Here is a 72,089-nt window from a genome sequence, read left to right on the forward strand (position 1 = left end):
TCAAATTCAGAATGCTCCATTTAGCGTTCAAATCCCTTCATGACCTAGCCCCCTCTTATCTTTCCTGTCTTCTCACTCCTTATTCTCTGTCATGTACCTTCCATTCAGTGACACTAGGGGTTGTTCCATGAGCAAGACCCTCATCTCTTGGCTCCTGCATCTTCTCTCGCTGGTCCCCATGTCTGGACTGCTCTCCCTCCTCATCTCTCTCCTCACCTACTGGCTTCTCCAGCTTCCTTGAAGTCCCAGTTAAAATCCCATCTTATATAGGAAGTCTTTCCCAACCCCTCTTAATCACAGACCTCTCTCTTCATTAGTTCCTATTTATCCTGTATATAGCATTTTTGTACATAATGTTTTCTTGTCTCCTTCATTAGATTGTGAGATCCTTGAGGGCAGGGACTGTCTTTTGCTTCCTTTTGTATGCCTAGGGCATTGCTCAGTGCCTGGCACATAGAAGGAGCTTAATAAATGTTGATTGATTGATTTATAGCAGGCTCATACATAGATGCATAGACACCCAGGTATATACTCCCAGGATTATAGCTAAACCCCAAAGTCTGGCTCATGCCTGCATCATGTCTGGGAGGAACAATTGGCAAATGCATCACTTGTGTTTGTTTACCCTTATATTTGGAACTGTGTGAAAATATTTGATGAGCTAGGCTTCCTGGTATGAAATGCATGACTTGTGTTGTGCAAACAACTTTCATTTCCTAAGGATCTGTAATCAAGGCACAGACTCTTAATTAGGCAGGCAAATAATCAGCTCTGGAGATAAAAGTGTAAATAAACATATAACTCATGTTTGCTAATGGTATTTCTCTGCTATAGATGCTTCTCCACATTCCATTTTTTACAGCCAAAGTTGAAACTAGGCATAACAAAAACACTTGACTTTCTCCTGACTTTTACTGGCATAGGTGGTTATGGGTCAAAGCACTCTGGGACAACGAGTTGTCTCTTAGCAGAACAAACAAGTCCTTATTGGGAGCAAACAGAAGTAGGTTTGGGGAGACAGAAGAGAGCTCTCTGATACATACAGCAGGCTGCTGAGGGTTTAGGGAATGGGCAAGAAGCCTTGCCATAAACCCAGTCCTGCTCTAACCCTCAGCCTATTGGGCTCTCAGTTTAACAAACTGAGATACTGACTTCCTAAATGCATACTGGAAATTAGCCAGCAGACGCAGATGATATTGAGATTAACTGACTAATTTTGACATTAGCCATGGTTTGGTGTTTAGTTATTATTTAAAAAGAGGTAATTAGAACAGCCAACTTTTATATAAATTACATAGTTTCTCTGTGCATATTTGATATTATCAGCAGTAATGAAGTGAGCATCCCACTGCAGAAATGTCTGGGGTAGTACTTCCTGCGAAGTAGAAAGCTCTGAGAAGCCTTATATGAGAAAGGCATTTTGTAAGGATCCATACCGAGGACAAGCAAACTATTGCTCAGTCCGGCTAACCCAGGCTCAGGTTTCAGATTTCAGGATATGGAAATGGTGACCAATGGAAGAAGGAAGATTTCTGAAGTCTAGATTTCAGTGTATAAGTGAATAAATAAATATACAACGGTCACTGACTTAATTCCCTCCTTTAGTGTTAGAAGTCACTTGGAGTGACTGTTTTCTTTAAGGTCACTCAAGTTATACCTCAGTGTAAAGAAGCTTATGCACCCTTTCAGGATAATTGTGCCTGTTTACTATCCTCCTATGTGCGAACAATGGAGCTACTTTCAAGTAGTTCTTCATTCTGGCTGGTTAGACAGAAATGAAAATGAATATTTTGAAATATTTATAATCTGTTCAAGTTCTAATGTTAGACTGCTCCTGCTCTGTTGAGTTGTAATACATTTGTTGAACATAGCTGTGTTTACCACATGACTAGGACTTAGGTCATTCAAGGCCCTCCACAATGTAGCCTGTAATGTCATGATCTACATTTCCATTTCCATCTTCTGATCCTCCTGTGTGCATGAATAATCCACTATAAACCAAACTGGTATACGTGATATTTTCAAAATGTTCTGTGCACATGCCCACCTCCAAACCTTTGCTTAAGCTCTTTTCTCCACCTGAAATGCTTTAACTCCCCTTTCCTCCTATCTAACTTAAGCAGATCTACCAAGGCTCACCTCATCTTCTAGTTTTCTGAATCCTAACTTAGAGCTTATGATGAATCTTCCCTACTTAGAACCATTTTTTGTTCCATCACATGCTGCTGTATATTGTTACTCCACTCTTTTATTTATTCAAGTCTTATTTCCCCAGCTAGATTGTAAATGTCTTCAGGATAGGGACTATATCTCATACTTCATGTCCCCTAAAACCTCTATGACAGTGGCTAACACAAATCAGAATGTTAGGACTTTTGACTAATCAGCAAAGAGTAGATGTCATACGAAATACAAAGTGAGATAAATGTCCACAGAGCAAAGTTATAGTGAAGTCTTAGTTAAAAACTATTTTAGAGTTGATTTCAAAAGCTAGCTAAATTGTCCTAATGTATAGGTTCAACAATACCACTTCTCTGCATAAAATATTCAGTGACTCCCTGTTCGCTAGGGTAAAGTACAGATTCCACCCCCTGGCATTTAGATACCTGAACAATCTGGCACAAGCCTACTTCTCCAACCTTAGTTTATACGTAAGGGTAAGAAGAGCTGATGAGTCAATCAATTAAATCTTCTTATCTCACCTAAAGTAAGTGATCAGGTGCTACTAGTCCTTTACTTTTCTCAGATGAGAAACCATATTGATTGAATGGATCAAGTCAGAGATGTGAACAAGGTCTGAACACCTCTTTTCTGAATCAATTAATCAAATACTTTAGGCTAAATGTAAAAAGTCCTTGAAAGCCTTCATGAACTGGAGTGGGAGTGACAAGAATTCTGTTCATGTGATTGAGGGATTTAGCCCTGGGGTCTTATATAAAACCAAAAGCTAGTAACCAACATGCCAGGAGAGAGACTTCCAGCTAAGCACCCAAGAAGAAATCGCTTGGGGGGTGGGGTGGAGTGAGGTGATGGTGACGATTAGAGAAATTTTTAGCTTCCACCCCACCCCACCCCTTGGCTAGAGGGGTAATCTTGAGAGCTTTGAAGAGAATAGAGAATTTGAACATTTCTATGAGCATGCAAAACAGCGAAGTAACAATATATAACAGGAACGATTTCTGTAGTATTTGGTGACAGTTTTTGTATCAGGAGCTGACACCAGATTGGACATGAGGAGGAAAGACAGATTCAAGGCTTTACAAGGAGCTGAGCAAAAGCACTGGACAGTAGAATATGCCCAAGGGGACCTTTATAAGTAACCCCACGAAGGGGAGAAAAAGACTTCTAGCAGCTAGGAGTTTTCAGTCATCCCTTTGCCATATGTATTCCTTAAAGTCTGAGCCTTCTTGGCTTGGACTCTGTATATACAATTGTTCTTGCTGTACCTACCACTTTAGTAAATACCTTTTGCTAAAAGTAAATTAAATCTAGATGACTAATTGATATAACTGATAATCACAGGAGAATTATATTGATGGGGGCTCCTGAGCTATGTGATGCTAGGAACCATTCCCCCAGCACCTTAGAATTACTCCTAGACCCTGTGTGGTAGCTAAATTCTGGAGACATGACCTACCAGGACAAGAGCACACATCTACAGCCTAGACCAAATAGGAGAAATTTTCAGAGCAGTACTTTACACCAGTGTCTTTTTGTTTTTTTCCTTAATTGTCCTTTTATTTCTTTTTAAAAAATTATTAATTTATTTTTAGTTTTTAACATTCACTTCCATAAGATTTTTTCTAAATTTTCTCCCTCTCCTTCCTTCCCAAGATAGTGTGAAATCTGATATAGGCATTACATATACATTCATATTAAACATATTTTCACATTAGTCATGTTGTAAGGAAGTATTAGAACCAATGAGAGGAACCATGAGAAAGAAGAAACAAAACGATAAAAAAGCAAGACAGCAAATAGAATACTTCAACCTGCATTCAGACTCCATAGTTCTTATTCTGGATGTGGATGGCATTTTCCATTTTGAATCTTCTGGGGTTGTCTTAGATCCTTGCATTGCTAAGAAGAACCAAATCTATCAAAGTTGGTGATCCACAATGTTGCTGTTACAATGTTCTCTTGGTTCATTTCACGTCACTCAGCATCCAGATTTTTCTGAAGTCCTTCTGCTCATCATTTCTTATAGCACAATAGTATTCCATGCATCCATAAACCACAACTTGTTCAGTCATTCCCCAATTGATGGGCATCCCCTCAATTTCCAATTCTACCCATGTCTCTTTGATCTCACGTTATAAAGTGGATTAATCTGTCCCACATACCTGAAACTTACTCCCTTTTCACCTCCATCTGTTTAATACCTCTCTTTCTTAGAGGCCCAACTCATGCACCGTCTTCTCTGTGAAGATTTCCCTCATCCTTCCAGCTAAAAGTCAGTCAAGTAAACTTAACAAAGATTTGGTGAATTCCTACCATTCACAAGACACTGTGCTAGGTATACAAAGTCAGAATGTAAAACAGTCTCTGCTTTCAAAGAGTTTTTATTCTAGAGGCATCTCTAGTAGCCAACATCTAAATGGAGAAACAAATGTAATTTCAGGAAGGAGTGAAAACTGACAACTAGGAGAAAAAGGAAAAGTTTTCCACTGGAATTGGCATCTGAGTTGAACCTTGAAGTAAACTAAGGTTTTGGTGATGAGGAAGGAGGTCATTTTAGAGGTTCAAAACAACTTGTATAAAACACAGGGCTAGGAAATTGAATACTGATTTCAGAAACTAGGAAGGAAGCCATTTAGTCTGGATGATAGAGTACATGAAAGGACTAATGTGAAATGTCTGGAAAATAAACTGGAGTCAGATTGTGAAGGGCTTTAAATACCAAACCATGGAGTATGTATTTTTTCCTGGGGGCAATAGGGACTCAGTGAAGATTACTGAGCAGGGGAATGAGTATGAGTATGAGGACCCATACTTCAAGAATCTTATTTTGGCAGCTGTATAGTGCATGCCTTAGGGAAGGGATAGACTGGAAGCAGAAAGTTTATTTAGGAGACTAGAGCAATATTCCCAGCAAGAAGTGTTTTGACCTGAACCAGGGTGATGGCTATGTGAATGGAAAGAAAGAGACAACCGTTGTGGAGGTTTGTGATTTACTATAGGAAGTAAAGTTGGAGAGGGAAAAACTATAGATGATGCTGAGGATGTGAACCTGGTAATTAGAAATGTGATGGTACCCTTCAAAAGAAAAGAGGATATTTTGTCAAATTTTTTGGTTTATTAGTTTTGTTTTATTTCATTATTGGGTAGCAACATGAATTCTGTTCCAGAGATGTTGAGTTTGAGATGAATACACGATGTCGGGTGGAAAAGTGTAGCAGGGAGTTGATGTTGTAAGTCTGGAGCTCCAGAGAGAGATCAAGGTTGGATCTGTAGGTTTGTGAAGCATCTGCATAGAGATGATAACTGGATGAAGGGAGCTGGTGAAATCACTGAGAAGATGCAAAGAGAAAATAGAACAAGCAAACAAATGAATGAAATCTTTCTTAACTGATCCCTCTACCTCCTCCTGTTAGAATTGCGTTCATCCTTCATTGCCAAAGAAGACCATGACAACAGAGAAATGAAGACATGATTTGCCCTTGACTTTGTTTTGAATGAGGGAGGGCTGTGCAGGTCACCAGCCTTACTTCTCCTCCAGAGCCATCTGAATCCAGTGACCAGATATTCATCAGGATGACTGGATATGACCCAGGATGCACTGGGAGACCTTGAGCCCTTTAGGCCAAGGTCTTTGCAGGTACTCATTTAGGGTGAAGCAAAGCCCATTTATTGAATAGGCCTGTTTAAGAAGTAGCCAGGGCATGGTGGGCTCCTCTTGACCCTCCTAGCTTTAGAGTGATTATCAATAGTAAGTGTTGCTGTTTCCCTCCCAGCCTGATGTCTTTCTTTTCCCATTAGAATATAAACTCCTTGAAGGTAGGGACCATACTATTTTTCATCATTTTATCTTTGGTGCCTAGAAAACGGTGTTGCTCCTAGTAGGTGTGGAACAAATATTTTTCTAATCAAATTGAACCACTGCATCATCTTAGCTATTGTTCCTAAAGAGACATTAGCTTGAATTTTAAGGATACCAGCACATATGGAAGGACTCCAACAGTTATGGGCATGTGACATAGATTTCACAATAATACTCTTCTATAGCCGCCATTCCCGGCTTTGAGTGTGAGGACCCATTCTGCTGGCAGAATATTCTTTGAGGCCCTGGGTGATCGTAGTTGTCCTATTAATATACACTGATTAAGAAAATACAGAGCAATAAAAAGTAACTATGAACCTAGCAGTGCATTGGAATGAACTTGTAATTTGCGAATCATAGCTTTTGAAAAAGTAATATATGTGTAATTTTATTATCATTATAGTATATATTATTAGGTATCATCAGTTACATTGTAATATGTATTATTATAAGACATTGTTTATTCAGTCTCTAGAAGGCAAGTTTGCTTTTTAATTAACTCCTATATGGATTTAGCAACCTCTTGAAATAACTCTACAGCCTGGAGAGGGAGGGAGGGTTGGGTCTGTGACTACCATGTTGGGAACCTTTGTCCTAGTGTGAATATTTAATCTCTCAGTCAATTAACATTTATTAAGTGCCTACTATGCACTAGGCACCATGCTAAGCAGTAGAGATATATAGATAAAAGACAGTCACAGTCTAATGATGGGAAAGAATATGCACATAACTATGTGGCTCAGTGGATAGAATACTGACCAAGAGTCAGGAAGACCTGAGTTCAAATCTGGCCTCAGACACTTACTAGCTGTGTGACCCTGGGCAAGTCATTTAACCCTCTTTGCCTCAGTTTCCCCATCTGTAATATGAGCTGGAGAAGGAAATGACAAACCACACCAGTATCTTTGCCAAGAAAACCCCCAATGAGGGCATGAAGAGTCAGACATGAGTGAAGAACAGTGTGCAAGCAAGATATATTCAGAATTGGAAATAATTAGCAGAGGGAAGGAACTGGAATTAAGGAGGATCAGGGAAGGCTTCCTGTATGTAAGTTAAAATGGCCTCAACTGTCTTTTGGCATGGTTCCTGATGGGTAGAGCAGAATCACATGGTGGGTGGCAGGCTCTCTAGTCAAATCCAATGATAAGATTCTTGAATTTAAGAGTTGAAGCAGATGTAGGTTGAGCATGCTAGGAGAGCCTAGTGCTATCAGCTTTATGTCCCACCCTGGCATATAACTATGATGACTGAGCTAAAGCTAAGGTTGATCAGATAGTAGATCTACTTTGATCCTAGGCTCTATCCCCAATAGCTTGATGAGCAGATCCAGAGAAAAAATTAGTGTCTGTTTGAGAAATGAATGGCCTCTGTGTCTGTGCTGTTGGTCTAGAGTTGAAGTGACCCATAGACTTCATAAACGTTGTCTTTATCATTCTGTAATGGGCATAGCGTCATTTGGACAGATCACCCTTAAGGGAAATGCAGGGAAGCTGGGTTCTGCTTATAGAAGGATCTCATTGACTGGAGTTCAACCATAACCCAGGTAACAATTCCTGGTCTGCTGGGAAATAACTAAGTTTTTTTTTTTAAAGGAAACTTTGCTAAGTTCCCAAGTTCATGTGACAGAAAAAAGGCAAAATATGACCAATGCTGGCTTTTGTTTTGTTTTTTTTTGGTCTGACTTTCTCAGTTTATTTATTTTTTTTTTGTTTGACTATACGTGTTTGTTACTTTATTTGTTTTCAGTGTTCTACAATCACTTCCATATATCTCGGATTTTTCCCCTCCCTCCTCCCCACTTTCCCACTCCCTCCCTGAGATGGCATACAGTTTTATATAGGTTCCACACAGACCTTCCTATTAAATACATTTTTACCTTAGTCATGTTGCATAGAAGGATTAAAATGAGTGGGAGAAATCATAAAACAAACCAAAACATAATACAAAAGAAAATGATCTGCTTCATTCAGTGATCCAATTCCATAGTTCTTTCCCTGGATGTGGAAGGCATTTTGGCTTAAGAGACCATTGGGAATTATTTAAGTCCTTGCATTGCAATGAAGTACTAAGTCTACCAGAAAAATTCCTCACACACTGTGGTTGTTGCTGTGTACAAAGTTCTCCTGGTTCTGCTCCTTTTACTCAGCATCAGTTCGTATAACTCTTTCCAGGCCTCTCTGAAGTCTTCTTGTTCATCATTTCTTATGGCACAATAGTACTCCATTACATTCATATACCACAATTTATTCAGCTATTCCCCAAATGCTGGACATCCCTTTGATTTCCAGTTTTTGACCACCACAAAGAGTGCTGCTATAAATATTTTTGTACAGGTGGGACCCTTTCCCATTTTTATGATTTCTTGGGGATCAATGCCTAGTTTTATCCAGCAATAAACACCTTGGTCGTGTGACTGCCACCTGAATATTGAACCTTATCTTGCTATCTGAAAAGTCCCAGGCAAGTCTTCTAACTTCTGTCTGCCTCAGTTTCCTCACCAAAAAATGGAGATAATGATAGTGCCTACCTCACAGGGTTGTTGTGAGGATCAAGTGAAATGATATTTATAAAATGCTTGGCACAGTTCCTGGCGCATAGTAGGCATTAAATAAATGCTTTTTCCTTTCCTCCTTTCCCCAACTGCCATATCTACCATATAGCCCTGGAGTATGCCCTGGGGGCACCCATCAAGCTCCTCATCCCCTTCTCTGACTTTAGTGTTGTGGGGTTGTCGTGTTTGTCTAGGGAATGAATTCTTAATCTGGAATCCATCAGTTCCCAATTATGGGGTACAAAGATAGATTTCAGGGACTACATCAATTTTTTTTGTTATATTTTGATAGCTGTATTTCAATATAATTGTTTTCTATTGTAATCCTATGTGTTTTAAAAACATAATTGTGAGAAGGGATCCACAGGCTTCACCAGACTTCCAAAGGGGCCCATGACACAGTGAAATTTAGGAACTCCTGAGGTAGGGGGTGAATTTGTATCATTTAATCCAGTCTCTAGGCTCTGCTCCCATCCTACTTAGGACAATTCCTTCCCTTCCTCCCATCCCAGCTGCCTATCATTTAAGATTACTTACAAGAAATACCAACTCAAATTCTGATAAAATGGCGACAATAAGTCAAGGCAGGTTGATATCAGTCTACCTAGCATGAACCTTTTGAGATTCTAACCAAACTTGTACCGCAAGAGTAAGGAGGACAAAACCCCTGGCAATTCAGACTCTGCCACTCTCTATTTGGGGTGTCACACAGGGCCATCGACTCACAAAACTTCTCCCTGTAGGTCAGCTTCCTGGGATGCTTGCAGGATTTCAGAATTCTTTCTGGTCTATCCCAAAAGTGAGCTGGGCTGTGTAGGCAGTCTGGCATCTGATGATACCCTGGAGCCCAAGGGATGCTGCCCAATCTCCAGCTTTCTTTCCTGACTGGCGGGTAGTGGTATACATTTAATTGAATCTCTGTCCCTTTTAATATCAGTCAAGTCTGAGGGGGTTTCTCCCATCCTGAGAAATAGGATATTGAAGTTGGGCCAAGGCATCTGCAAAGAAGAAAGGCACATGTTGCTATTTAGGAGTGACTTGGATAAGTGACAGCTTCTCTTAGCCTCAGTTCCTCAACTATAAAATGGGCGAGCTGGAATTGATCTTTCAAATTATTAGCCTATGAACCTCTATAATGTATACATTATCTGTTACACAGAGTAGGAATTGCATGTGTGATATGCAGGGGCCTCCTGCTCTTCCTAGTACCAGTCTAGAGTTTGGGCTCTGTAGTACCTCTAGATTCTTTTTGATTGTTATCAAGGTGTTATAATGGTATTATTATTTCTAATTTTACACTGAGAATAGTTGGGATTAGTTTCAATAAAAGCATAAGTTTGATGCTTCTCATTCATAAACTTTTTTCTGATAACATGGCAGCCTGATGTTATCAGTCAATCAATATTTATTGAGCACCTACTGTGTGCCAGGCAGGCAGCTAGGTGGTACAGTGGATAGAGTACAGGTCCTGGAGTCTAGAGATCCTGAGTTCAAATTTGGCCTCGGACACTTACTAGCTGTGGTGACCCTGAGCAAGTCACTTAACCCTGTTTGCCTCAGTTTCCTCATCTGGAAAGTGAGCTGGAGAAGGAAATGGCAAATCACTCCAGTATCACTGCCAAGAAAACCCCAAATGGGGTCATGAAGAGTTGGACACGACTGAAACAACTGAACAACACATGCCAGACTCTATCCACTGAGGATACAAAGAAAGGTATGAGACAGTCCCTGCCCTGAAGGAGATCATAGTCTAATGGATGAGACAACTTGCAAACAGTTATGTACAAATAAGCTAGATAATGGATAAATGGGAAGATGCTAGAACTGAGAGAGACTGACAGAGGCTTCCTATAGAAGTTGTAGAAGGTTCACTGGGGTTGGAATCCTGAGACCTGAGTTCAGATCCTGGCTTTGATCCCCATGGCCTGTGTGACCTTAAAGCTAGTACTTTTATGGACTTTATTCCTTTCTTGTGTAAAAGGAGGAGACTGGACTGCATTATCTGTAAGGTCTCTCCCAGATCTAAATCCTAACTGCATTGAACATCCTGACTCCTTCCTTCCCTTCCCTCCCCATATTTGTTGAGACTTTCTTTTACAGGGAAAAAAAAAACTGTGTCACCCAAACTGTGAAGGAACTCTATCTGGCTCTGGTGTGTGGTGTGCAAAAAATTCCTGAGCTCTGGGCCGATTAACCTGCCCGAGCTGCACTAACGACTTTCCGAATACTTTAACCTCATGTGATTGAACAGGGCTTCCTTCAGTTGACTGGACAAATGAGGAGAGATGATCAGCTGAGTTCATAAAAGTGAAATATTTTCTGCTCTCCCACTGTTCAGGGTTGTTGGTGAATCTGCATGGCGGGGGTGAGTGGGGGTGGGGGGAGAGGGCTGAGTGAGAGCAGGGGATAAACTGGTTCTGTGATGATTGTGTTTGGAAAGTTACAGATGCCTCAGGAAGAAACAGGATCCAAGATGTAAAAGGGACTTCAGTACTTCAGGTGGTCTGTCACGTCACTAATATGGGTGTTCCCTTCAGTGGCACGGATCACAACCTATTCATGCCCTCATAGTCTTCTTACCTTGTGTGATTCTTGACTGAGACTTATGTAAAATCTCTGCAGAGAATTGACCCAAAGGGCTGAAGGCCTTCCTCTGGTGCTTTTAATATTTCATGGGTACCAGTGCAACCTTGGGGCCAGCTATCCATTATCTCTCATGCTTGTTTCATAACCTGCTCATCTCCTTTTTCCTGGTATATGTCCCACCCACAATTCAGCAGTACTATGTCCTTGGGTACCAGACAGCTGCAGGGCATGGAGAGGAAGTTTAAGGAGGCAACCTCATCTCCTTCTTTTCTCAGAAAGGGTAGACCATGAGTATTTCTTAAATGTTTGCTTTATTTTTCAGTTAGTCTGCTTTATTTTTACTTCTAACTGGCCAACCCCTGGTCCTTGGACTAAACAAAAAGCAATAAATCTTAGTCAAGACATCCCAGTGTCGGTATAGGGTGAAAAAAGTAACGCTGACGCTGATTCCTTAAAAAAACTCATTTCTTGTAATGTGAGCCCTGCTGAGGATGGGCATGTCAACTTAGGAGACTTTTTACTTGGCCGTATTGATTGTGTTCTACACCGATGCGGCCCGTAATGCTGGCTAATGTTATTGACGAGCCATCAGTCTTGCAGAGAAGTGTGGGGCTTGCAGCTCTTTCTGAACCACAAAACCCTATCCATGGACAGTGATGGAGAGAAGGAGGAAGGTGCAAGCAAAGCACTCAGGCTGGCTTCATACAAGCTGTGATACATTAATGAAAGACAGACACTCTGTGGGGAGAGACAGATGTGGCTCTCCAGAAGTCATTTATTTATAAAATAATTATGAATGCACAGTTGAATCATGGATTTTCATTATTGTGTGTGCCTGACACTCTTTCTTGGTTCATATTTTGTTGGAAATGAAGTGCTGTTGGTTACAAAGGGGGGGGGGGTGAGGGTAGGAGGAGGGAGGAAGGGAGGGGAAGCAATCCAAGACCTGAGCTAGTTCCTCTTTCTCTCTCACCCAATCCATCTCCTACTGGAGTCTGTAAGGAGGATGAGCAGAGGAGAGTTGGTCAAAACTGTACCCAGTATTGTCCAGAGAGATATGGGTCAGTCCTCAGGAGGGACCCTGGCTTCCTGCTCAAACCACCACGAGCATTTTTGGGCTCCATAGCATATGACAGGAGTCCACAAACTTATATTTGGAAAAATAGAGTTTTGTCAATTGCATTTCAATATGATGGGTTTCATTTTTAATCTTCTGTATTTTATTTTATGTATTTTAAAATGTTCTGGAAAGGATTTCTAGGCTTCATCAGACTACAGATGAATATTATGACACAAAGAAATGCTGAGAACTCCTGAATAGGTTTCAGAGTTAAAAGACCACAGTTCAAATCTTAGCTTTGACTCTACTATGTGATCAAGCACAACTTGCTCCTTCTCTCTGACTTTTGTCTGACCATTGGCCAAATGAGAGAGTTATATTTGTATTACTTACCTAACTGTGTTGTTCTGAGAAAAATGCTTTGTAAAGCTTAAATTGATATAGCAAACTGGATTATAATAATTAATAATAATTATTATTAATAATAATATTAGTTCTTCTTAATATCAGCTTAGGAGTACCAGGGAAGCTTAGTCCTGTTGGCTAGTATGTGCCAGTAGTGTTGAAATGGAGCTTTTGACAGAAAAATTTAAAAGAATAAGAAACTGCACTTCCAGTCTCCTGGAAAACGTGAGATTAGTCATTTTGAACAGATCATTTCCTCTTTAAAGTGAGTTGACTAAAGATCACTAGTATCTCCTTGTTCTGTGTAGTTTCTAAATATTCAGAGGGGTGGGGGGAAAGACCATGAAGCTTTTGCAGCAGCATATCATCATATCCCATGCCATGTGTTTCTATGGTAATGGATCCAATACAAATTCTATTGCATTTATACTGAGATATAGGAATTAAAGGCTTGGAAATAAAGCTTTCACTCCCCGCTGCTGGTATTAGGGATTCAGTGTGAAGCAATTGGATCAGATCATATAAAATCTTGATCAGGGCACTTTCAGGAAAGTAGAATGCAAATGAAATCTCTGTTCCTGAGGAAACAAAACATCCTCAGTTGAGACTGGGTTTGTTTTTTTTTTAAACCTGTTTCAGGGTTAAAAAAAAAAGTATATGACATCACTTAAAGTTCTAGCTGTTATATTCCTGAGTATCTGTCTAGTTAGCACCACTGGCTCTGGATTACTTGTCCATATTTCCATCTTCCCCTAGTTATCACAGATAAAAGATGATCAGATAGACAAACTGACAGAAAGAGGCAGAGAGAGATCGACAGAGAGACAAAGAGAAAAGGAAGGGAAGAGAAAGGAAGGGAGGGAAGAGACAGAAGAAAGTAAGGAAGGGAAAGAGAGAAAAGATAAGGAGGAAGAGATGAAGGAAGGAGGAAAAATGGAAGAAAAGAAAGGGGGAAGAGAGTGAGAGAGAAGAGGAATGAATAAATCAGTGAAAGAAAAGAAAAGAGGGAGGGAAGGAGAAGGAAGGAAGAAAGAAAGGACAGAGGGAAGGAGGGAAGGAACAGAGGGAAGGAGGGAGGAAGGAAGGCAACAGAGAAAGGAAGAAAAGGTCCTTTTGCTTGTGGGCTAGGTGTGGCCATGGGGCTGATTCCTAAAAAGAACTAGGAATGTGTTTTAAAACAATTTTTAAAACTATTTTTTATCCTGAATTTAATAAACACCAAATAAAATGGATGTATATATTTATGGATGAGTACAGATGAAAACAGAATACATATATACACAGAATACATATATACATACACATGCACACAAACATACACACCCATATGAGAACAGAAATAGGGAAGGAGAGGGAATAAGCATTTCTATAAGTACCTAGTATGTGCCAAGCATTGGACTAAGTGCTGTTTACAAATATTATCTCATTCAGTCCTCACAGTCATTCTTTGAAGTAGGTGCTACTGTCATCACTATTTTTTTTTTAACAGCTGAGGAAACCAAGAAATGAATAGGGTCACTCAGCTAGTAAGGTCTAAAGCCAGATGTGAACTCAGGTCTTCTTGATGCTAGAGCCAGTGCTCGATCCCCCGATGCTACCAGCTGCCTGGTAAAAGCGGATTTGGGGGAACACCGATCTCTATTGTGTACTGCTTACTTTTCTCTTTATAAGTTCAATGGGTATCTGTTTTTCTCTGCTTCTTTTTAGTTTTCCTTCTATTCCTTTCTCAATATTAAAAAAAATATTTTTGACCCTCTTTCCTTTCCTTGGTTTATTTGTTTATTTAGATTGGGGAATGTATTAACTAGATCAGATGTATTAGTCATGATAATCTCATTGTCAGAGCTACAACCTTTGCTGCAAAGCAAAGTACCGCTCTCTCCTGATCCTGAGTCCAGCATCCCTTCACCATGGCATCCTTTTCTGGAAGGACTTTCTGCCCCAAACCAAGGTTTCTATTTATTTTTGTGTTTGTAATGTATCTGATCTACATCCCTTGCTTTTTTAGCCTGAGTTGCCTCTAGGAAAAATGAATACCACTAGGGGAAAGCTAGAAATGAATTGAGTTCAGATGTTTCTCAGGTCTAATTCCTGGGTTGGAGGTAAAGAGGACCCACAGAGAGTATTAATTATTGGGAGACCTCAAAGCTTCAACTTGGGTCATGTGAATCTAGCACTTTGCTAATGGACCATTGGTTACACTTGCATAATACATCATTTCACAAAATACATTTCTCATAATTATCTTGTGAAATAGTTAGTATAATCATTAGAATATAAGCCTCTTGTTGGCAAGGACTCTCATGTTGGTCTTTCTATCCGCGGCACTTAGCACAGTGGTAACACATAAGAAGCCCTTGAATGATTGATTGATTATCTTCAATTTACATCTTAGGAAAATGACATTCAAGAAAATGAAAATGGCTGCTCCAAAGTTGAACATGTGGGACCTGTTCTCACCACACTAGGCTTTTCATGGAGAGAAAGTGAATTGTGTTGGGTTCACATAAGTGATCATTCTGCAATGATTCATATACAACTGGATGGATTTATAGGGTGAGGGAGAGTGAAGAGTCCAGGATAAGACCAAGATTATGAGCTTGTTTCACTGGAAGGATGATGGTGTCTTTGACAGAAGGGGGAGGTTAGGAAGATGTTTAGGGAGAAAGGTAATAAGTTTAGTTTAGAAATGTTAAGTTTAAGAGGTCTCCAGGGAAATTGAAATATGCAATAGGTAATTAGTGACTTGAGACCAAAACTCTGGTGAGAAATAGGTTGCACATATCTGATGAGGTTACTAAAAGAAAGAGAGTATAGAGGGAGGAGGACCCAGAAGGAAACCTTGGAGAACACCCATAGTTAGGGGGCTTGATGTGAATGATGAGCCAGCAAAGAAGACTGTGAAGGAGACTATGGGAGCAGTCCCACAAGTAGGAAAGGGAACCAGGAGAGAGTCATGTCATGGAAGCCCAGAGAGGAGAGAAGCTCCGATAGATGGAAAGGTGGCTTCCTTGCTTAGAGTTATATGACCTTGAGCAAATTACTTCATATCTCTGACCTTGTTTCCTCTTCTATACAAACAAGGAAGTTGGACTCTTAAGTTCCCTCCTAGCTTTGGCATCCAGCTGACCTGCGATTCTGTGGAGTTGTCAGAGAAGATATCCTCAACATCAAATATCTGGAATGATAGTATCCACCATTGATATAGAATATTAAGGTGTGCAAAGCATTTGGTTCTCGTAAAAACTCTATAAGGTAGTTAGTACAGGTATTATCCCCATTTTACAGATGTGACAACTGAACCTCAGAGACCTGAAGTGATTTTTTCAGGGTCTCACACCTGTATCTGTAAAATGGTGATAATGATAATACCTATTTTCCAGGATTATTGAAATGCTCAAATAAGAGTTTCCTTCCTTCCTTCCTTCCTTCCTTCCATCTTTCCTTCCTTCCTTCCTTCCTTCCTTCCTTCCTTCCTTCCTTCCTTCCTTCCTTCCTTCCTTCCTTCCTTCCTTCCTTCCTTCCTTCCTCAGGAAGTATGAAAGGGAATAATATGCAATAAGCCTAGAAAGGTAGGTTTGGACCAAGTAGGAGCTTTTAAAATGCTTGTGGATTTTATGTTTGATCCTAAAGGCAATAGGGTGCTATTGGAAGTTTTTGAGAAAAGCAAGTGTGGCCCAGATCTAGACTTTAGGAAAATCACTCTGGCAACTGTGTGAAAGAATTGGCATGGATAGACATTTGAGGCAAGGAGATTAACTAGAAGGTTACTGCAATAGTTTAGGAGAGAGGTGATGAGTTTTTATTTGTGGAATGAACTTGTATGTAGAGCCACGGAATGTTAGAATCATATAGGATGCTGGATCTATTCCATCTATTCTGATTGTCTCATTTTTAAGAAAAGGAAAACAATATCTAGACAGATGAAGTGGTTACCTCAGTGCCATACAGCCAGGTAGTAGCAGAACCGAGGCTAGAACCAAGACATACGGAGCCCAGATCCATTGCTCTCTCTACTGTACCAAATCCATGCTAAGGCAGAATTCACACCAAGAAGCCAAGAATCACTGACTTTGGAATGTGTTCTGTAGCTACATTTGAACACTGGGTGTGTCTGATGTTCTGGGAATTTGCAATGTTCCAAAGGAAATAATGAAACCACACACTGTGCAGGACTGCTGCAGGGGGATTTGGAAAACAATTGAGCTTCCCCATCCTGCCCCTACATCAACTCTCCCCTGCTGCCCATTGCTTAAGGGATGGACAACAGCTTACTTCAACTCACTTAGCTTTCTGTCTGTCTCTGTGTCTCTGTATCTCTCTCTGTCTCTGTCTCTCTATATCTTTCCCTGCTCCAAAACCCCCCTGGGATGGAGTAAGGAAAGCTAATAATAATGTTAAGGGTGTCTTAGAAATAGGTGAAAATGTCAACAAGTCCTTGAAAACTAGTGGCTGTTGGAGAGTTACATGTGTATGCAACTGCCACACTTCCTGGCATTTGCATGGGCCAAAGAGACACATAGAAATTATTTAATTGTATATCATGAAAGTAAAACAAGTTCTAAAGAAGGGGATCTAAACCTGGTGTTCATTAACTTCTTTTTGTAACATATTTTGATAACTGTATGTAACAAGATCTGTCCCCCACATGTAGCACAGAGGTATCATTGTAGACTTTAAGAGACACAGAAGAGATCTCTACCCTCTTCTCATTCCCCCTCCCTCCTCTCCTTCTGGCAGGAGGTTGGGGAAAGAAACTTGACCACTCTGTTCTCCTCAGAGAGCAGGGGTACTGGCCTAGAATTATGTTTATCTGTTCTCTTAGATGTGATTAGTCTGGTGGATGAAGTTTTCAGGTTCAAGCTAAACTTCTGATTCCTGTTCATTAATTGGGAGAAAGGAGGACCCTATGTTTTAAATGCAAGGCTTAACTTCCTTCCCACCAAATACCAATTTCATAGTGGATACACATAAGAAAATAGCAAAGAAACCCATTTATCCAAGTCAATAGTAAAACAGGAATCAGACAAAATATACATAATAGAATATATACCAGAAAATACAGAGTGAAGAAGCAATCCCATTGGGAGTGAAATCATTCAGTTCAACCAAGAAAGAGAAAGTCCTAGATCGTACCCAGGCAGAAGTTCCCTAATATATCTAGTACACGTGTGGGGATCCTGAGATTTCAAGGCCACATGTGACTTTCTGTGTCCTTAAGTGTGACCTCTTGACTGAATTTGGATTCAGTCACAATCTAGGTCCTTAAGTGTGACCCTTTGTCAAAGGGCTACATGTGGTCTGGAGGCTGCAGGTTCCCTACCTCTGCTTTAGTGAAGCAAGATGACAATAGAGAAGTTACACAGCTAACTCCTCTCATGTCAGATTCTTCCCAGAGTCTTTTCCTTCAGCAAACTGAAGGGAGATTGACGTCTTCCATCTTCACTCTTGACACTGGAGACCAGAGGCACCCAAAGCATCTGAAGAGCTCAAAGAAAGCCAGAGAACCTAATACTGTCCTTCCTCTTGCTCTTGCCCACTCTGCCCCTCCCCTCAATATTCAGGGTATTGACCTCCATCAATAAGGAGAGAGTCCTATACCAATGGATTTTGGGACTTGGGTCACATTTATTTCAACATAATTGGTTTCTTTTGTAATCCTATGTATTTTATTTTATAAATTTAACAACATTATTCTGGGAAAAAGTCCATGGACTTTACCAGGATGCCAAAGCAGCTCTAAAGGGAGAATGTGGGCTAATGGGTTAATAAAAAAAAAAGACATTTGGAGATCCAGCATTTTTCCATTTCCTGTTTTAAATTCTTTTTTTAGGAGAGTTTGGTAGGTAGAGCATCGATTGGGGTTGAATACCTAAGAGCAAGTCATTTCACCATATATTTTCGCTATTATATCCGTTAAGCAGAGATCATACTTGTCCTATGTGTCTCCTGGGACTGGGAAGATCAAATGAGATGAAGTGCTTTGTGAGCCTTAAAGCACTGTTTCTGTTTGTTTGAACCAATGATTTCATGGGTGTTGGGAACTTTCAGCATGGGATCTTCTTCTACCAATGCTTATTAGGGACTAGCCTGTAATTTGTAATCTTTAAGAGCTTCCTGGAACACTCAGAATTTAACTGGCATGTCTGGTCCCACAGGTGGTGAATGTCAGAGGTAGAGCCTGAACCCAGGGCGTCTTGACCTGGAGGCTATCTCTGTTCCCACTACTCCATGCTGATTCTCACAACTCCGATGTCAACTCCGATGATTACTTGAATATTTCTAATGGACACAGTGCTATTATCCTGGAGCAAAAAACAGTGGCATTCTCTTTTTTTTGGGGGGAGGAGTGCTTTTTAAAGAGCCAAAACATAATCTAAGGAAAGGGTTGAATACATTACCAATAACAGCGATCACTCCTACCCCTGCTATGGAGGGACCTTGTTTTCTTTTGTAGTGCATTTGAGTTTTCTTTTTGTTTCATATTTTTTGTTCATTTGGTGAGGCTCTGGGATTTTATCAGTGTCTCAGAGTGGACATACATTCCATGGATGTAATTGGATTACTCTACCATAACTTGTACTCCTAGAGACTGGACTTTGAGGGGTCGTTGCCTTGCCCATAGTCAGACAGCCAGTATGGGCCAGAGGTGAGACTTGAACCCAGGTCTTCCTGACTCTTGGGCCACTACCCCTGCAGCACATGGAGAGTTGTAATGATGTAGACCTATAGCCACAAGCACAGGTTCAGGGTTCCCTGCCTCAGGCTTCTTCATAACATCAGGCAAACCTTGAGGAGACTTAGGATTGGCATTGATTTCATCCCACAAGGGCCTCTCTGCCTCCTCATCTTGTTCTGTGTTTCTAGCCTAGTCCTAGCAGACAAGGGAGCAGAGGAGTCTTCTGTAGCATCGCTGGGCACCGGCCTTCTTCAGCTCTCCTGTTTGTCTTCCGGGATCCAGGGAGGAAAGTCAAAGACTCCAGCAGACTGAGCTGCCAGGATGAAAAATTCTCTTTGTACCGCAGTGTTACCAGGTTTGGTTGCCAGAGCTGGAGTTTTCAGCGGGTGAAAACTGACTATGCTCCAGGGCACTCCCTTTAAAAACTAAATCAACATTATTTTAATTTGTGTTCCCTGCTTCCTCATTCACAATGGATGAGAAGGCACAGGGCTGTGAGAAGGCGCACATTTCTCTTACAAGTTAACTTAACATGCAATATGCAAGGGATTACTCTAGACTCACTCAATACAACAGCCCAGAGCTTTATAGAAATCTATTGATCTCAGCTAAAGCTGTTTAATTTTTTTTGCTTTAATTTTCTTCCCTTATTTGCTCATTAAGTTGAGGTGGGAAGGGAGGGAGATGGAGACTGTTAATATACTCTCCACCTCGGATGAGAGGGGTCAGGGAACAAGAGATAATGGTGATGCATGGAATTCAGGGACCTGAGTTCAGATTCTCAACTGGTAGGCTAGGTTCATGACCTGGGCAAACCAATCCACTGTTTTGGACCTCTGTATCCTTAGCTGGACCTCATTAAATTCACATTTGTGTCGATCATATTGGCAGTGAGGTTGTGAATTGGATAGACTGATACACTTAGAGTTAGGAAGATGAGTTTTAATCAGACACTTATTTGGGCAAGTCATTCAACCTCAGTCTGCCTCAGTTTCCACAACCCCATATATAGTTCCTGCCCACCAGGGTTGTGGTGAAGATCAAATGAGATAATATTTGAAAAGCACTCTGCAAACCTAAAATTACTATATAAAATGTCAGCTATTATTATCACAAATAGTATTTTACTATATTACATGGTTACAAGGCTTGGGCTGGATGGCTATCAAAAAGAAGGCAAAGGATTGTGAGTGTTGCTTCAAGCAAGTAGGGAAGACGAGGATAATTTTGTAGTGACCTACAAAGAGCTATTAATTGTCCATTTCTGTTAGTACCAGGAACACTGAATCATATACAAATTGCAAGTTGGCCTTTGACCCAGAGGAAGAAGATAGTGAAAAAAACCAAAGGACAAATTCCCGCTGTTCAGGCTCTTAGGAAGGAAAAAAATGTTCTTTGAAGGAATGAAGTATTTTAAGGAAGAAACGAAGAAGAAAAGGGATAAAAAGAAGCAAAGAAGACTGTTCTGTGTTAGGAAATTGGCAGAGGGAAGAGAATGATCACTGACCATTCAAACATCCTGCATTTAATAGGCATTGTGTAGGGGGAGCTGGCCTTGGTCTGGAAAAGGTATCTTCACATTCCAAGTGTTACCCAATCTTAAGCCTGAAGTATTTGCTAAAACTCTCTCTTTATGGGTGGAAGGATGAATTCTATTCTGTGCTTGTAAGGGGGTTGGGAGGGGTGAGAGAGGGGGGAGGAAACATGTTTGTAAAGCTTTAGAGAGGAATGGCATTCTTCTTCCTTCCCACTTTAAGAGAAGACACACTTGTTTCCAGACTCTTTTCAGGTGGAGGCTTCAGGTAGAGAAAGAGAAAAAAAGATTATGGAAATCAAACACATAAGAGTTTGGGTTTCCCCTGCATGTCCACCAAATCACAAAGGCTTTGCTCTCTTACCCCAAAATTGGTCATGAGGAGAGTCTGGAGCCACATGTTTTTTCTCTCAAAGTGAGAATGAAGATATAGATACAAAGGAACAAACAAGCATAAGGACATCCAGTAATATTCAAAAGAAGAAAAAGAGACAAATAGTGGTGAATGGGGACTCTCTGTGGCGGGAAACCCAGACAGTAACTTATTAAAGCCTGATGTAAATAGCCGAAAAGTTGGTTGTTTTCTTGGGGAATGTACCAGGGATGGGTTGGAAAGTTTCCCAAGGATTGTCAAACCTGAAGATCACTGCCTACTCATAGACCACAAAATCCAAAGGAACCTAGCAAGCATTGCTAAGAATTATCTTGAGGATGAGGTGGGGTGGTGGGGAATGATATCACCCCCATGAAGCACTTGAGGGGTACGAATATTTTCTTCTCTATTGCCACTGGAAGGAAAATAGGAGATTCTGCAGACAAAGGCAGTTTTGGGAAATGAATAAGACAGGCTAAGAAGATGGAGTCTGAGAACAGAATTTAGATTTCTGGATATAGAAAGGATGAAACCTTGACTGAGGATAGAGTGTACCCATAAATGACCAGTTAATGAAATGCCATCTTTGCTTGTAGTTTTCAGAATCTAATTCAGTTTAAAGAGGATAATTCAATTGAGAGGTAAAGGATGGAAAAAAAGATTTATCTATATACATCTGATGATCCTCATACTTACAAAATACAACCTAGGAAGGGGAATGATAGAACAAAGGAAAAAGAACTCACAGGAGACAACATTCAAGAAGAAAATTCTCACGTGTCTATGTGCAAATGCACAAAGTTTTGGTAACCAGTGTGAACAAGAGCTCCTCAGGAAAGGAGATCAGTTCAACCTCACAGGCACCACTAAAACATGGTAGAACAGTGTTCAGTAACATTGTTGAATCATTTCAGTTGAGTCCAACTCCCATCTGGGGTTTTCTTGGCAAAGATGCTGGAGTGGTTTGCCATTTTCTTCTCAAGCCCATTTTACAGATGAGGAAACTGAGGCAAAAGGGTTAAGTGACTTGCACAGGATCACACAGCTAGTAAGTATCTGAGGCCAAATTTGAACTCAGATCTTTCTGCCTGAATATATTTGTATATATAAGGATATACAGGCACAGCTAGGTAGATAAAGCACTAGCTTTGGAGTTAGGAAGACCTGAGTTCAATGCAGCCTCAGAGACATATTAGCTGTGTGACCTTGGGCAAGTCACTTAACCCCAATTATGCCTAAAAAAAGAAAATATACTCACATATACTCAGGAACTATGAGGGAAGAAAAAGGGTAGAAAACATTTGAGTTAGGATTAAAAATGGAAGAGACAAAGGGAATGAAACTATAATGCTGAGGGGAGGGATCAGTATTCTGCAGACCACGTGGATGGACTGGTATGGGACTGGTGCTCTATTCACTGACTCACCTAGCTGCCCAATACTCAATAATAATAACCCACTTTTATACAGCAATTTAAGCAAATTTTGCAAGGAACTTGGCTCACAGTTACACTGTGAGGAGTATGAATATTATCCCATTTCATAGATGAGAAAGCTAAGATTTTGAGAGGTTAAATAACTCCCCATGATTACATAACCAGTAAGTGTCCAAGGTGACATTTGAACTCAGGTTTCCTCACTCTAAGACCACATTCTTTCTGTATTACTTCACTCCTGGATAGATCTCACCCCCGCCTTCACTCCTACTAATGCATTGCTGAACCAAGCTAGAGAAGATCACTCACTCTCCTCATTCTTCACTCTCTCACTCCCCCCACCCTGACCATAGACAATTAGTTATTAAGTCCTGTGGATTTCACCTTGGCTATATCTCTCTTATATGCTGCCTTCTCTCCTCCAATACTGGCACCACCTTGTTGCAGGTGCCCCTCACCTCTCCTGTGTAGAGTACAGACAGCAGTAGTTTTCTGGTTGATTTCCCTGCTTCTAGTCTCTCCCCACTCACTTGCCAAATTGATCTAAATATAGTACAAGCCTGACTATGTCACTCTGCCCCCACCCTTTGCCATTCAATACACTTTAATAGCTACTTATTACCACCAGGATTGAATCTAAAATCCTCTGGCATTCAAAGCTCTTCATTACCTGACCCCCTCCTACCTTTCTGGTCTATTTACACCTTACACCCCCAAATGTACCCTGTGACCCAGTGACCCTGTTCTAGCCATTGTCCACTCAATACATTTCATCATATATATATATGTATGTATATACATATATGTATCTTATATATTCATTCCATATATTTTCACTGGCTGACCCCAGTGTCTGGCCTTCTTTCTCTCCCTCCTCTTCCTTTCTTCAAGTTTCAGCTAGAATGCCACCTTCTGCAAGGAATTTTTCCCATTTGTCCTTAATGACAGTACCTTTGCTTAGAGATTGTTTGCATGTTGCCATTCCCCCATTAGATTTTTAGCTTAAAGGCACAGTTGGCTTTACCTTTCTCTGTATCCCTAGTTCTTACTGTAAGGTTTGGCACATAGCATGTGAAGTGCTTAATAAATACTTGTTGACTTGAACTGTTGACCTTATTAAACAGGTAAAAGTTGTGTGTGCATGGATTCACCTTGTATATTAAGATTACTCAGGGAGTGGGCAGAGGAGAGAGGGATAGAATTTGGAGCTCAAATCTTCAAAAACAAATGTTAAAAATTGTTTTAACATGTAATTGGGGAAAATAAAATATTGTATATATACATATAGATGTCTGAATATATTTGTATATGTAAAGATATACAGGCACAGCTAGGCAGATAGAGCACTAGCTTTGGAGTCAGGAAGACCTGAGTTCAATCCAACCCCAGACACTTATTAGCTATGTGACCTTGGGCAAGTCACTTAATCCTGATTGTCTCCAAAAAAAAAAGAAAATATGCTCACATATACTCAGAAACTATGAGGAAAGAAAAAGGGTAGAAAACATCTGAGTTAGGATTAAAAATGGAAGAGACAAAGGCAATGAAACTTATAATGCTGAGGGGAGAGATCAGTATTCTGCAGACCACTTGGATGGAAGGAAAAATTAGATGAGGAGTATGGGAAGCATTACCAACCTATCAAGAAATGAAATTTCAATTCCATTCAATGAATGTTTATCAAGTACCTCTTATGTTTAAGGTACTGAACTAAGCACAAAAAGATATTATAGTGATGGAGTATTTCAACCATTGAGAAATCCTCTGTAACACTTTCTTTGCAAAAGTAGAGCAGCTGAAAAATGAGGGATTTAGAGATAGTGTCATCAGGCAATTAGGAAATGGGGAGGGAAGGGAGGTGCTATTATCTTGGGCTAACTGACAAAAAAAAAAAAGAAGAGCTGGATGCTAAAGTGCAGATGACAGGAATCTGAGGGGCAGGTGACTATTCCACCCCAAGTCTGTGATCAAAGAGGAAATCCAGGAGCAGTTTGATTTGCATCCTAGATTTAGGAAGTGCAGATTTCAAAGGATTCAGAGAAAGCATCAGTATGATGTGATGGCATAATATTTTGAAGGGGAAGTAGATCCAAGACAAATGAGGAGCTATCAATGCTGAAATTCTGAAGACTCATGTAGTAATGATTCAGATGAGAAAGAACAAAAGGAGGGGTCTGAAGAGAATAGTGTTCATTAGAACATTGACCAACTCAGGCTTAGAAAAGACTGATGTCAAGACAAGAAGCTGTGAATATATACAAAAGAGTAGTATGGACCGGTAAAACTTGTTTCAGGAACCTAAAGTTCAGATATGCCAAGATTGGCAACGAATGATAAAGACAGCAAAAAGAAGTGATTGTTGTTGTGGTTGTTTTAAAGCTAAATTGGAAGCAAAAGAAGGATAAAGATGGAATAGGATCCCTTTGGGAAGTTGATGGTGGAATGATAACAGTTGAATTTCTCAACTCTTATTTTGCTTGTATTTCCAGTTAGACTGGGAAGACTGAAGCAAAAATGGTTAGCAGGCCCTTGAAACCCAAGGTAAGTGAGAAGACAGATAACATCTAGCTACCCTCAGTGAGTTCTAGTAAGTAGGTTTAGATGTATATTGAAGTGTACTGAAGGACTGGGTAGATGTGATTGCAAAGGCAGTGATGGCACCCTTCAGGAGAAAGTCTTGGCAAGTTGAAGAGGTGATGCAAGAGTGGATAAGGCCAAGTGACCCAGTGTTCTAGAGCCAATGATGATGACTTTCAGGGGAAGGTCTTAGAAAAGGTGATGCAACAGTGGAGAAGACAAAGTGGTCTAATTTTTCAAAAAAGGAGAAAGTACAACAAACTCTAGAGTAAAGGCATCAAAAACATAGCCTGTGGGCCACATGGGATGCGCAACAGTCTTAAGCATGGCATGAATAAGATTAAAATGTAATTTGAAAATATTTAACAAAATAAATAAAAATTCAATAAAAGAAGATAATGTTACATTTTAAAACTATGTCAACATGTGCCCCGCAGAGATCCTTATGTATGGTTTAGTGGCCCCTATTTCTGTTTAAGTATGATACCACTGATCTAAAGCAGTGCTTGCCTTTTCTACCTATTAAAATCCTAGAATATATTATCAAAGGAGTGAATTAAGAACATTTAGGGGAGCAGTGATCACTAAAGCACAGCATGGCTTCATCCTCCACAGGATATTCCAGGCAAATCTCATTTTCTTCTTTGATAGAATGACTAGATTGGTAGATGAAGGGAACAGGCAGAGTATATTTAGATCACAATAAAGAATATGTTCAAGTCTTTGTTATTATCCCTAATGACAAGATGGAGAGATAGAGGTGAGATGAGAGTAGAGTTTCAGTAGATTCAGAAGTGAGTGAATGACCAGATGCAGAAAGTAATCTTTCATGGGTTAATATCAATTTGCAGTGAAGGCTCTAGTGTAGTGTTCTGAAAATCTGTCTTTGGCCCATTGATGTTCAACATTTTTATCAATGATGAAGGAACAGCTAGCATGCTTCTCAGAACTGTAGATGTCACAAAGCTTGGTGAGATAGTTAATCCTTACATGACAGAATAAGGATCAATTGATCAATCAATAAATACTTATAAAGTGCCTCCTATGTGCTAGGTACTATGCCGAGCACTGGATCAAAAAGATCCAGATACATTAGAATGAGAGGTTAAGTAGAATGAGATAAAATATAAGAATAAATGTAAAGCTCTGCACAGGTCCAAAAAGTCAATTTAATAAGTATAGGATAGGGAAAATGTGGCTAGACAGAAATTTCTACAAAAAAATAACTATTTTTCTTTAAGTGGATTGAAAATTTAATATGAGTAAAAAAAAAAAGATGTGGCATGAAAAGAAACTAATGCTATCGTAGACTTCATGAAAAAAATATAGTGTCCAAAATGACAGAGTTCATAGTTCTTCTTTGCTTGACCTTGACTAGATAGCATCTGGAGTTCTGAATCACCCCTGGGATATTGTGGGCAGCTAAGTGGAGCAGTGGATACAGTGCTGGGTCCAGAGTCAAGAAGACCTGAGTTCAAATATGGTTTTAGCTACTTATGGCTGGGTGACCCTAGGCAAGTCTCTTATCACTGTTTGCCTCAGGGTCCTCATCAGTGAAATGAGCTAGAGAAGGAAATGGCAAACCACTCCAGTATCTTTGCCAAGAAAATCCTAAATGGGGTCAAGAAGAGTTAGACACAATTGAAAAATAACTGAATAACCATTTTAGGAAAGATATGGATGAGCTGAAGCATATTCAGAAGAGGAAAACCAAGAGGCTGAGAGAACTAGAGAATGTGACATCTGAGTACTGGTGGGGAAAAAAAATGGTGATATTTAGACTGGCAAAGGGAAGACTTAGGACAAAGGTGATAAATGCCTTCAAGTATGTGAAGGTCTGTCATGGGGGGAAGATTAGATTTTTTTCTGCTTGACTTCAAATGAAAAGCATTAGCAAAATATTCATTTAAATGATTTCAAGAATTACAAGGGGTTGATGTTAAAATTATTCAATGGTTCCTTAAGCAATAAATAATTGCTCAATTAAGTTACAAATATATTTTTCCTCTCTGTCAACAAGTAGTGTGTGTTTGAGGCATTACTAAGCTTGTTTCTGCAGCTATTGGAAATCATCATGATCATGTACACAATTTTCATATTTGTGCAGTAATTGTATCAGACTCTTGTTTCTGACTGAGTGGAATGTGTTTGTGTAATTTCTCAACCTCTCATCAAATTGTTTCCGAACCACCACAGAGGCTTTAAAATTCAAGTGAAAATGAATACCCAACATTCATGTACCTGATTTCCAACGGTGAGACACATGTACATACTCTCATTTGTGTTCTGTACACTATGCCAGAATAGTTTCTTTGTTTACCTCTGTTGCCCTGTAATTGTACCTCATCAGATATGTAATCATGTGATCAAGAAGTTACAAATGTTTGCATTCTTGCAGTGCAAACATCAGGCTGTTTGAGAACCATTATCGTGGGGCATGCACATTATAAACCATCTTGAAACCATCATGAACCATCACATACATTTTGTAGAAACAAACCTTATACTGCCTCTTACTGTAGTATCAAGACTCTTTTCTTATTTAAACTTATCCTCTACTTATGTTTCTGTCCTTTCATCTGGTTGATTTTAAAATGTAGTAGTTGGCAACACTGGCCAGTCATTCAGTAGCATTTTTATGAGAGTATAACGGCTATGCCATTAGAAGAGAAAAAAGTCATATCTGCAGAGATTCTTTCCTTACAAAAGTTAGTTTATATAGAAACATTGTCAAAAAATGAAGTAATTTATGCAATTGAATTTTAAGTGCAATTATCATTTAATAATGCTTTTCATTAGTGAGCAAAAGAGTATAAATATTATATTATAACTAGCAATTTATTTTTATCAATTGGCCAGGCGGATAATAATAATAATGTCTATCTTTCAACTGGAGAACTTTGAAAAGTCTCTTATTTTCTACCATATATTTGTGTAAGCAAACATTTTCACTTTGTTCTTGTTGTAACCAAAATAGAGAAATAAATATAATGCAGAACTGGATTTCAGGCTTTTTCTAGTGCTGAGCCAAATATTGTGAATGTTTGTTCAAATAAAAAAGCCCAATATCAAAATCATGTTATTGAATATTACATTATTTTAAATATCTTCAAAGTTGTAATTCCATTAAAATATTATCACTATTCAACAAAAGTTAGAAAATAAAAAATTATTATGAAGTCTTCTAAATAACCGTAAATATATGAGGTCTTCCTGGATTTACTTATCTTAATTCTTATAGAATATCCTACACAAAATACTTATAATTATTTTATAATTAGAGGTTGATGATTGTGTATTTAGAATTTGCATAGTTATAGATAGAATACAAGTAGGTTCAGTCAGAACAAATAATAAATCTGCCTAAGTAATCCCATTGTTTGAATTCATACTGCCTTTTTCCATTGGGCTAGAACCAATGACCACATTTTACATAATTATAACTTTGAATAGTGTGAATTCAAATACATCTAACCACTTCAAGGGATTAGTGTGATTATTTGTACTAACTGGAATCTAGCTGTAAATGTGTATTTTGTAATTATGTATTGTAAATTTTAATTTGGAGATTTTTTTAAAAGCAGAAGTTACCACTGTAGTTATTGTACAGTATAATACGTAATAAACTAAAAGAATATCATGAGTTCTATATTACATAACCCTAGGGGTTCACATCACTTTTTTAAAATTGTTGTTGATAGGGAATAGGAAAGAAATTTGGGAACCACTGCCATAATAGCATGGGTGCCTCAGAATGAGACCTAACTGGAAGTCTTTGAATAGAGGCTGGACAACCTCTGGGGATATTTTAGAAAAGATTCTCATTTAAGGATGGGTTAGACCAGATGGCCTCTGAAGTCCCTTCCAACTCTTAGATGCTATAAATTCTTAGTCCAGTTGGCCTGGAATACAGAATATATTAAAGAGACAAAAGTTGAACCAGGTGCATGGTTGGGAATTGAATCTATATTCAAGAGCACACACTGTATAAGAAGCTACTGACCTCTAGCTGTTTTCAGATGTGCTATTTTTGCTCTTAAGTTGTTGGGGCAGTACAGTCTAATGGTAAGAGCATTGGGGTGGTGAGTTGAGATCTAAGTCAACTATGTTGTCAGCATACACTGGCACACTAACTGTGTGACCTTAAACCAGTCACTTCACATCTACCTTTTGTCTTTGTAGGATATTGGGCAGAGGAGTAAATGGGGTAACTTATGAAAACACTTATGAAACTTAAAAGCTGTCTACTGTTATTAGTACAAAATTCTGTGTCATCTTTAAATAGTTCATTTACACCATTTCAAAGTGTGTTTGAAAGATTTGCAGGTCAGGTTCTTATCAAATGTCTCTCCTTGTTCCAAATCTTTTCAAGGTGAACAAGATGAAAATCTACTCTTCTGTTCCCCATTTGTAATAGAAAGTTAAGAGATGTGGTTCTTATTTGGGAAAGAATTTCAGTTTACTACCAAAAAAACTAGGATTATAGACTATGTAGCTGAGAAAATGGAAACTTAGAACAATGAAATGAGCTGCTTCCAGGTATACAGCTATTTGAGTGGAACAGAATAATTCATGGGTGAGCTGGAGCAGCTTGAACCAGTTGACAAGAGCTGATTGTAAAAATTCCAGTACAAGCATTTATGTCTTGGATATCCAGTAATGCTACATACAAATCAGGGCTTGATTTATTGTTTGGTTGATTATCTAGATTTAAGAAAGTGGTAGAGAAAGTGTTAATAATACAGGTTAAACTTAAAAGTATGACCTATGTATTTTTTCCCCAAAGAGCTGGTTGTTTAACATTTGTTGGTACACCCTGAGGATATCACAAGTCTTCTGAGTCTAAGTCAAGTGCTCATTTCACTATGTCACACTATTTAAGGTTCAAAAATTGGCCCAGATCATGGGCTTAATAAATATTTTTGACTGCTAAAAGCTGATTAAGAGTATTTAAACTGATGTCCATATAAAAGTCAACTCTCTGACTTTGGGCAAGTGACTTGACCTTCTCTGAATTATGGTTTCCTCCTTTTATAAAATGGTGGATGACAACAGAAGTGACTTGTCCAGTCACACTTAGTATTAGTAAATATCAGCCAGTCCATCAGTAAGCAGTTATTAAGCTCCTACTATGTACCAAGAACTGTGGTGAATGCTAGGTTTACAAAGAAAGACAAAAGATTGTCCCTGCCCTCAAGGAACTCACAATCTAATGGGGTACACAACACGAAAATAATTTGTACAGACAATCTATATGCAGGATAATTAAGAAATAATAACAGAGGGAAGACATTAGAATTGAGGAGCTCAGGAAGGCTCTCCGTAGAAGTACTTTAAGTGGTATTTGAAGTGAGCTAGTAAGGCAAAAATGAGCAGGTAAGGCATGGGGGACAGCCAGAAAAAAATGCTCAGAGTTGCAAGATGGAGTATCTTATTCACGGAACAGCAAGGAGGTCAGTGTCACTGGATTAAAGTGGAGGGATGTAAGATATAGGAAGACTGGAAAGATAGGAAAGTCCTTGTTACGAAGGGCTTTGAACACCCAACACAGCATTTTATATTTGGTCTTGGAGGCAACAGGGAGTCATGAGAATTTGTTGAGTTAAGGGAGGGTGATGTGGTCAGATCTTTACTTTAAGAAAATCTCTTGGGCAGCTAAATAGAGTGTAGACTGGAGCATGGGAAAGACTTGTGGTAGATAGACTTCCCAGTAAGTCAGGAGCTGCACCATGGTGGTGGCTGTAGCAGAGGAGAGGATAGAGTGATGTATTTGAGAGATGTTTCAAAGAGGAAATTGACAGGTCTTAGCAATGAGGGATGAGAGATGGTGAGGAGTTTAGGGTGACATCTAGATTGTGAACCTGGAGGGCTGGGAGGATGCCTTCAACGCCATCCTTAGCATTAACAGGGAAGTTTGGAAGGGGGAAGGATTTGTAGGGAAAGATAGTGAATTCAGTTTTGGAAAGGTTGAGTTTAAGTCATCTACTGGACATTCAGTTTGAGATGTCTAAGTAGACAGTTGGAGGGGATTTGAGCACAAATCTTCCTAACTCCAGATCCAGCACTCTATCCAATATACCACGTAATATCACTTCTACCAAGTATGTGCCTTGGAATGGCTAGGTGGATCAACAGATAGAGAGCACTCTGGACTGGAATCAGATACGTTTGAGTTCATTCAAATCTGGTCTCAGACACTTACTGGCTGTGTGACCCTAGGCAAGTCACTTAACCTTGTTCACCTCAGTTTCTTCATCCGTAAAATGAACTGGAGAAGCAAATGGCAAGCTACTTTGGTATCTTTGTAAAGAAAACCCCAAACTAGAGTCACAAACAACAACAACAACTATATGCCTTATAGGATTGTAGCAGGGAAAGTGCTTTATAAGCCTTAGAGATTACTTAGTGGTTTCACAGCTCTTGAATTCACTTACAATGCCTAGAAATGATGAATAGCCTTTTATATTTACCTGTGTTTGGGATCTTCCCCATACTAGCCCACAAGCTTCATGAGAGGAAGGTCAATATTTTTTCCCATCTTTATATCTTCCCTAGTGCCTAGCACCGAGCTTTGCAATAATTATTTGTTGAAATGAAATTGAAATTATAGGCATTAGGTCCAAGAATTAGTTCTTAAGCTTGGACTTGCTTAGCCTTCCATTATTTCTAGACTCACCACTCATATAACGTATGAGCCAGCGCCTTAAATGAAATTTGCCCCCTCCCTGGAATGGGTATAAGTTATTCCCTGGGGAAGCACTTTGCTAACCAGCTCATTCATGTTTGCAAACCACTCTGGGAAGCTGTAGGGAAAGCTTCTGTAGGAAGGTAAAAGCGTCATTATCAACACATTATTGTGGCAACATATGTCTTTGGGAAAAAACATTTTCCTTATGTGATATGAAAAGACATGAGTACTTAGTGATGAACTGACAACAGAAGAATCATCTCCTCACTATGGAAACCCAGGCTTATTTAACCCATTAATGAAGGATGCTTGCTGTTGGGCTCAGCCAAGGATTAGAAAGAAAACTCAGAATCACAGAACTCCAAGCTGGAAAGGACGTCAGCGGTCATCTCATCTGTGTCATCCTGGTCCAAGAGTCCTCTCTTAAAGGTGCTAAGTGGTCATCCAGACTCTGACTGGATACTTTCAACCTCCCAAGTCAGTTTAGGTCACATTCAGGGAGTTTTGTTAGGAAGCTTTTCCTTTATATCAAGTTTAGCTAAGCCTGCTTTCCTGAAAACATCTGACTATTGTTCCTATTTCAGATCTGGGGGCCAAGTAGAATAAGTTTATTCCCTCTTGGCTGTGAGAGCCCATCAAACACTTGATGAATTGATAATCATATAGATTTATTGAACTCGTACTTCTACTTTTTTCCTATGATGATAACTTCCCTCTGCTCTTTATGCTTTTGGTCTCTTCCCCTACTTTTTTTCTGCCTCTCTGAAATACTCTGCTAAAACATTGCGTGTTAGTTAAAACATTGAGAGAAACTCTCATTCTGTTCGCAACTGATTTATCTTCATTGAAGAAGTGTGAATTGTTGTAAAAAGTTATATTTTTGGCTAAGAGGTTTAATTATTATTCAAGGACTTTCTTGAAGTATTTATCTCTCTCTGTGTAAACTTTTCAGCCTAGTGCTTCTCAGATGTCCACCTCTTGCCTTCAAAAACCATACCGAGTTTGGATGTGTTGATCATTTATAGCTAGATATCTTAATTTTGTATAACTTGTATTCAGTTGTTCTGGTAATCACTTATCCTACTTAAACAATCTATTTCTATCCCGATTATTGTGTCTGGTTCATAATTTCCACATTCTGACAGATTATTTTTCTTCTTACCCTTATAATGTTAGAGCTTCTCTATAACATGTTTGAATGTATTAAGTCTTGAGTTCTTCCTTCTTGTGACCCTGTAGATTTTTTCTGTATATATTTTGATGATTATTTTTTTCTAATTCTGGAAGCATTCTTGGACAATTTCTTTGAATGGTCTATATTTTGTATGTGTATGAGTGGGAATTATCAGACCTGTGATTTCCGTGTTAGGAATTCCTGGTGAGTAAACTTTCTCTACTAATGAAGATCTATATTTTCTCTACAACTTGTTTCCTGGGATGTCTCTTAACTTCTTCAAGACTCAACTGAAATCCCACCTTCTGCAAGACAACTTTCCCAATTCCCACAAGCTCGTCTTCATGAGTTTAAATCCACCTTCACGCACTTAATAGCTGTGACCCTTGGCATGTCACTTTATTCTGTTTCCCTTGGTTCCTCATTTATAAAAAATGATCTGGAGAAGAAAATGGCAAACCATTCCAGCAACTTTCCTGAGAAAACCCCCAAAAAGGGGGTCATGAAGAGTTGGAAATAGGTTATATTTTTTTTAAAGTATCTTTCCTTGTAAGACTACCCTTCTTCTACTCTGTGTATATTTCATATACACTAGTTATTAGCATGTAGTTAGAATGTGAGGGTGTTGAGAGCAGGGACTTTCAATTTTCTCTGTATCTCCAATGCTATGTACATTTCCTCACTTGTAAAAAATAAATTCTTATTGACCGACAGACTGGTAATTTGCTGGAATATAATATTTCAGATTCTTTTCATGTTCTAAATTTTCTGGAATGATAATTATCCTAAAATGTGGAATTGTGCTGTATTCTTCAGGTTTGGCACTTGAATCTTCAGGATTTCCAGTTGCTTGGATAATTTCATGATTTCTAAAGCCTGTGTTTCCAGTTGTTCTGTGATGTAGGCTATTCTGTTTTCCACAATAACTGTCTATTGTTGGTGCAATCTATTTCACATTTTGGTCTTTTACTTCCTTTTTAGCTTGACTTTCTCCCCTGCTTTTTAATATTTTTAAAGCTAGTCTTTTATTTGGTCTTATTTGAAATACAACTGAGTAATTATTTGCAGAAGAAATCACAAGAAAGCCTGTATATGTTTTCCCTCCAGAAATTCTAGGATCGTAGAACGTTAAAGCTACTTCATCATTTCACAAAGGAGAGACCCATGGCCAAATTAAATTAAGAATTTATGAAACACCTGTTGCAGTTAAGACTTTGCTTGGAATAGAAAGAAGAAAATGATCCCTGTCCGTAAGGAGCTTACAAGCTACTAGACAGTATATAACAGATCCCTTTCATCTCCTCATTTGTTATTTTTGTTGTTTTTCAGTCTCGTTCAATTCTTCGGGAGCCCATTTGTGTTTTTCTAAGCAAAGATCCTGGAGTGGTTTGCCATTTCCCTCTCCAGTTTATTTTACAGATGAAGAAACTGAGGCAAACAGAGTTAAGTGACTTGTCCAGAGTTACCCACTTAGTAAGTGTCTGAGGCCAGATTTGAACTCAAGAAGATGAGTGTTCTTGACTCCAGGCCTGGCACTCTATCTACTATGCCACCTATCTGCTTTTTTATTACACCATTTATTACATACACAAAAGAAAGATCTACACAAATCTCCTCTAGGAAAATTTTAGAGGGTATAGAACACTTTCTGCTGGGGAACTCAGAAATGTTAGGTGATTTATCCAAGGTCGTATTGGCAATAAGTGGCACATTGTGAACCAAGACTCTAGTCTCCTGTCTCTCAGTCTAGTACTCTGCCTAGGTCATTCTGTGGAGACTTTGATTGCTTTTTGGATGACCACCTACGTCTCTCTCCAAAGACTCTAGTAGCAAGTGTGAGTGGGTGAGAGATGAACTTTGGAGAATTTTTCCTGCCCTGGCTTATCTGGTGTCTACTGAGTCAAACGGTTTTCCTATAACCATTTATTCTTTAGGACTTGAAGATTGTAGTGTGTGTGCTTACAAACAAAAAAAATTCTACCTTGCAAAGGTTTTGTATTGACATACAATATCTAAGCTGATACAAGTCAATCTTCAGAAATTATCCACTTCAATAGTGTCTAAACAGAGTCTTACAACAAAGAATAGATTGAGTGCTGCTGTCTCTCCCTGTGATACCTTTAGGCATAACTGCCATGCACCCAGCCCGGGGCACACTTGGGAGATTATAGCTGATAACAGGGTATACCATTGGAAGAGATATGAGAATCTATCTAGTTCAGCCCCTTCATTTTACAAAAGAGGAAACAGGTCCAAAAAAGGACTGTGACTTCTCTGCTTTCACAGAGGGAGGAGTTAGCAGAGACTGGTCTTCTGGCCATGTGTCATAATGGATAGACTACTGGGCAGGAGATGTTGGATGGATGAAGGATCTATACATACAACTACATATGAACATCTCTTCAAGAAATTTACCCCAGGCTCCGCCCTCTCCAGCATCTGTGGATCAGTGCTGAATTGGAGGAAGGGAAAGGAATATGTATCTATTAAGTACCTACTATGTGCCAGGTTCTTTTCATTTGCTCCTCACAACAATCCTGTGAGGTAGGGGTTATTATTATCCCCATTTTAAAGATGTATTCCTGATCTCAGGCCCAGTGCTCTATCCACTGTGCCACCTCTGAATTTTAATTAGATTCTAATATATCTTCCAATTATAGACCCTATTCTCTCCTATGATGCCCTGGGTGTGCCCTAGACTGGGAGTATAGAAGTTATGTGCCCCTCTACCCTCCTCCACCCAAACTTCTTGTCTTAGAAATGACAAAAAGAGGCCAAAGGTACTGGTGATTTTTTAAATCAATCAATCAATAGATATTTATTAAACACCTACTATGTGTGAGGCACTTTAGATAATTTTTAGTGCATTAAATGGAAAAAAGTTTTTGGATAAATAAATTAAATGCAACTGTGATAAGAAAGAAAACTGATTAGGAGAATTTTTTTTGTTATATATTTCTGATAAGTGTCTAATATCTAAGACATATGGGGAAATAACAGGAATATATAAGCCATTCCTCAATGGATTTGTAACCGAAGGGTATAAATAAATTGCTCTTAAAACAATTGCAGGCTGTTAACAAACACATGAAAGATTGCTCCAAATAATTTATAATGTAAGAAATGGAAATCAAAACAACTCTTCCAGTTTGTTGGATGTGAAGTAACTTCTCCAAGATGATAATTGGTCAATCGGTCAATAAACAAGGATTTAAAAATTGGAACAATATTGGAGGGACTATGGGAAGACTGACAATGTGGTACAGTTAAGAATTTGTGAATTCTCAAAAGCAATTTGGAATAATGGTTAAAATATATATCCATGAATAAAATGACTAAAAAATCCATACACCTTGACTAGAGATGTCATTGCTAGAAGTATTACATACCACAATGAAATGAAAGACAGAGTGGTCGCCCCTTATGTCCAAATATTCATAAAAGTTTCCCATGTGATAGCAAAAGAACCAGAAATGAAGGTACCCATCTTGGCTGAACAAATTCTAGCACAAATATGCAATGGAATTTTATTGGACTTCTCTGACAAAGTAAGAGAAGACTTACATGAACTGCTGAGGAGTGAAGTGAGCAAAACCAGGAAAGCAATTTAAACAATTACTGTAATAATCTATATCCTATTTCCCCACCTTGTTTACACTTTTCTCTCTCCTTTCACCCTGTCCCTCCTCACCAATGCTTTTCTTCTGACAATTGCCTCCCTGAATCTATGCTTCCTTCCGTCACCCTCCCTTTTTCCCTCCTTCTTCCTTATAGGGTAAGATTGATTTCTCTGCCCAATTGAGTATATATGTTATTCCCTCTGAGCCAAATCCAATGACAGCAAGGTTCAAACAATGCTCCCAGCCTCCCGTTTTTCTCTCTTCTGTAATAATTTACCCCATTCTGCCTCCTCCTTTCCTCTTCTCCCAGTGCAATCCTTTTTTTCATCTCTTAATTAATTTTTTTAATCATCACATCAAAGTCAATGTATACCATACCCTCTAAGTATACGTCTTCTAATTGCCTTAATAGAGATACAGTTCTTAAGAGTTACAAATATCATCTTCCCATGTAAGGATGTGAACAATTTAACCTTATTGAATACAATGTTGTTTTTTATTTATGCTTGTCTTGAGTCTTATATTCAAAGACTGAATTTTCTGTTTAGCTCTGTTTTTTTCATCAGGAAAGTTTGGAAGTCCCCAATTTCATTGAATATCCATCTTTCTCCCTGAAAGATTATGCTCAGTTTTGCTGAATGGTTGATCATTGGTTGTAATCCAAGTTCTTTTGCCTTCCAAAATGTCGTATTACAAATACTTGGATTCTTTAATGTAGAAGCTGGTAAGTCCTGTGCAGTCCTGATTCTGGCTCCTTGATATTTGAATTGTTTCTTTCTGGATGCTTGCAGTATTTTCTCCTTGACCTGATAATTCTGGAATTTGACTATAATGTTCCTTGGAGTTTTCATTTTGGGATCTCTTTCAGGAGGTGGTTGGTAGATTCTTTCAATGACTATTTTACCCTCTAGTTCTAGGATATCAGGGCAGTTTTCCTTGATGATTTCTTGAAAGATGCTGTCTAGGCTGTTTTTTTGATCATGACTTTCAGGCAGTCCAATAATTCTTATATTATCTCTCCTGGATCTATTTTCCAGGGCAATTGTTTTTCTAATGAGGTATTTTTCATCTTTTTTTCATTCTTTTGATTTTATTTCACTGATTCTTGATGTCTCATAGAGTTATTAACTTCCACTTGCCCAATTCTAATTTTTAAAGAATTATTTTCTTCAGCTAGGTTTTGACACTGGTAATCTTAAACAGAGACTGAGCCAAATGTGAAGAGGAAGATTTGGAAAAGAGTGTCTGGCTTCTTCTTTAGTCTTCCTCTTTAACTCCCACTGTTGGGGCAGGGTTGCGAGACTCAGATCAGTGATACCCTATAGAACAGGGTTTTTACACCTGGGGTCCATGTACTTGTTTTTTTAAAAATATTTTAATAATTACATTTCAGCATAATTGGGTTCCTTTGCATTTTATTTTGTGCATTTACAAAGAAGTTATTCTGGGAAGGGGTTCATAGCCTTCACCAGACTGCCATGGGGCTCATGACCCCCCACAAAAGTAAAAAAAAAACCCTGATATAGAGGAAAATCCTTCCTGCCTTACACTAATCTATGTAAAAGGGGAAGAGATGTGAGCTAAATGACTGCACCTGAAAATCCCAATGAGGAGAAAATTCTAGAAACAATGACTACTGGGATGAGACCTCAGTGCTGTAAGCAATCTAGCCATTTGTGTGAAGTCAGTGCTGCCTTAGGAGAGGCCTGCAAAGGTGCTCTAAGGAAGGGCCTTAGCTCCCTGACCCACTGGAAGGTTTTGTCATGAGTGAAAAAGCTCAGAGTGAATGCTCAACCATCTGCCTCTGGGATTAGCCGTGAAGAGAACTGAGCTTCTCAGGTTTGCTTTGCCTGGAAAGTTGGGGGTAGGGGAAAGAAAGAGGGTATGTTTTACTCTCTGGTTTGAAGAAAATTGTGAAGGTTGGAGGTGTCTATGTTGGCTCATGATGTATTGATACATTTAGTTTATTAATTTATAAATTCTGTAAATGAATTAAAGAAGTACACAGCCAACAATATAGCGAAGAGGAGCAGTTTTGCTAGCAGGTCGGGGACCTGTAACTGGAAGATTTGACTGAGTCATCTATACAAGCCAACCCTAAATCATCTGAGCATAATATCTCTCACAAAGAGATGGAGCAAATTGGAGAGAGACAAGCAGCCACCTCTCTGAGAGGCAGTCAGAGTGAGTTTGGTAGTTACTCCAGAGCCGCTTTTGGTTTTGCATAAAAGTCATGGAATGTGGAAATGAATGTCCGAGTTTTTGGGTCTCGACACTGGTTACAATTGCCCCTTAATTGCTACACAGTTGTAAAGGATAAGATATTAAAATTATCCAGACACATTTTAGGGACAAACTCATCAAAGAGGGGTAAGGAGAGAGGTGAAATATAGGGTGTTTGGATTAGATCATTTCTAAAGTAGCTTCCAATTCTGTGAGCCAAGCTGCACTTAACCTAGCATGCTAGAGCAGAGAGTTCCATGATGTTGGATTGAGAAGACACAGGTTTGAATCTTGTGTGGGCTTGGCCAAGTTATTTGACTTCTTAAATGAACCTTACTTTTCTCATCTGTGAAAAGAACATCAAACCCCCTGCCCAGCTGATCTCACTGAACTATCACAAGCTTAAATGAGACAGTATATGTGAAAGTGATTTGTGAACCATAAATACACTCTACAAATGTGAAGTATTGTTTTTATTATTATTATTTCCTAGCAGAACCCAGTTACTCTCTCTGGGATTTCTCTGTTGTCTGATTCTATTGCTTTGGGTCCCTAGCTGCCCACTCTTAGTACAAAATGTGTTGATTATGTTTCTAACTTTTCTGTCAGATGTTTGGGTTCCTAGTGTAAACCTTGGACTATAAATACATTTTCTTATTGGGAGGCACTCCAGAATTGAGTACAATTTCACCTGCTAAAATTCTGTTCAGTTTTCCAGCACATCCCAAGGCTTGACACATCCATAATTGCTAAGAGATTAGTGGTTAAAAACAAATCACAGGCATTTGGCCCGGGGCAGGTAAAATTCCAACAATAATGACAATAAAAGAGTGATTATCTGCAGCAGTGATCTGGGGCAGTGGCCTTAAAGGAGAAGACTTGATGAATTCCTTTTATTTTCACTGTTGGGAGAAGAGGTTTCAGAGGCAGAAGAGCAGGGCCAGATGCAGCCTTGGATAATGGGAGATTCCAAATCAGCCACTGATTTCTCAATTCTCAGGCCCCAGGGAGGACTCCTCTGGGGGATCGCTGGCTGCTCTATTCAATCATTTTTGACAGGGGCCTTTGATTCTTTTCCCCAAGTATTTTCCAATTCTTGGAGACGGGTGCACATCTGCAGAGACTCCCTTTTTCTGAAGTTGTGCCAAGGACAAGGTGAGTGACTTGGACTTTTAAAATCTGCAGTGCACTATACGCTTGCTCCCTCGTCCAAATTCATATTTTCGGTTGAAACGATAACTATAAATATTTAACATCCTAAAAGCTGTGGCTTCTCAACCCTCTCTTCTGATGGGAGACAAAGTTGAATGCATTAATTTAAAACCCTCTTTCATTTCAGGCTGATCGATAGTATTTCCTAAGATAGGAAACCGGAGGCCATGTTTTTGGAGGAGAGGGAGAAGAGGAAGATGAACCTGGGTTTTAAGGCAGGATTCTAAAAGTGAGAATTTAAGCTTGTGCGTGATTCACTTCAACAAACATTTATTAAGAACTTAATATATGCAAGGCGCCATGTTGGACACTGGGGATACAAAGTTGAAAAGCAATACACTTTCTTCCTTCAAAGAACTTATAATCTAATGGAAGATAGTGGTTGGGGGGGATGGGTGGGGACTAAGAAGGGGATAAAATACGTACAGAAAGAAATATGTAAGGTAATGTGTGGAAAAGGCAAAAGAGAGATTCAGTTAAATTGCCATAAAAAAACTGAGTGCAGGGAGATGGCTTGCAGAGTAACAGGACTTGGTGCAGGGGGTGGGAGATGGGAAGAAAATTGGAAAGGTTTCAAGGAAGAATAGATGCTTCAGCTTGGCCTTGAAAAAAGGGAAGATTTTCAGATATATTATGGCATAGGGTGGGGCAGGTAATGAGCATGGTGGCAAGAGATGTATCCTGGGGCACTTTCTCTCTCTTCTAAATCCTGGCAATAGGTGTTTGTCTTCTGTAGCAAAAGAAGAAACACAATCTATGTTGGGGAAACAAAATACCCCATTCTTAGGTGATTTCTTTCCAAAGAATAAAAAGTACAGGGTTCCTAGAAAATGAGAAGTTTTTGCATGAGGGAGAAAACAAAAAGAAAAGAAATCCAAATGCCCAGTGCTGCAGAAAGTCAATCAATCAATCAGCAAGCATTGATTTAATACCTACTATGTGCAAAGCAGTGGAGATACAAAGACAAAAATGAGTTTCTGCCCTCAGTGCATTTATGTTCTAGTGGGGTAGGCAACATGTACATATATATGAGTATACACATATGTGTGTATGTTGCACATAAATATATATATAATATGTATGCAAACACTCACAGAGTTGTTTATTATTGTTGTTTAGTCATGTCTAATTCTTCATGATCCCATTTGGAGTTTTCTCAGGAAAGACACTAGAGTGGTTTGCCATTTCCTTCTCCAGCTCATTTTATAGATGAGGAAACTGAGGCAAACAGAATTAAGTGACTTGCCCAAGGTCACAGAGTTAGGAAGTGTCTGAGGTCAGATATGAACTCAGGTCTTCCTCACTCCAAGCATGTAAGAAAATATTATTATATAAGTATATATGTATATATATGCTGATATATGTGCATATATGTCTAAAAGGCACATCTCACAGTCCTCAAATTCAAGAAATGTAACTGACAAGAGGATCTATGCCCTGAAATCTTTGTGAGCATATCCACTGAAAGATATAAAATAGGTATGAATTGAATGAAAGCAGATGAGACCAAATTGGAAACATCACATGGTTGTTGGGACTTCAGTAAAGCCAAATGCATCCTTTCAATAGCAGGCCAATCTGTGGTAGAGCAGTCAAACTCTTGAAAGAGGAACACTTGGAAGAGGCATACAAAGTCTCTTCTTCTTCTCATTGACCAAAAGTTGAACTTATAAATTTCCAAATGACTGAAGATGCAGACTTCCCATCCAGCAGTGTCCATGGAACAACAGTGGCTGATGGCAGCATGGGGAGTCAGGGACAATGTTGTTTTCCATCTTTCATTTTTCAAGAGGACCAGGGACATCACAATGTGATGGATGATGTCTTGACTTGTGAAACTGGATTTAAGTGAGGCAGAGTTCAGCAAAGTCCTCAGCCTCATTCTCTCTTAAAGAGTCATTGGAGTCCAGTGGCACAACAAAAGTCAGGATGACTGGTGATGGCCCAGAATGCAGTGGATGACCTTGGTGTTTTTGAAGTCTGACTAACCTCTAAGCCCTCCACAGCACCTGATTTAGCTGCCTTCATGTCCATTGGAACAAATTGTTCTCATCTGCCCATTTAACCTGGGGAAGTCTTCGCATATTTGGGGTAGACATCCTGCTAACAGGTTTGAGGTATATTGATTACATTCATTCTGGTGTAGCCCATCTACCAAAACAGTTTTACACGGTGTGACTGCTGCACATGTTACAGTTCTTGGAGCTACAGGAGAGAGTAGGGTGACAGGTAGACACTAGAGGTGGATGAGCAGCCCTGAAAAGGACTCAGCAAGCCTTCACACCAGAGGTACTAGCCCTTCCTGTGCACAAATTAGACACCTAAGGAAGGAAAACTTCTGAAGCACCAACCCGCTCAGGGCTCTGTAGAGAGCCGCACACTTAAAGGGGATCTTCACAAAGGAGAAATGGGATTCATAAGTAACCAGGAACCATGAAGTATCCCTTTACTGGAAAATAATTCTACTTCATAGGAACTTTGTATATGCAAGAAGAGAGTATGTCCCACACTATTTGAGAATAATGTTTTACATCAATTGTTCTTAGTGATACCATCTCAAACTTAATCAATGGGGGTGGGGAGAAAGGGGGGGACATTGAATGGGTGCTCCTAAGCAACACTACTAAAAACTGCCTCTAACCCCTCAGGCTTATCCCTAGGACCCTGAGGCTAGAAGTGATAAAGCATCCATTTCCTAGTTTTGGGAGAGAAGGTAGATCTAGAGTTGGAAGGAATTTCAAGGATCGTTTTATCCAATCCCTTCATTTTACAGATGAAGAACCTGAGTCCAAGAGGGGTTCAGTATTTGCTCAAGTACTCTAGCTAATAATGGAAAGAGGCAAGATTTGAACCCACATCTTATGACGCCATTGTCAATAATCACTGTGCCTCAGTGTTGCTTACAGTGGAATTCACTAAAAATTATCCTTTTTTTGATCCTAGCTTTGACACTAGCTGTGTGACCCTGGAGAAGTCATTTGACCTCTGAATCTCGTCTACTTTGCCTGTAAAATAGTTATAGAAATGTCTGAATCATCTGCTTCACAGAACTATTGTTAGAAAAGTAAGTGTGAAATTGAACAATACATTATTATCATAAATCTTAAAGCTGTTAAAAGGAAATTTCTTTATTCAGGCTTTCTCGCTACTAATGAGGTAAAACTTAGGAAAAAAAGAATTAAAAGGAGTTTATCAAAAACAAGAACAACAGGGCAAAATAGCAACACATCGAAGGTCTAATCCTTAGAGATTGGTAAGGGACTCAAGATGGAGCTAACTTTTATTAATAACTTTCATAATGACCTGGAGACAATTTGGATAGGTCCATGTCTGTGAAAGGGGATAGGTCACTGAGCCTCAGCTCCCCCAGATTGCCATTATGTTCTGGTTAACAGGTAATTACTATTACCTGGATAGCAGGTAACTCAAAAGCTGCAGACGGAGCAAGCTTCCCTAACACTGATAGACCAGCATGACTGGGAGCCTTGATGGATCTCGGAGTCAGGATAACTTTCAACAAAGCATTAGAGAAATCTGATTGGTTCTTGTTATTCTAATAACAAATGATCCCTTTGAATGGAGGAATGCCAGGAAAAAATATATACATATTGCATTTTCAATACTACTGTTCCCTTTGAAGCAAAACTTTACTTTTTTTCAATGCCCTTTGACTTTGAGCCTTGGAGCACCACAATCTTATTGGCCAGACTGTCAAGGGATCCCTCTAACCTTGTAGTTAAGAGAAAACAGATTTATGTCATCTTAGGACTCTAGAGAATGAGAACCTCCGTCGAAGGGTACTTTCTTTTCTCTGTGGCCAGCAAATTCCCACCTCCCCCCACCCAAATTGTGATTCAGTTTTACTGTCTATGAAGGCCAAATTCTCTTTCCCTGGTGGCTCCTCATATGCTTCCATCCCCACCCTTCTCATCCCTACACCTCCTGGATGATCATCCTCTTCTGCCTTCTTCTTCCACTGTGTCCTCTGAAATCACCTCCATTGTTGGCAAACTTCCCTTTGTTTTGGACACTTTCTTCTCACACTATTTGTATTCACAGAATACTGGCTGTCCATCCCTGGCTACCCTCTCTAGCATTAATATTCTTCATTTGATCCTCAAAATAAGGCCGTGAGGTAGTCACTATTGTTATCCCCATTTTACAGATAAGAAAACTGAAGCTCACTGAGGTTAAAGCAATTTCCCCAAGGGTCGCAAAGCTGTTAAGTATCTGCAAACTCAGGTCTCCATCTACACTCCTACACTGTGACTTAGTGGTTCCCTTGCCCTTCCAAGGCATCTGCTGCAGTCTCACTTTCTTCCTTTTAACATCTTGGTCTTATAAACTAATTCAGCAATCCACCATCCTCTCTCTTGGAGTCGCTTTCTCTCTTGCTCTGTCACTGCTCCTGCCTTACAGAATCCAAACCCAGGCCCCCCTACTCTCTGCTGTCTGCCTTTTTCCCCCTTTACAAGCACACTAATGGAATAAGTTGAATTATCCTACCAAGCCTTCTTTACCTAACCTCACTTCACCTCTCCCTGCTGCACAATTCTTTTTATTCCAACCTGGTGGACAACTTCTACCTCTGATACTTCTTATCCACATGGCTGTGGGTAATTCCCCTCAAGTCAACCCGTTTGAGTCTCAGTTGTGTCATCATGAGGGCCTTGGAATGGGTGGCCTTTAATGAGTGGGACAGCTCCTGATCTAAGATCCCATGATTCTCCACAGCACTTCACAACAGCTGCTGCAAACGTTCTTTTTCCTCAAGCCTCCAACAGTACCCTGCCCCCTCCCTCTCAGCAGATGCCCTCACCTCATACTAAACTAAGAAAATCAATGCCATCTGTCTTTCCTATTCCACACCTTAAAACCCCTCTGAATAATCCTTCATTCTCCCTCCTTTGCTCCAGTTGCTGATGAAATAGGAGGAGGGAGGAGGACAGTCCTTACCTTTGTTCTTTATTTTGTTTCTTCCCAGCTAGAGAGAATTATGATGTAGTGGAAAGAATACTGGATTTGGAAGAGTCCGAATACTGAGGTTTGCAATTGACTTGTGCTATCTGCTTTCTATAGGATCGTTGGCAAATCACTTCATTGTTCTTAGTTTTAGTTTCCTCATTTAGGAAATAAGGGAGTCGGAATAGATTGTTTCCAACATCCCTTCTTGTAAAAAAGACCTGGTCCTCCAGGAGCATGACCTTTAGATAATCTGCTCTCAATCTCATCTTCAATCCCTCTTAGTCTACTGGTTGACTACAAATACACTCAGGTCTCTCTCATCCTCAAATAAATAAATAGAAATTAAAAAACAAAAAGGTCACTTGATCCTGCCAATCTCTCACGCTATCATTCTATACTTCATCTCTTTCACAGCCAAACTCCCAGAGTAAGTTGTTCATTGGTATTTATCCTTTTCATTGTCCCAAATCTATCTCTACTCCAAGTCATCTTCCACTTAGCTTCCAAAATGTTCTTTTTGAAGCATAGATTTGGTTATGTCTCTCCCCTGCTCAAAAGCTTCTAGTGGCTCCCTATTACTACTAGATAAAATATGAATATAATATGACTCCTGCCTATTTTTCAGATTCTCTGTCATTCTCCTTTAAGTACAATATGGTTCAACCAAACTAAAGTACTCATGGTTCCCTGTACTTGGCTTTTCATCTCTCACCTCTGTATAAAGAACTGTGTAAATTCTATAAGAATACAAGTCATTCTTCTCTGTCTTTCCATAGATTGTTCTCCTATGTTCAGAGTTTCTTCCTGACTTCTTTTTACCATATAAGATCACTGACTCTGTTCAAGACTCAGCTGAGGTGCTGTTATTGAAATTTCTTGACCTTCCTATTTAGTGCTCTCCCCCTTCACAAAAGAAAAAAAATCATGTATCTACTTACTGTTTAAATATTGTATTCCTAAGCAAAATATTGAATTCAATAAGCATGTATGAAGTGTTTACTATTTGCAAAGATCTATGCCCTGTGTTGAGGATAAAAAGATGAGATGAAATTGTTTTGTTTTTGTCTCTGTATCTCCATCTTCAAGGACATTGCCTTACACATAGCAGATATTTACTAAAGTTCATTGTTCATTGAATTGAATTGCTGTATCTTAGAAAAAAAATTGTGGACTACCCAAAGGACAATGAAGACACAAAGTGACAGATTTATTGGTAGCCCTCTGTTTTTCATAGACACTCAGAAAACAAACTCATCTTTTAGGTACCATGTGAATAAGAATCCCATCTAAAACATGGCTTATGAGCCCCCATTGGTATGTTTACTTTTACTAGTCAGCCAAAGGGCACACTTAGTTAAACAAAAGCATTTAGTGAAGTTATATAGTAATAAAAGTAACAACAGAATATTTGCCCTATAAACTTTGAACTTTTTCCACAAATGCATACACCCTTAGTGGGAATACTAAACATACATAGAAGTCACATTTATGGCATGCATATATGGAGACTGTACATTACCAGGGCAACTATGTGGTGAGATGCACATTTAAACATAGGTACATATGTGGAAGTGAATCTCCTCAATCCTCCAAAAGTTGCAGATCTGCTGCAGTTTCCTGGTACTGTAGTCATTGCTCTTAGCTGAGTCCCCTCCCCATCGGGCAATTACTTAAGACAGTCTTCAACTATCCAGCTATCTATAGAATTATCTATTATCTTGTCCATCCCCCATTAGGGGATATTATGATTAGGAATATTAAGCACCTACTAAGTGCCACACATTGTACTAAGCTCTAAGTTATAACTTTGTTAGCAGACCATTTCAGTTTGTCATTGGACCTCAACTATACTCTTCAGCTGATTTGCTCTCTGCAGTGCCATCTCCTATTCTGTCTGCCATATACTAGGGAATGCTGCAGTTAATAAATCTCTTCCCTGCAGCTAAGGGTTATAAGTCTCTTTAGTAATCTCACTCAGGCAATGACTATAAAACTCTCTCATCCAGCTCTTTTAATCAATGAATATGAAGGTCTTCCTTTCATCCAAGCTATTCTCAGAAGATAGCTAAAATCGACCTATCAATTAACAAGCATTTACTAAGTACCTACTATGTGCCATGCATTTTGAACTCCCTGATATTGTCTCTACTGACTCCCTAAGTCTAACTTTTACTTAACTTATGCTCAAAAATCCATTTTGGTTCCATTTTTATCATGCCCTCACCCTGACAAATGCCAATTTTTAAATGAATTTGCAATGTAAAAATGTTGAATTTTCAGTGTAAAAAATGTTGAAAGAAACTGTGAAGACACTGTTTTTGGTTTTCCTTCTTTATTCTCCTGTGTTTCATCCACATTATGAAGGCTGGACTGATGGAAAACATCTATAAAGCCTGGTCGACTTCCCCAGAGCAACAAATCACCACCCAGTATCTCCTTAGTATTTCTATGTGTAAGTCTGCTGTAGCGTGTTAATTTCATTTTCATTGTACTACTACTATCTCTGGGCTACACTTCCAGCATGGTACTCTCATTTCAAATTTGTGCAGGTAGACCATTACTCACAGTTGCTAGGGGGTAATCCTGTGGCATTTCACTCCTAACATGAAAGCTCATAGGTCCTTATCAGTGTAGTTTCCATTAAGAATCTTGCAATAGGCACATGAACTCTTAGCAAAGGCATTTACTAAGAGGGCATAGTAAAAAAATTTCTTTCATCAATTTGGAGCATACTCTCCCATAAATGTGCACAACTTTCATAGGAAGAGTAGGTTCAAACATAGAGTGTAATGGTAATCACTCATATATGTAGGAAATATAATTAGTCTATGCAACTCAAAATTACAGGTTCTTGGTGTCATTTCTCTCTCTGTAGAATCCTCATGAAGCTCCACATATTTTCTGGGTTGATTGCTCAGCTGTGTTCCCAGGGTCTGCTCCTCTACATAGCTAGCTCTCTTCTCTGCTGCCAGGGGTCCTGTTTCTCAAAGCTGCTTCCTCCCTAGAGTGACCAATTCTCTACATTTGTGCCTGTCTGGAATATGTCCCTCTTTATCTTCAAGTGTATGTGATCTCTTCTATTAACCACAGTCCCACAGCTTCTCTTCAAGCCTATATGGCTTAAGCCTTATAGAAATGTCCTCTCTCATCACTCTTGAAGGAACTTTGTCTTTATTGTCCAGCGATTTAAAGCCTTGTTTGTTCAATGAAGTTGATCCCTTTAATTCTATCAGAAGAAAGGTGTTCCTTCACAGATCATAAAGAGATCAAGGCATAGACATATCTTTATAGTTAATTTAATCCCTAATTAACACGTAGGATTACATTGACTAAATTCAGTGTCTATATCCACTAGGTTAGGAGTGGGTAGGATGGAAGTCACATCCTGCCTTAATATCCTTTGTTTTACATTTTTGTTGAGGATCACCTGGCAGGATAAGGTACCAGACCCTGAAGTACTTGCTTGAGCTGAACTGCCAAATATTCAAACTGTGCTTCAGAGAGTGCAGTTTTGATAGGCTGACCACATTGTTTGAATGCAAAATGTACACTTTCCAAAAAGACTATTTTATGGAGAAATCATATGGGGCAGGTGATCACATGGTGGCCAGAAGAAGCAATACAAGGACACTCTCAAGGTCTCTCTCAAGAACTTTGGATTTGACTGTGAAACATGAGAAATGCTGGCACAGGACCACTCAGCATGGCATACCCACACCAGAAAGGGTGGTGTGCTCTTTGAGCAAAGCAGAATTGAGATAACAGAAAGTAAATGCAGGATGCACAAATTTGGGATATCCACCATAAATATTTACACAGACTATCTGTGCCCAACCTGTGGTAGAGCATTCCAAGCTCAAATTGATCTGATCAGCCACAGTCAGACACACTGAAATTTCACTTTATCATAGTGATGTCATTTTGGTCCTCTTCAAAGACAAAGGACAGCAATGAAGTCCAACCACTCCACACACATACCTGGAATAGAAAAGTCTCTTTGTAACAAAGAAAAGGCTTTCTTGTATTAACAAAAGGAGTTTGAGTATAAGACTGTAGTTAATCATATTAGACAGAAGAAAGTACATGAAATGTCAACCTTCAGATAAACTCCTTGAAGGCAGGGGCAAATTAGGTTTTGTCTTTTGATTTCATCAGCATCTAGGACCATTTGAAACACTGTTTTGGTGTCATATTGACAGTCTAACTTTTATAAAATTCAGTAATAACTTAGAAGACTAACAAAAGTCAACAAAGATTTCCATAATAGTCATGTCGTGTAAGACTAACTGTATTTCCCTCCATCCTATCCTGTCCCCCTTTTATTCTATTCTCTCTTTTGACTTTGTCCCTCCCCAAAAGTGTTTACTTCTAATTACTTCCTCCCCCCATTTGCCCTTCCTTCTATCATCCCCCCCATACCTCACTTATCCCCTTCCCCCCTACTTTCCTGTAGTATAAGGTAGATTTTCATACCAAATTGAGTGTGCATGTTATTCCCTCCTTAAGTCAAATGTGATGAGAGTAAGCTTCACTTTTCCTTCTCACCTCCCCCCACCTTTTCCCCTCCTTTGAAAAAGCCTTTTCTTGCCTCTTTTATGAGAGATAATATGCCCTATTCTATTTCTCTCTTTCTCTTCCCAATATATTCCTCTCTCACCCCTTGATTTTATTTTTTTAGATATCATTCCTTCCTATTCAACTTACCCTGTGCCCTCTGTCTATGTATATGTATATAATCCCTCCAACTACCCAAATACTGAGAAAAGTTTCAAGAGTCACAAATATTATCTTTCCATGTAGTAATGTAAACACTTCAACTAAGTTTCTTATGATTTCTCTTTCCTGTTTACCTTTCCATGCTTCTCTTGATTCTTGTGTTTGAAAGTCAAATTTTCTATTCAACTCTGGTCTTTTCATCAAGAATCCTTGAAAGTCCTCTATTTCATTGAATGACCATTTCCCCCCTGAATTATTATACTCAGTTTTGCTGGGCAAGTGATTCTTGGTTTTAATCCTAGTTCCTTTGACTTCTGAAATATCATATTCCAAGCCCTGCAATCCCTTAATGTAGAAATTGCTAGATCTTGTGTTATCCTGATTATATTTCCATAATACTCCAATTGTTTCTTTCTGGCTGCTTGCAATATTTTCTCCTTGACCTGAGAACTCTGGAATTTGGTTACAGTATTCCTAGGCATTTTCCTTTTGGGATCTCTTTCAGGAGGTGATTGGTGGATTCTTTCAATATTTATTTTACCCTCTGGTTTCAGAATATCAGGGCAGTTTTCCTTGATAATTTCATGAAAGATGATGTCTAGGCTCTTTTTTTTTATCATGGTTTTCAGGTAGTTCCATAATTTTAAAATTGTCTCTCTTGGATCTATTTTCCAGGTCAGTTGTTTTTCCAATGAGATATTTCCTATTGTCTTCTATTTTTTTCATTCTTTTGGTTTTGTTTTGTAATTTTTTGGTTTCTCATAAAGTCATTAGCTTCCATCTGCTCTGTTCTAATTTTTAAAGAACTATTTTCTTCAGTGAGCTTTTGAACCTCCTTTTCCATTTGGCTAATTCTGCTTTTTAAAGCATTCTTCTCCCCATTGGCTTTTTGGACCTCTTTTGCCATTTGGGTTTGTCTGTTTTTAAAGGTGCTATTTTCTTCAGCATTTTGGGGGTCTTCTTTAGTAGGCTGTTAACTTGCTTTGCATGCTTTTCTTGCATTGCTCTCATTTCTCTTCTCAATTTTTCCTCCACCTCTCTTATTTGATTTTCAAAATCTTTTTTGAGCTCTTCTATGACCTGAGACCATTGCATATTTTTTTGGGAGGTTTTGGATGCAGAAGCCTTGACTTTTATGTCTTCTTCTGATGGTATGCTTTGTTCTTCCTCATCTGAAAGGATGGAAAAAAATACCTGTTCATTAACAAAGCAACCTTCTATAGTCTTTTTTTGGGTATTTTCCCAGCTAGTTACTTGACTTTTGAGTCCTTTATTAAGTGGAGGGTATACTCTGGGGACCCATAAGTTCTTAGTTCCTCCAAGGTGGCACAATCAAGGGAGAGGATTTTCACCCTTTCCTGGCCTGCACTCTGGTCTGTGAGCAACCACAAGCCTTGCTGCCCAGGATCTGTGAGTAGAATTCCCTCTCTGGAGCCTCCACCAGCCAGTGCTCTTCTTTACCCCAGGACCACTACTCAGATCCAGATCAGTGACTCAATTCCCTTAGGGTATTTAGGCCAAGGGCTCCAAAAATGGACACTTCCACCACCTGGGGCCAGGGCTAGGTCCAGGCCCTGCTTCCTTCTCACCCAGGTGAAAGAGCTTTCTCACTGACCTTTGAAGCTGTCTTTGACATTTGTGAGTTGAGAAATCTTGGAATTGCAACTACTGCCTGTGATTCCATGCCCTGAAGTCTACTCTGGTCCTGTACATGCCATGGGCCAAGGCTGGGGTGCACACTGTGGGCTGCACTCCACTCTGAGACTGGCATGACTAGTGAGATAGATCTTTCCTGTCAGTCTTTCAGGATGCCTTAGGGTGGAAATCTCTTTCACTCTGTAGTTTTGTAGCTTCTACTGCTCTCGAATTTGTTTAGAGTCATTTTTTAACAGGCATTTTATGGTCTATGGGAGGAGAACTACAGCAGGTTGGTCTTTCTACTCTTCCATCTTGGCTCTGCCCTGACTTCATTTATTTGTAATCAGACATTTTTTTCTAACATCCATAAAATGATAAATTTCTTGGTGACAGACACTTTGTCCTTTTTATTTGGAGCCTAGCATGGTGTTTTGCTTAATAGAAGATAGTCTAGATTGAATTGAATTGAATTCAACCAAAGGCAGCAACACATTAGCCTTCCTAAGCCTTAGCTTTCTGACATGAAAAATGATGAGGTCGAATTAATTGGTCTTTAAGATTCTTTCCAATTTTAGTTTTGTGATTTTATGATTCCATGAACCTGGGTTCAAATCCCAGCTCTTCTACCTCTTACCTTCATGACCATGGGTCACATGTATTCTTTCTAGGCCTCAGTTTCCACACTGATAAAAAGAAAAATTATATTAAATGGCCTCTGAGGTTCTTTTCAGCTCTCAAGTAATGATCCTATTAGGCTCCTCCTATGTGCAAGGCCCTAAGCTAAGTGCTGGGAAAATAAACTCAAAAATGAAACCATTCCTGAGTTCTATTAGCTTTTTTTCCCTGGTTGAGTTTGAATTCAATTTTACATCTTTAGCACACACTTTACTCACCAAAATTGACTGACTCCTGACTTCTTCTCCCAAATCAAATGTATCCTCCAAGGATATTTTCCATTTATTTGTCATCAAAATTTCTCTCTTCTAATCACTATCTACATGACTTTGGGTTACTCTGCCTGGATCTCACTCCTCATCGACAAAATGAGGGACCTGGATTAAATGACCTCAAATATTGCTTCCAGTTGTAGATGTATGATCCTAGTATCTCTAAAGTTCCTTTTAACTCATGATGATCCTGTGAGCTCATGATCCCATGTCCCCTAGTCTCCAGGAACTCATAGATTCGTTGTATTTTTTATGCTGTACATGTGAGTTCATTGCTTTTCTCTAGATGTTTGAGTGACTATGGATTTTTATTTTATAGGTGTAATAGCACTTTCCCAACTTCAGAAGACTATAACTGCTGATATCCTGCTATATTCATCTTCCCAAACCTTTAGAAATATAGCATTAGCTGATTATACAGCAAGTTCCTCTACTTCTACCCCTTTTGAGGAAGTGATACTATAAACATCTTAGAGCTAGTTCTATTTGTGGAGAAGAGGCTGGGTCAAAGGGGAAAAGAATGAAGACATTGTATAGATGTTTCTCCCTCTACCAATGACAATCAATTCTTTGAAGTTTTCTATCATCATGGTGTTAACAGGGCAGAAGTACCTGATTTGTTTGAGTCAATTCAATTCAATGTACGTTTATTAATCACCTACTATATGAAAGATATTTGCCACTTCCTAGAAAAAAATGAAAGAGATGAGTGTAATGTTCTAGTGGCAGCCAGTGGTGAAGAACCTGTGGCCTCAAGGTCTTCCAGGTCTTTGGGTATGGCCTTCTGACTGAGACCAAGTTTTATAGAACAATTCCTTTTATTAAGGGGATTTGTTCTGTGAAGTTTGGATTCAGTCAAAGGGCTGCACTTGAGGACCTAGAGAGCCTGAGGCTGCAGGTTCTCCACCCTTGTATCGTGTGCTTCTGGCTCTGTCAGTTGACAACATCGAATTTTCTTTTGCTCCAGTCACCTGGCTTATTCTAATTGCATTCTAGTTTTAAAACCATTAATTTCTGCCTTCATCTTCTTAATTCTGGTTTTCCAAGAAGGTTTATGGAGTCATAAATTCATAGGTGGTTAGGGCTGGAAAGGACATTAGATATTATCTAATTTCTATATTTGATAGATAAGGAAACCGAGGTCCTGAAGATCACCTTGCCCAAGGTGACCAATGCACCTTGTTAGTGACAAAAGAGTCTTTAATTTTCCTGGGGACTAAACAGTATGTATACCAACACCACAAAAACACTTTAGGTGCAAATTATTTGTTCAGCATTGATAAACTATACATGGATATCTATTAATACAAAAAGGCCTTTGTTATCATTTCTAGACAACTTTTCTATAGATATGATTGCACAAACAGTCCTTAAGCTTACCATAGCAGCAGTAGGGTATAATATAAAGATTTGGAGTCAGAGAACCTGACCTTGGATTCCAACTTTGTTACTTCTTAGCTATGTGACCATTTACAAGTCACTTCCTTGATTTGGACCTCACTTTCCTTTTCTGTAGCACTTGGAGCATCTCCCCAACTTATAGGCTGGGTGTTCCAGAAACTATCCCAGTTTTGGGAGACTCTGTGTTTCTGAATTCATTAAAAAACACAGTTCAGGAGTCCTCCCTGCCTACCCCTCTATGCCACTGATGTATTTACCAAAGGAAATAATTAGTCATCTAGACTAATTAATTAGTCCAATTCATCAACCAGAGGGCATAATTAGGTCAAAGCAAACACACTGAATGAAATGGCATGTTAAGAAAAGTAGACATAAAGTATTTTCCCATAAACCTGAGAGGCATACTTTAGGCAATACATATGGCCAGAGTACTTTTGAAGAGGCACAACTTACACCTCTGAGGTTTCAGGGCCACCAGTGTCTTCTAGTAATATAAGCATATTGCTCCTTTTCGGCTTTTTCCTGCTGGTCTAAACTAGGTACAACTCTGATGGACACGTAGCCTTTGACAGAAATAATGCCAGGAATGACCCCATTAGACAGGTGGCTGTAGAGCTTCTATATGCCCCCAGCTTTTTGCTTCAGCTGAATTCCTTATATATAATGCTCTTTCTTCCTCCCAAGAAGAGTGGGTTTGGCCATACTCTTTTATCTCAAAGCTTTTAAAAAATAGTTCTTTTAGAAAAGCAACCACCCTTGCCTCAGTCACAGGAACAGAAATAATTCTAAGGGAAATACAAAACATTCTTTATGATTTCTGTCCTTTAATTAGTAGGTCATTTATTCCTTTCCAGATTCTTGGCCAGAAGGCTTTTCTATCTGGTACAGGATATTCTGTAACCCAGGTAGGTACTTCCTGTTAGGACCAAGACCATAGATCTCAAAAGGAACACAAATACCCTCAAACTTAATTTTTTCTTTGGACTGAACTTCCTGGTCAGTGGCCTTATTTCTCCATGGGAATTTATTCTCATTCTAGTTTATGGTAACAATTGCACATTATTCAAGGTTTTAATTTTTGATGGCTACACTACACCTAGTTGTTATCTTTTGCCAAGGGTCCTTAGGTCCAAGGGTCTCCCAGTTTCTGAACTGAGTTCCTTCTGTTTTCCTATGTAGGTGAGTGGAGGTGGGGGTGGGGTGGGGTGTGTTGGAATGGAATGATGCCCTGGAACAAAGCTAAGTCCAGGTGTCCAGACAGTTGTTTTTCTAGCCACATTCCTGGCTTTTCATATTTAGATATAACCCTGAAAGCTGAAAGGAGCTTTGAGCTCTCCTAGACTTTCCAGAGGAGGGATTTGGACTATATGAAGATGAGTTTCCTTCTAGCTCTGAATCTAAGTTTTTGGGAGATTTCCAGTATCTCAAGCAGTCTGCTTGGGGGACTTTCTAAATGTTAGAATTTCAGCAGCATTTAGCCATACTGCAGACCAAAGTCATCAAGGTGTGGCAGACAAAGAACAGGATTTGGAGTCAGATATCTGAGTGAAGAATTTGAATCTCCCATTTTTGGGGACACACACACACACACACACACACACACACACACATACACACTTACCTTTCTTGAATTTTGATAAATGAGCGGGATAACAATAATGTTGCTGTTCAGTTGTTTCAGTCCATGTCTGACTATTCATCATCCTATTTAGGGTTTTCTTGGCAAAGATACTGAAGTGGTTTGCCATTTCCTTCTCCAGTTCATTTTACAGATGAGGAAACTGAGGCAAATGGGTTAAGTGACTTGCCCAGGGCCACACAGCTAGTAAGCATCTGAGGGCAGATTTAAATTTAGGTCTTCCTGACTCTATCTACTGCAGCACTTATATGCTTTTATGAATTAAAAAGAAAAGAAATCTACTTTCCCAAATGGCTGAAGGGATTTAAACAAAACAAAACAAAATAGACATCCTTACGGGACAGGTTAAACCACTGGATTTGTCATGGCATCAAAAATTGTTTAATTCATTCAGAAACAAATGTCAGCCCAAAACATCTTGCAGGTAGGAAATCCTAAAGTGTAGAGGTTTTGTACCCTCCTACCAGACTCCCTTCCCCCAAATCTTATTTAGTGGAAGAAAAGAAATGAATTTACTTCAAGCAGGTCACAAATATAAAGTGAAGCTGTCTTCCCCCTGCTTTGTGAGTTTTTCCTCCCAAATGTCCCACCTGTCATGTAATCAAGCATTTTTATGGGCATCAAAGATGGAAGTGACCCTGAGATCTCAAAGCCCTAATGGCTGGTACCATTAGGGCACCTTCTCTGGCCATTCCTATCCATGCTGGAGAGGATTCAGGTGTAGGCCCTGCTACAGACTGGTCTGTCAACTGATAATGAGGCTAGCTAAGGTTCAGAGAAGTCCATGGCTGGTCATCAGTGTTTTCAGTCACAAAAATTCAGGGAAGATGGCTAAAATATCCCTAGTTCTTGAAGTACCTTATTACACATACACACACACACACACATACACACACACACACACACGAATATATAATTTTATTTGATGCTTACAATATCCCTGTGAGGTAGGTGCTATTATTGTCCACCTTTTGCAGATGAGGAAACAGGCCTAGAGAGGGTAATTAATTTGTTTGGCTGCACAGCTAGTAAGTGACTGAGCCAGGACTCAAACTCAAACTCCAGTCTGACTCAGTGGTCAGCATCTGCAATACTGCTGTCTTCCTAAGTAAGGGTGGGGGGTTTGTAATATGAAGTGTGTTGTTGGAGAGAGTCTATACTGACAAAGAACTAAAGAAAGCTGTTCCATGTCTCCTATGAGGGAGTGCCCAAAGGGCATCCTTGGGGAACTCGGTGCTGTCTTTGATCTTTCGAGATTGCCATATGCCTTTAAGGCAGGAAAATGTCACCCACATGATGATCCTCTAAAAACACCTGTTCTGATTCTCTGTAATTCCCACTTGTGAAAATATCAGGTATTTCTCAATTTCTCCTTACCTTTTACCTCTTTCCTCCCTGCCCCCCCAACACATGGATGAATTAAGTATCATCCTTTCTACCCATTCACTCCTGGGCTCCATATTTGTTCCACGGTTCCCTTTAAACTGTTAGGAATGAGCAACAGCTCTTTTGGCCCAAGAAGGGAGGAGAGTGGAGAACACTTAATGCCTTCATCATAGATAGCATTTCTAGAAACCTTTAAAGTTTGCACAGTGCTTTTAATGTTTCATTTCTTTTGATCCTCCCAACCACTCTAGAAGGGAGGTGTTAGTATTCTCACCCCCCTCCATTTTACAGATGGAGAAACTGAGACTTATAGAGGTTAAGTGATTTGCCCAGGGTCACACAACTCTTAAGCATCTGAGGCAGGAATGTAGAATAAATCACCAAGGGATCTGGAGTAGAATGAAAGAGATCTAAGGGTTATAATGGACATTCATCAATTCTTCAGCTCTTTATAAGCCAGGAGAGGAAAAGTAAAGAAAAACCCCCTTCTGTGAGTTTCTGAAAAAAAAAAGAAAGGGAAGGAAGGAAGGAGGAAAAGAAATAAAGAGAAAAGGAGAATAAAGAGGGAAAGGGGAAAAATCTAAATAAAAGCAAGGTCTTTGAAATACTTCAAAGAACCATTTCTCCTATTCAGAAGTCAGGAGCACATCTGGCTGGCAGTGAAAATAGAAGTGGTGTCATCTGGGCAGAAACATTTTCTTCAAATATGTCCTTTAAGGAAGGTTAAAAAATGAGAGAGCCAGAGAGAAAGTAACAAAGCTGGAAGGGAAGATAAGCTAAACGGGAAAGGGGGAAGAAAGGAAGAAAAAACCTTCAATCTTGTAATGTTTTAGGAGGGCTTATTAGAGGGAAAATTAAGTGTCATACAGGGCTCTGCTTGAGTATTGATGTGTTTTATTCAAAGAGCCATCACCCCGTAAACTGGCTTTAACAACTCCCTTCAGATGAAATATAAAAATTAAAGACCTTTACAACCCAGCTTAGTAGCAGATGTAGTCTTATTGTCGGGGTTTAGATCAAATAATGATGTAAACCCCGACAGGATAACAGGTCTTATGAAAAAACCCTTAACAACAACGAAAAGAAAAAAAAACATCTTGGAAAACTTAGAAAACATGTTTCCCATTCTCTCCCACCTTCCCACGAGCCCCTCCCCCTCTCCCTCTCCCCTCACTCCTCCTAGGGTCTGCAAATCTCCCTTTGCATCATCATCCAGGTCTGGATTCTGGCTAATCACTCCGCGAGTGGTTGCTGGGGTGGAGGTGGGAGTGGGAAATCCAGCTTGGTTTCTGTTTATCATCTCTACCAGTCATTTTCCTCCATCACCCAGAGAGAGCCAACTCCAGGGCTGGGAGCTTTTGAACAAACCGAAGGTGGTGGCTGTAACAGCATAATCCTAACTTACATTGTATGGTGCTTTCCTGATGGCCATAGTTGTTAGCATTCTCTCACTTGGAATAATTTTGTATTATTTCATATATGCTTTTTATTTCCTTAAGTGTGTTTAGGATGTAGAGGGTAAGCTCCTTGTGGGCAGGGACTGTAAAGACTTTTGTTCTACCCATTCTGAGGCACCCTGGTCTCAGTTTTAATGGTCATAATGACCCAGTCCTGTAGTTATTAGGATCCTTCCCAGTGACTTTAGGGTTGCCTAATTTGTATATAAGAACTGAAGCCCAGCTTCCTTTTCTTCTCGCCTTTATTGATCTCCCTGCTTCAACTAACAGCACCCCCTGTATCTGAAAACCACCCCTGCCTCAGTGGAGCTGACTCCGACTCAGGCCCTAGCCATGACCAACTCCCTGATTGAGGATGGGTCATTACTGGAAACAAAGCAATGCTTTTATACTTTCCTAATTAATTGACTATCCTGCTCTCCAGAGCAGCCTTTTCAAAGCTTTGCATCCCTCCTCAAACCACTGATGGATTTCTCTCATGCCATTCTTTCAAACAATTATGTTTTAGCCCCTATTTAAATTCCTTGTTCAGTTTCAGGATGGCCCTGGGACCACCCTCCACCCTGTTAAGACTCACCTCCGTTCCCAGGTGTTTGTTCTTTGGTCCAAGCCTTTCCTGATCATGAGAATATTCTGAATAAACCTGTTGATCTCACCTGCATCCAGCCTCTGTGATCTTTGCAGCACTGGCCCCAGAATATCCTCCCTGGAACATCTTTTCATCCCTCCTCAAATATCCAGTGATGCCCTTCCCCCTTCCCCATTCTCTCAGCTGACAACCTGGTCTCATATTTTACAGGAAGAAAATGAGGCCATTTGTGGTGAACTCCCTCTTCTGTGAACTCTTCCTCATCTCCTATCATTCAGATGCCTTGTGCTGCTCTTGCATCCTTCCCCCCTGCCTCACATGATGAAGTGGCCTTACTCCTTACCAAGGCCAAACCTTCTGCCTGTTCAAGAGATTCCATTCCATCCATTTCCTCCCACAGATTGTCCCTCTGTCATCCCCTCTCTTTCACTTATTTTCAATCTTTTGCTATCTTACTAGCTCCTTCCCTACTGCCTACACACATCCCCTATCCTGAGAAAAGTCGCACTCAGATCCTTTCATCCCTGATAACTTCTATCCTGTATCTCTTCTGCCCTATTCACAAAGTCTGCAAAAAGTCAGTTTCCCATAGGTGCCTCCACTTTCTCTCCTCTTATTCTCTTAACTCCTTACAATCTGGCTTCCAACCTCATCATTCCATTGAAACTGCTCTTTCCAAAGTTACTTATGATCTCTTAGTTGCCAAGTCCAATGACCTTTTCTCAATCCTTTGCATCTCTCTGCAGTTTTTGACACAGGTGATCACTCCTCCTGCCTGATTCTTCTCTCTAGGTCCTCAGAGCACCACTCTCTCTCCTGGTTCTCCTCCCACCTATCCGACTACTCCTTTTCTGTTTCTTTTGCTGGATCTTCCTCCAGATCCTGCCCTCTAACCATAGATATCCCTCAGAGTTCTGTCCTGGGCTTTCTCTTCTCCCTTAATATTACTCTTCTTGGTGATCTTATCAACCCCTGTGGATTTAATTACCATCTCTGTGTTGATGATTCTCAAATCTACCTTTCCTGACTTCCAATCATGTCTCCAACTGACTTTTAGGCATCTGGAATTGGATGTCCAGTAGGCATCTTAAACTCATTATGTCCAAACCAGAACTCATGTTTCCTGTAAACTCTCTTCCCCCTGGCCTCCCCTACCTTTCCTATTACTGCAGAGGGCAACACCTCCTCCCAGTCCCTGGACATCACTAACTTCCTTTGACTATTGTTTCCCAATGTTTGCTGGTTAACTTTGGAAAAAGGCAGAGATATCTGGAAGCCTGGAGACTCGATTTCTGGTCTACATGGTAGGAGGTGGAGGAATCAATGCTCAAGTGTAAAAAGGCTGTTTTAATTCCTGCTACAAGGTACAAAATGAGAATCTCTGTCTAATGCCACCTGCCTTTGTGTCATGATAGGACTCAATAGGCTGTGGTTAATGGGTCAATAACAACTTGAAGGGGAATCTCTAGTAAGGTGCCCTGAGGATCTGTCCTTGGCCTTGTGCTGTCCAACATTTTGGTCAGTGATTTGGATAAAAGTACAGATGTCAGGTTGCCAAATTGGCAGCAGGTATGAAACAGAGAAGGAAAGCTAAAGGTGAATGAGGAAGCCAGGATCCAAAACAATTTCAATAGACTGTAATGGCGGATTAAAGCAGAAATATAACTGGGGACCAACAGAATAAGTCGAGTCCCTTTTTCATATGACACTCTACTTAAAAGACTGCTATCACATCCTTGTTAAGTCTTCTCTTGTCAAGGTTAAACATCCCTGATTCCTTCAGCTCAAGTTGATAGGGTATAAACTTAAGATCATTCATTCTGGTTGCCATCTGTTACGTGCTCTGAAGTTTCTCAGTGTCCTTTCTAAGGAATTGTGCTCAGATGCAAATGGAATATTCCAGATCCTATCTGACTAGGCAGAGCTCTGTGTGACCACTTCCACTTATTCCTGAAGTTGTCCTTCTCTCAATGCAACCCTAAATCATATTAGTTTTGCCAGTGAACATACTACACTATTGACTCCATTAAAAATCCCCAGATCTTTTTCAGACAAACTGTAGTCTAGCCATATGACCACCATCTTGTCCTCCTGAAGTTTTGTTTTTTTTTTAACTCAGGTGCAAGATTTGATATTAACCTATGGCAAGTTTTGTCTTACTACATTGGACCCAGGGCTCTAATCTGTTGAAATCTTTTTTTCTGAATCCTGACTCTGTCATTCAGTCTATTAGCTCTCCCTTCCACCTTTGGGTCATCTGATGAGCATGCCATCTGTGCCCTTTGTTTAAGTCACTGATAAAAAAAGAAAACACTTAAATAGCACCAGGCTAAGCGCAGATCCCTGGGGCATTGCCCTGGAGACCTCCTTGCACACCGATGTTGAAGTATCAGTGATTCCTTTTTGATTCTAGCTCTTCATATAATTTTGTATGCAGCTAATTACACTATCATCCTTTCCTACATCTCTCTGTCTTTTCCACAAGAACAGCATGAGAGACCTCATCAATTGTATAAGCACAGCATGCAGGAGATGTGGCCCATCCACAGTTCATGTGAAAGAATGTAGGGGTGCTAAAAGTGAACTTTCTTAGGTGTCATTAATAGAAATAAAGTGTTCAGAATGAGGGAGGTGAGAGTCCCTTAACTCTAAACTCTTAGAGGCAGATATAGAAGATATTACTGAGGTTCTAATACAGCTCCTTCACTTTACTTAAAAATGAGGAAACTGAGCCCCAGAAGTTAGGTGACTTTCCCAAGGTCACGCAGGTAGGGTAAAATAGGCAGATACTCTGATTCCAAATCTAGCACTACTCTGGCTTGGTCCTACCAAATCTAGAGTTTTGTCTTCAGATCTGAGCACCATATTTTTGGAAGAATATTAGCAAATTGGAGCACAGCCATATGAGCATCTGTTGAAGGCTATGCTTAGTCAGGAAGAGAAAACATTGTATGTGTGTGTTTAGTATGTGTGTGTATGTGTATGTGTGAACACATATTAGCTACTTGAAGAGTTTTCATGTGAAAGATGGATTAATCTTATTCTGCTTGGCCACAGAGGAATCCTGACTTTGCCAGTTAGTATCTATGAGACTATGGGCATATCACTTAATCTCTTTGAGTCTCAGTTTCCTGAACTGTAAAATGAGAGGGTTAGACTAAATGACCTCAGCGTCCCCTTCTAGCTTCAAATCTATGTTGCCAGTGGCAGAGAGGCTCATTTATATTCAATATAGGGGGAGAAATTAATTAGCACCATCCCAGAGTAGAAGAGGTAGTCTCAAAAGAGGTAGTGGCTTTCTCCTTCATAAGAGATCTGGAAGCAGAGTCTCAAGAGCCATTTGATAGGGATGTTGGACAAAGGATTCTTGGTGAGGTACAGAATGGATTATCTCACCTCTGAAGTTCCTTCCATCTCTGAGATTCTGAAATTTATTCAGTGGAGATTCATTCATGCATTCATTCATTCTGTTACCCTAGCCTGGTAGTCATAGAGTTACTGATTAGTTCAGGCTACTTCCCCCTACAAACCATGATGCCTGGTCACTAGCCCCTATTTCCAGGCATAGCACTGCACTTTAAAATGAGGGTCTAGGTGAACAAAGCCCTCCATAATCCGGCCCTACCCTCTTTCCAGCCATATTTTATAGGACTCTTACCTCTACACTCTAGCCAATGGTACTCTCTGCTCCACTCCAACACAACATGTGCTTTTCTTCCTACAAGCTGTTACATCTTATGCCTGGAATACTTTTCCCTTCCTTTTTTACCTGTTGAATTCCTTCCCAATATTTCAAGCACAATTCAGTTGTTATCTAATCCAGGAAGCCCTCCATGATCTCCTTAAATCTCCTGAAGCACATAGTATCATCTCTCTAATTCTCTAATGAATTGCTACATGGTATAGTCACCTGTGCATGTCTTACTCTCATTAGATCATAAACTCTTTGAGGGAAGGACCACCTTTTGCCTCTTTTTGTATCTCTGGTGCTTGGCACAGAGCCTGGTACTTAGTAACTGCTTAATGAATGTTTCTTGATTGATAGATTGTGAGCTTTCAGTCCATAGAGCCCATAACTTATTTAAACTTTGCACATTTCCTAGTCCCTGATAGAAGACTGTCTACATGGCAAGTGCTTAGTAAGTATTTGTTAAATTGGACAGAATTGTGTAGGGCACTGAGCACATTTCCAGTTCTTTCCTGGTTTTTTCTTGTTTTTTCATCTGCTTGGGCTTGGCATATGATTCTTCATACCCAGTAGTTAGAGGATAGTGGTGCCTCCTTCTCATGGGGTAACAAGCCCTCTGAAGGAGAGGTATTGATGAGAACCTTAGAAATAAGGATAAACCATATAGAGGACAACAATATCCCTTTATGAATAGATAGATGAGTCTTATTCTTGACTTTGTAGGATTTAGAGATGGATGAACTTTATAGGAAATCTATTCTGACCACCTCACTTTATAGAAAGGGAAAATGACTTGCTCCAGGTTACACAGAAGAGAAGTGGTGTGGGTAGAGTATTGGACTGGGAGTCAGAAAAAATGGACTTCAAACCCTATTATTGATAAATACTAGTTACGAGACTCTTAGAAAGTCACTTATACTCATTTCCCTCACCTGTAAAATGGGCATGGTTACACCTCTAGTGGCTACCTCACATGCACCTCATGAGGACCAAATGAAATAATAAACGTAAAGTGCTTTGCAAATGTTAAACACCTTTGGGAATGTTATTGTGGTTTGAAGAAAAAAGGGCAGAACACATGACTGAGGAAATTCGGGTTCAAGTTCTTCCCCTGACAAACACTGGCTGTCTGTTTGAGGCAATTCTCGAAGATTCTAAGTTGCAGAAAAGGTGCTAATATGCCCTGATAGAATTTCCTCACCTGGCAGTTCTTTATATCATTAATATCACAGTCCCAGTCCTCATCCCTATCCTAAACAGACATGCCTCTATGGAGGAATGTTTTCTACATGCAGTCCTTCCAGCCCTTGAAGACATCTCTCACATTGCCCCCTAAATCTTTTTCACGTGAAATACCTCTAAATTCTGTAATAGAGCTTCACATGATGGGTTCCCATTTGTTAATACCTTCCTATGTCTCAATCTCTAGAACTGAACCGAACTCTCCAGATGTTATCTATTCAATGAGGAGGACAACTGGGCTATTACTTCCCTTGTTCTAGGGACATATACACACATACACATGTGCTTGTGTACACACAGGCATATACACATCTGCATACTTCCCTCCCACCCCTGCACACATTTTCCATAATCTAAATGACACTCACTCAAGATCACATCTGTAAATTCTGGCCAATTTAACCAAGAAGAAAATGGAGTTCACTTCTGCTAGTGCTAGGTATAATCTGGGAAGAATATGTCTGTTTATGTAGAGAATCAAAGAAGATAATAGTTCCAGCCTATGTCACAGGCGGAGACTAATCTTCGATTAAATAATGATATTCAGATGACATTTCTTGGCAACTGGTAGACCAGCTGGAAAAATAAATCAGAATTTCCACAGAGAATAGATTCTTTTGCCATCTAAAGCTGGCCCAGTGCAAACAACAAAGGTTATATATACATATTAATAGAGCATCGCACGGCTCAGCTTTGCAAAGGGCCTCCCATTTTTGCACACACAAAAACTGCATGCACACACACACACACACACACACACCTGTTTGAAGAACCAAGAAAATGCCCATTTGTGTCTATGTATGCCTTCTTCCCATTTTAGAGCTAGCAAGCACCTTAGAGATCATGTAGTCCAATCTTTTCCATACAATTCAGTTCAATTCAGTAACCATTCAATAAGTAAGCACTTTCTGGTACAAAATACTTATCTAGGAGCTAAGGGTGATACAAAGTTTAGGTCTTCATTGAATTTACAGTTTAGCAGAAGAAAAAGGTGGGAAAATAGACAATTATGCACACTGTTTCTTGATAAATGCATTAGAGAAGTACAAAACCAAATGCTATATGAGGTGCAAGGAAGAAAGTGGCAACTGCCAGGAGGGAGTCAGGGAAAACTTCATGAAAGAGGCAGCATTTAAGTGGGGCTTTTAATGACAGGCAGGAGTTAACAGGGATAGAAGGGGAGGAAGAAAATCCCAGACATAAGAACTACCCTGATCAAAAGCATATAAAATAGTAAGAGAGTGTAGAGTGTGTTTAAAGGACAGAGAATAATCCAGTTTAGCTAGGACATAGAATTCATGGTATTCATGATATAAGATGAGGCTGGAAGGATCAGATGATTCCCCATTGTGGAGTGTGGACTCTGAGTGCTGGACAAAGGAGTTAGAATTTGACTTGGTAGGCTGTAGTGGGCATGACCATAGAAAAAAGTCCCAAGGACTTAATTTCCCTGAAATTATTTTTCAATAGGAGAAATTCCTTGTCCCACAAGGCTGTATATCTGGCTACAGAATCAGGAAAACGTTCAGGGCTTCAGGAGCCACTGGGGCAAGCCAAGACAGAGAGGCAATCTATACACTGGGATTGCAGCAAGAAACAGAAGAACTCCTTGGAGCAATCCTGCCCAAATGTCCCTGGACCCTGAAATCCCAACAGAATCCTGGCATCGCACAGCCAAAGCTATGCGCTTCACAAATCTGTAGCTTGCCTCATGCATTCTGCACCTTGCCTCATGCATTCTGCACCTCTCCAACTTGTCCGAAGACAGTCCCACAGAACTCCATGAGGCTAACAGAACTGAATCCAATGCTGTTACTATGGGGTGCATGAGTTCTGAAATGAGCCTCTCCCTCTCTTGATATGCTAGGGAGATTAATATGGATTTGGGGCAAGATTAAATTATAATGCCCCCATAAAGGGGTTATATGCATTTCTCTATAGGGGGCAGAGAATGATTTCGCTACTTTATTTTCTTTTATTATTTACATTGTTTCTCTGTCCTAATTACATATGTTTACCATTGGATTGGTCACTAGCTCTTTCTGGTAACAGACAATGAGATCACTCATGATCTGCATAACTGATTATCCAGAACATCCCACCGATCTTAGGAAAACTAGCAAAGTTTTCAGGGACCCTGTTCTTAAAGACCATAGGACAACTCTATAGATTTTGGGGCAGAGAAAGAGCATTATCACCTCTATGTACAAGAAAAGATCAGTCTGGAATCGGTACAGAGAAAATTGGGGGAAAATAGAGAATTAAAGTTATTTGCTCAAGGTCACATAGTTAGTAGGAAAGGGGGATTAGGGTCTCTTGAGTCCCAGGCCAGGGCTCTTTTGTATTGACCATGTCGCCCCCTCTTCTTCCACTTTGAGGTTCAGTTTGAGTGGATGCCAATGGGATTATGTCTTTGTACGTAGACAAGAGACTAGCTAGCATGCCAGGATAGTTGTTCTTGCCCAATAAGGTCTAGATTGGGCTGGAGAGAATCTGAGATGTTTTGTCTCATGGAAGCTGAAGGGCATAGCCTTAGAAAAGATCTGCCTTTTGTGAATATTTCCTCAAGCTCAAGTTGACAGCTCAAAGTCCCCAACAGCTCTTTTTGGTTTTCCTCTTAACTTACTTCACCATATACAGCAGAGAAGTGAAAATAAGCTAACTGTGTCACCTTAGGCAAATTCTTTCCCTCTTCTGGGCCTCAGTTTCTATATTTGTAAAAAGATAGCATTGGATCAGATCACCCTCAAGGCCCTTTCAAACTCAAACATTGTTGGGATTCTCATTTTTTATTCTTTTTTTTAAAATTCTGCAACTCACACCAACCTAAAAAAGTCGGCTGGAGATTTGGAAAATACTGAAACCTTAATCCAGGGCTGTGTTTCTGTTCCTTTCTTTCTCCTTATTTTACTTTTTGGACAAATGTTGTTTCTAGTGGAGAAGCCAGTCCTCCCTTCCGGTGTCAAGAAGCCCAGCTATCGCCTGGGGCCCTGGACAAAATCCATGCAATTGTGCTTACTGTGTGCCCTTAACAACAGCTGTGCTTTCTCTAGGGAACAGGGCGGAGTTTGTGGTTGAAGAAATGGTGGTGTTTAGCTAATGATAGAGCCTTTGGCCTCTCTGGGCTAGGAGGAGAGTGTGTATCATGCTCTGAATGCTTTCCAGACCTTTTAACACAAAAGGCCTCCTGGAGGTCTGGAAGGTGGAAGACCCAGCATGAAACAGAGACAGTTCAAATCCTCATACTTTGCACTCGTGGAATCACTTCCTTCTAGTCAAAGATTTTTTTCCCCACAAGAAGGAGTCCCAAATAGCTTCCAGGGTGTCCTACAGCCAAAAACGGCCCATTTAATCAATCTTTTTCTTTTTTCTGGCCCTGCCCCATAGCTAGAGTCAGAAGTTCTGAGAAATCACTACCCAATTGAAAAAGATGATCATATCCCCACCTCCTATGGTCAGACAGAGCCAAACATGGTGGTGATTAAGGGTAATTAATAACTTCCATGGAAGAAAGCCCTTCTTGAGCTTCCATGTATTTGTACGGGTATCCCCCCAAATCTTCAAGTCATTTCAGCAGTCCAGCAAACCTTTTCTAAACACTTAATCTCCACTTTTTCCTTAGAAGGTGGGCAGAGGTTAGCACTTTCTCTGTGAAGCCTTCCTATTTACCCTCCCTCCTTCCTTGTTGCCTACAAACCTCCCCATGACTTCTTCATCCAAAAAAAAAAAATCCCTTAATTGAGCTGATCTTTAGTTGTCACCAGATATCTCTCCCTGGTTCTCTGCTAAGTCCCTTGAGAAGCTATCCACACTACTTGTTTCTGCTTCCTCCCCTCTTATTCCTAAACTTTCTGCAATCTAGCTTCTAATCTCATCATTCAATTAAAACTGCCCTTTCCAAAATCACCAATTGCCAAATCCAGTGACCATATCTCAACCTCCATCCTTTTTGACCTCTTGGAAGCCTTTGACATTTTGATCACTATCTCTGCCTGGATATTCTCTCCTTCCTAGATTTTCATGGTCCTCTTATTTCCCCTTCTCTCCCTATATGTATACCCTCCCTTTTAGTCTCTTTTTGCTGACTCTTTGTCTAAATCTTGTCCACCATCATCTACTAAGGCTCTCTCTTGGACTCTCTCCTCTTTTCCTTCTATATTACCTCACTAGGTGATCTCATCATTCATTCAATGTTCATTTCTATGCAGGTGATTCAAATCACATATATCCAGCTCTAGTCTCTCTCCTGAGCAACAGTCCTGTGTTACCAACTGCCTTTTGGACATTTTGAGCTGGATGAACCTCAGCCATCTCAAAATCATCATATATAAGACAGAACTCATCTTTCCCCTCCCCCTACTAACTCTCTTCTTCTTAACCTTACTATTATTGTGGAGGGTTCCATTATATTTGCTTGTAACTTCAGTGTCATCTTCGACTTCTCACTTATCCTTCACCCCTAATCTGTAGTCAAGTCTTGCTGATTTTACCTTCACATAATTTCTCATATACATTCCCTTCTCTTCATTCACACAAATACCACCTTAGTGTAGGCTCTTACCACTTCTTACCTAGATTATTGCAATATCCTATTTGGTTTCCCTGCCCAGGGTGAAGAGAAAGGCTCACCTAAAGTGAAACCATGGGCAATTGTAGCAAAAAGAGTGGAGACCAGGAAGTAGACAAATAAGGAGGAGTGGTCTCATTGTGGGATCCAGCTGGGTCTCCATCTGCCTAATGTAACCATGGACATCCACTCTATTTCCCTGAGTTCCTAAATATGAAGTTTCCCTACCCACAATGGAGATGACTGCCCACCCTGGGCAAGATTTGCAGACCAGAAGAGATGCCCACACTATTTTATTCATTTCTAATTTGTACTGTCCTGGGCAAGTGACTTCAGTTCTCTCAGGATCAATTTCCTCATCTGTAAAATGGAGAGGATAATAGCACTTATTTCACAGGGTTGTTGGGAAGGTCAAATGAGATTAAATATCTAAAGTGTTTTTCAAAGTTTAAAGAGCTTTGTAGATATTAGCTATTATGATTAACAAAGTTATACTATACCTCAGTAAATGAACTTAGTGGGAAGGCAGGAGGAATGGGAGGAGGGATATGAGATTTCTAAGAGGGCAGGGACATTATGAACAAAGAATTTAACTGGGTAAATAAATTCCCATTAATCCTATAGACTAGGAGATGGAATCTAGACCACCACCTGTGATGGAATCAAAGAGGGGAAACCTGGCAGCCTTTGTTGAGAATGAGGTCTATGGCTGATACCTCAGAATGTCCTCTGGTGTTGAGTGGTACGTTTGACAACTTCAGTGAAAGCTGACTTCACAGCACACATCCTGGTTCTTTCTGCCAAATGACCCATAACAATCTTTCTTCTACCTCACATTCCTAAATAAGCACCAGAGAACCTTAGAGATCACTGAAACCTTGAGAGATTAACCAGTTGATCACCCTGCTACCTGACCCTTAAACCAATGCAGATGCATAGGCAGTATATGCCATTGGACCTGTGATTTCATTAGTGTAGGTGTTTCTGCCAATGATGCAGACCCCAACCCATCCAAAACTGTCTATTGCCTGTCCTGTGTAACTCCTGTAAATGTCCTGTAAATGTCAATTTGATACAGGGGAATCCATGCAATACTCCAGGGGTCTTTATTAGGTTAGCTTGACTGTCTGTGGATACCACTGGAGCCATGTAGGCAGTCTATTCCTTGCTTTCACCCTGCCACTGGCCCATCTTTCTTTATGGTCATACTTTTTCCTTGTGACGTCCTTCATACTCTTCCTTCTTTGTAATTCCTAATTTGTAATATACTATAGCCCACTATGCACCTTTCCATTACCCTCTGGATGAGTCTCAATGCCAATTCATTGAAGACTACAGCTTATCATCCTTTATTAAAACATATATACCTACATGCAATATACCTGAGACTTCTCTAGTTAAACTTCCTGCCGTTTGACAGTTCTTGCCAAATCTAATAAGAAAGTCTTTCTGTTGCAATGTCTAACTTAAAACTTCCATGCTACCGTTTAAGGCAATTTCATCTCATCCTGGCTAGACTTAGGTGTTGAAGAGTGCCTGATTTCACTGTGCTTTACATAATAACCATTCTTAAGTGTATAACTTGTTTTGGTACTTTGTGGCAAACCAGAGGGGAAAAAAGTACTTTTCCAAAGCACTCTGGGTTTTAAAATTCAATGGGTTGTGAATGAGTCAATTTGTATGTGCCACACAAAGTTATTTTTGTTAGAATATTCCTGGAGAAGGAGTCATTTATGTAGGTTAATTAAGGCTGAGTGAGTGGTGCTGTCTAGACAGATGTTGTTTGTCCTTCCTTCTTGAAGAGGACCATGACATCTGGAAGGTGATGTCATGATTTGCAAGTGAATTGGATTTAAGTGAGGCAGACCTGTGCAAAGTCACCAGGTTCACTCTATTCTCCTGAGACATCTGGGTCCAGTGGCAAGATATAGATCAGAACAACTGCAGATGGTGTTGGATGCAGTGGGAGACCTTGGTCTTTTTAAGCTAAGGTCTTGCCCAAGTCTCATTTTGACTGAGGCAATGGCCATTCAGTGATTAAGGCTAGGTAAGAAATGAGGCAAAGAATGGCCTCTTTTACTGAGTCAAAAAACAAAAATGAAAATAAAATCAACCTGGGAGGGGAAGACCTTCAGGGTTTCTGGTCAAAACAGGAATAATTGCTATTTATACTCACTCTGAGCCATCAGAGCCCAAACTGTGACCAATTGAGTCTTGGGCTGGGACCTACCGTTGGCCTATCAATGAGAGCCAGAGTGATTTGGGTTTAAGGAATGGTCCTTAGAAAAGGAATTTAGTCTGTAAACCCAAAGATATGAGATTTCATTGGTCAAAATTTATATTCCTTTGGGCGGAGTGCCCACAAGTAAGGGTATTATTTCCTATGTGGACAGAGGAAGAGAAGGGAAGGAGGGGAGGGAGGGAAGGAAGGGAGGAAGAAAGAAAGGCAGGAGCTGTGTTGACTAATTGGAATTGATCCCTAGTAGGGCAGATTTTTGTTTGCCCTTTGTTCTTGAAGAGGACCATGACATCAAGAAGGTGATATCATGACTTACAAGTGAATTGGATTTAAGTGGGGGAGGGCTGTGCAAAATCATCCTCACTCCTCCCATGTCCTGAGAAACCAACCATGGTCTGCCCGGACAGGAAAAAGCATAAGAATTTTCCAACCCGATGTAAATTTTTTAACTCACATTTCAGGAACTATGGTAAAAGCGGTAGAATATCAGACAAGAATCAGAAAGATATGGGTTTTAATCTTATTTGTGATATATTCTGGCTGAATAACTGTGGGAAAGTTATGAACTTTCTGTACCTCAGTTTCCTCATCTATAAAATGGATTTAATAATACCTATGATCCCTGCTTCCCAGGGCCAAAATACGGTTATTCAAAGTCTTTTGCTTCTCTTAAAGTGTTATATAGATGCCAGCTAATATTATTATTGCCTATGGCCCCACAATTAGTGGAAGGCAGTCATGGTGTAATGGTAAAAAGTTTGGCATTGGAGTCGGAGGACCTGGATTAAAACCTTGGCGCTGCTATATATTTACCTGTGTGACTTCATGAAATTCAATTAGACTAAGGGTTTAGCCCTTAGATGAAGAGCTACTTGTTGCTCTAATTCTTCCTAGTTCTAATCCCTATAATTAGTGTCAGTTTGGGGATTTGAATTTAAATCCCTCCTGACTCCAAACTGCATCCTTTCTACTACTGCACCAAGCTGCTTTTCAAAGTCTGGCATTAGTTGAAAGGTCGTCTTGTCCCTGGGACACCAGTTCTGCTTTTGTGACCATGAATGCTGGTTTAGCTTCTACTACTGAGCTGTCCTGACCTCATCTCTTTTTTCACCCTGGCTTTTGATAACTTGCCAGCCTGCGACTCATCACTCTCTCTCAACCTCCTTGCTCCTTGGGTCTAGTTTATCCCTTCAAATTGTTCCTAAAGCTTTTTCTTAGTTTTTGCCTTAGTTCTCCAAATTCTGGCTTTCCATCCTCAGCTATCACTACCTATACGCTCCAGAGCAGAGGTCTTAACCTGTGGTCTGTGGACCCCTTTGGATAAATTTCATGGGTCTGGGAACTTGAAACTTTTAATATTTGGATGACTATATGAGTCAAACAATAGAATTACCTTCCTTTGCAATTTTAAAACACATTTTAAATTTAAGAATGTTATTCTGAGAAGGGAGCTATAGG

The sequence above is a fragment of the Notamacropus eugenii genome, chromosome 1, assembly GCF_028372415.1.
Source record: "Notamacropus eugenii isolate mMacEug1 chromosome 1, mMacEug1.pri_v2, whole genome shotgun sequence".
NCBI lineage: Eukaryota > Metazoa > Chordata > Mammalia > Diprotodontia > Macropodidae > Notamacropus > Notamacropus eugenii.